General features: G+C 46.1%; 1 protein-coding gene across 1 annotated transcript; it reads left to right on the forward strand.

The window, feature by feature from the left end:
• The first annotated feature begins 33,453 nt into the window (after positions 1-33,453).
• LOC137570975 (left-right determination factor 1-like) lies at positions 33,454-38,168 on the forward strand. Its single transcript, XM_068279671.1, has 4 exons — positions 33,454-33,730; positions 34,236-34,479; positions 36,706-36,945; positions 37,829-38,168. Exons 1-4 carry the CDS (start codon positions 33,454-33,456, stop codon positions 38,166-38,168), a joined length of 1,101 nt encoding a protein of 366 aa, XP_068135772.1.
• Positions 38,169-72,089: the final 33,921 nt, after the last annotated feature.

The following is a 72,089-nucleotide window of genomic DNA, read 5'->3' on the forward strand; positions in this document are numbered from 1 at the left end:
GGACGTAGCATGAGGGGAAAGCCATGGCCACATTTGGCGGGGAGGGGGGACGTTCCCCCCCCCCCCCCTCACCTCGGGGCTCTCTCCTCTGCACTCCCCTCCAGCTTAAATTAGAGTCCGGGCAGCGGCGGGCAGCAGACAGATACATATCTTCCGTGCACTCCAGCGTGCATTCCTCTCTCTAGTCTCTGACGCGACTTCCTGTTATACAGCCTGCGATTGACCTTTGGATACAATAACTGCGATTGAAAAAAAAAACCGATCGTAAATCATTCAATGGGCCCCATAAATGAGACTGAAACTATAACCAATCCAATTATTTCTTATCGGCAAAATGGATTTATTATCAAATGGTTTGTTATCGGTTGGCACCATCAAAACTCTCCAATCTGATCGTAATTATCGGATCTAAAGGTCGATCATTGGCTAAAATTGGATCATTAATGGCCACTTTTATATCCCGTAAAGCGCTCTGTATTATTTGCACGCAGTGTGACTGCCCTGTGATTTCCAGGCCGCTCGCCCGCAGAGCACACCTCTAATCCTGTATACTGACAGATCAGTGTGTCACACAATGCTCAGACTGAGATTTCACAGTCCAGTGGCTGAGAGCGCCATGTAATCTGATTATTACGCTGGCTGATTGTAACCGGATTAGGATTACCTGAATCCTGGCAATACACATCTTTGTGAATGAAGTACTCACTTCCTGATCTCATGACTTATGGATGCTGTTTATAGGGAACCAGTCACAGATATGTATTTGCCATAATCTGAATCGCTGCTCTGACACCATCTAAAGCAGGGGTGTCAAACTCAATCACATAAGGATCCCAACTGTAGAACAAAGTCTAAGTTGCGGGACAAATTGTTTATTGAGATTTAACATTTATTGTCTCAAAGTAAGTGTAACTACAGCAACCATGACGCACAGTCATTTCCCTTCTACAGAGTAGCGCAGTGGAGCAGCTTAATACTTACCTGCTCCAGTACTGCCTCGGTACTCCTCTAATCCTTCTGACAGCTACGCTATGCTGTATACATCTCACTCTGAATGCATGTCATGTGATCAGAAGCTGGAGGTTTGATAGCACAGAGCGTGCAGCTGCTGGGAAGAGCAGAAGAGACCCAATGTATTTCTGGAGCAGGCAAATATTGCACTGCTCCACTGCGCTGTTCTGCAATGTAGGTAGAGGGGGAAAGGTGTGTCTTTTACCAGCCATTCAAGTGGCCTGGGATCCTAGGACGGCGCCCCATGCTCAGGGGCGTAGCAATAGGGTTTGCAGAGGTTGCGACTGCATTGGGGCCCTTGGGCCAGAGGGGCCCCGAAGGGCCCTCTCTCAACTACAGTATTACCTCTCTATTGGTCCTGTACTCATAATAATCACTTCTATAGATACTTTGATTAGTAGTAATCATTAACAAACTGTTCCCCACCCCCTCCTTGCACCTCTGACACTGTAGTTGCCATTGGCAGGTTTTGGTGTGCAGTAGCAATTGCTATGTATAGAGTGCTTGGGGGCCCCATTGTAAAACTTGCATTGGGGCCCACAGCTCCTTAACTACACCACTGCCCATGCTAATTTAGCTGGGGGGCCAGAGGAAACACCGGACACCGGAGTGCCCAGAGGAAACGACCCACAGACACGGTGAGAACATACAAACTCTGTGCAGATAGTGCCCTGGCTAAGATTCGAACCGGGGACCCAGTGCTGCAACGCAAGAGTGCTGTCCACTGTGCCACCGTGCTGCTCAATCCATTTCCACCGTAGGTGATCTAAAGGCGCGTACACATGCCAGATTACTGCAAATGATGGGTCGTCAGAACCGCCCGCAAGGCGGCCGTTGTGCCGACAGTCTGCTAGTGCGTACAGTCTGTACACAGCAGATCTGTCAAAACCAGCCTTATCAGCCTGCCGACAGACTGTACACACAGGCAAACTGTTGGCAGAACAGCCGCCCCGCGGGAGTAATCCGGCATGTGTACGCGACTTAAAGCCTTACACTTGGACACTGGGTATCAAATAAGTCTTCATTTAGTGCCTGTGATATGGCATGGGGCTGCCTGACATCATTCTGAGGTCCTGGTGGGTGATTTAGGAATGAGATGTAATCTTTGTCACATTTTCAGTAGCCTGCTGGGCCCAGTTAATATTGAAAGGAGAGTGGAGAAATGTCCATTTGCACTTGTTTTGTGTCTATTAGAGAGCGTTAAATAGGTGGGAAGGAGGTTTTGTCATTAAAAAAAATTCTAGTCAAACCACAGTTAATTTGCCTGCAAGGGGAGTTTGCCATTAGACATACAACACAGTAAACCCCAGTAGACATTCATATACTGTAAATCCAACGGAGCCACCTTGCTGTTGTTCAATGACGGTAGGAGAGGCTGAGAGGACCCGCTCTACAGGGCTGGAGCCTGCTGTCATGGCAACATACAGCATAGCATTCCTGCATCCATTTTTAAAAACATTTTATATTCCTAAGGGCCCATTCACACTGCAGGCAAAAAAAAACCCGCTGCGCTTTCCAGAACGCAGGAAAAAGCAAAATTGGACGGTGATCGCATCCACTGTTATTAATAGGATGCATACACACTGTCAATCGGAAGGCGAACTCAATGCGCATGGACGAGACTGCAAATACAAAATCCCAACCTGCTGCATTTTTCCACAACCACATTGCGATCGCGCCACAAATCGGATGCAATGGAAGCCTATGGGAATGGATAGAGTTTATGGTTGGAGATGGAGAATAGAAAAAGGCAACATTTGCACAGTGTGCATATAAAGTAGGTGGATTGGGTACCAACAGTCTGCTACACAGCCTTTGTCTGTAGCATGGCTATGGTTTGGTTTGGATGTCACTGAAAAGGTTTTGGTTCGGGCACTGAAGCCAAAATAATAAACAGAACAAAAGTTGAGTATCCAGATTCATCATTGGGTGGTGGTGGAAGTGTACAGATCCTACTCCTATATTGGAGGATGAGGTTATAAGATCAAGAATTTTACCTTGCATGGACGGCTTCAGAGGCCAAGGAGTTTACCCAGTATGTGGTCCAACCCCTCAATAATGAGTTCCGCCACCATGAGGTTCCTTACTAGTTTAGCCATGTCTGACTCTTCATCCCTTCATGATCACGTTTGCATGCTAGAGGTGTCTGTCAATCACTGCTTCTTCCAGCTGTTGCAAAGGCATGTTCATAGCTTCACATATGCTGCCTATCCCCCCTGTCTATCCACTATCCACTGCCCATCCCTCCTGTCTATCCACAAATTTAAATATACTTGAGATATATTCTCCCATACCTTTAGGGAAGTTACTGAACACAGCCTCGGAATTGCCATAATTTAGTTTTAGACTAGACAGTGTCTCAAATTGCTGAAGTACTTTGAGTAGGTTTGGAATTGAGAAGCACATCGTCCGTGAAAAGAGAACACTTGTATTCCTGCTGACCAAATCTATAACCTTGAATATCTTTCTTTATTAGTCCTGATGGCACATTCCAAGGGCTCCAACATGAAAGCAAAAATTGCAGGCAACAGAGGGCATCCCTGTCGTGTGGCCCTAGATATGGTGATAGGAAGGGGTTTTGAGCTGGGGAATTTGAGGTTTGCTACAAGAGAGGAACAGAGTAGCCTTCTTATATGAAGGAATTCACCTGATAGACCCACATATCGAAGGACCTGCAGCATGTAATCCCAGGAGATGGTGTCGAAGGCCTTCTCAATATCTAAGGCAAACAATACCACCTGGTTCCCTTTTGTCTTAGTGTGTTGTAGGATATTAATGACCCTTCTAATGTTGTCTGGAGCCTGCCGATAGGGTATAAAACCAACCTGATCAAGGTCAACCAGACCAGGAAGGACTTTGTTAAGGCAGGCTGCCAGTATACTCGTCATCACTTTATAGTCGATATTTAAGAGGGCTATTGGGCGATGTTTTTTAGGTAGCAAGAGATCTCTATCAGGTTTGGGGTATATAGTTATGTGAGCTTCCAAGAATTCACGATTCCGAAGCGGGTGTTTTCTAATATTGTTGTAGCAGTTTTTAAAGTGGGGGAGAAGCGAAAGAGAAACTTTTTATAATATATGGAGCTTAAGCCAGCTTTATGTAATTTGAGTTTTTTAATAGAATCTGCTATCTCTGTCACATCAAACTCTTTATTAAAGGCTTTTAGAGCAGTGGATGTTAAATTAATAAGGTTGGTTTAGAAAGGGACTGTAAATATTCTGTTATAGTAATTTGGGGATTCAGAGGGGGTAGACTATACAGTTTCGAATAGTAAGTGTGAAAGACTTCATAAATTTTGTCTGGGTTACTAGTGATTTTCTCAGATGGGGTTCTAATTTCAGCTATAGTGTTCATCATTTTGCATTGACCTCTCAGTTTAGCCGTGAGCCAAGCATCCAGCTTGTTTGCGTTTAGTACCGAGCTTTTGTCATCCTCAAGGCTCCCTCTGTAGAGCGAGCCAGGAGGATGTCAAGCTGTTGTTTGGTTTCTCTAATTTGCCCAAGAAGATAAAGAGAGGGACTAGCAGAATTAAGATTTTGGAGTCTATGGAGTTCATATTGGAGGTTTGATTGATCTGATCGGAATCTCTTGCTGTTATTGGAGGAAGCTTTCATAAGGTGACCACGGATAACAGCTTTGTGAGCTAACCATAGCCTCACTGGCGTAATGTCAGTCGAGTCGTTTTCCTTAAATTACAGGGCTAAATTTTCTGCTATTTGCGCTCTAGACTCCTGATTGAGGATGAGAGACTCATGTAGCCTCCACCAGGGTCTGGTTAAAGGTTTCATCTGCAAGTCGATGCATAATAGTAGGGTATCGTGGAGGGCTGGATTTAGGCCAAGGCCGACTAGGCCATGGCCTAGGGCACCACAGGAGCAAGGGCACCAAAGCAGCAGGCTAAACTGGTCCAGCATTTGCAAGCTTGCAAATGCTGCAATGCAGGGAGATCAGACGAGCGCCTGACCGTGGTACTCTGCTGCTAGCCGCCTGTGCAGCAGCCACCTTGCTCTCTGTGCACATTTGCTTTATGGCCAGCGGCTATGGACTTGGGCAACATAGGAGACGGAAAGGAAGAGGAAGCTTCTGCACTGGAGGTGAGTGGAGAAATGAGTGACACCGATGTCTGCTGCAGTGTGAAGGTGAGCTGGCTACCTATACTGAAAGGGGGGAAGAGGGATTAAGGGAGTCATCTGGCTACTTATACTGAAGGGAGGTGGGAAATTGAGGGATGAAGGCAGTCATCTGGCTACCTATACTGGAGGGAAAGGAGGGGGGGGGGGGGGGGTCATCTGGCTACCTATACTGGATAGAAGGGGGAGGGGTCATCTCGCTACCTATACTGAAGGGGAGGGGGCGGTTGGTGACAGTGGCCTTGGGCGGTAAAGAGTACAAATCCGGCCCTGATCGTGGTCAGACACACCATTGGGGATATGTCTTAAAGGGAACCTAAACTGAGAAGGATATGGATTTTTCCTTTTAAAATAATACCAGTTGCCTGACTCTCCTGCTGATCCTGTGTCTCTAATACTTTTAGCCACAGCCCCTCAGCAAGCATGCAGATCAGGTGCTCTGACTGAAGTCAGACTGGATTAGCTGCATACTTGTTTCAGGTGTGTGATTCAGCCAATACTGACCAGATAGATCAGCAGGACTGCCAGGCAACTGGTGTTGATTAAAAGGAAACATCCATATTCCTTTCAGTTTAGGTTCCCTTTAAGTATCTCAATTGAGAGACGATAGATGTGGTTACTAAAAAGTGATCAATTTTGGCATAAGTGTAAATCCCTGTTTTTCCCCATATACTGTAATTCCTCCAAACATCCACCAGGCAGCATTTCCCCGTCTGAATTTGAATGCAGGCCGCCTGTACCCACCTTAACTCTCAAGGCCAATACACTGAGCAGCTTGTGTCTAGTCTGGCCTGTGTAGACTGAGATAATTGTCTCAATTTACATCACCCCTCAGCAAATCGCTGCATCTCTTTAAAAAATCCAGGTTAAGTTCAAATGCGTTTGATTTGAATAGAGATGGCCAGTGAGAGTGTAATAGGACTGGCTTGACATGCAAATTTTATGCAAATTATATGCAGTCAGCCCGGGATTGGGCTAAGAAAAATCGATAGGAAGTGCGTTGTTTGATCCAATACATACAACCATTTGCATAAAATCTGCATGCAAAACAGAATTATGAGCAATTTACCGACTATCTCTTGGATTGTATAGGGTTTAACAGATATAAATTGTACTGAAAAGAATTTTAAAGGGGAACTGAAGTAAGAGGTATACGGAGGCTGCCATATTTATTTCCTTTTAATCAATACCAGTTGCCTGGCAGCCCTGCTGGTCTATTTCTCTGAAATAGTATCCGAATAACACCAGAAACAAGCATGCAGCTAGTCTTGTCAGATCTGACTTTAAAGTCTGAAACACCTGATCTGCTGCATGCTTGTTCAGGGACTATGGCTAATAGTATTAGAGGAAGAGGATCAGCAGCAGTGGCGTAGCTAAGGAGCTGTGGGCCCTGATGCAAGTTTTACAATGGGGCCCCCCCAAGCACTCTATACATAACAATTGATACGGCGGCACCAAAACCTGCCAATGGCAACTACAGTGTTAGAGGCGCAAGAAGGGGATGGGGAACAGTTTGTTAATGATTACCACTGTTCAAAGTATCTATAGAAGTAATTATTATGAGCACAGGACCAATAGAGCGCTAATACTGTAGTTGAGGGAGGGCCCTTCAGGGCCCCTCTAGTCCAAGGGCCCCGATGCGGTCGCAACCTCTGCAACCCCTATTGCTACGCCCCTGATCAGCAGGGCTGCCAGGCAACTGGTATTGCTTAAAATGAAATAAACATGGCAGCCTCCATATACCTCTCTCTTCAGTTCCCCTTTAAAGGGAACCTGAACTGAGAGAGATATGGAGGCTGCCATATTTATTTCCTTGTAAACAATGCCAGTTGCCTGGCAGCCCTGCTGATCTTCTGGCATAAGTAGTGTCTGAGTCAAAACTCTGGAACAAGCATATGGCTAATCCAGGAAAACCTAAGTCCGCTGAGTCAGAGCACCTGATCTGCCGCATGCTTGTTCAGGGTCTATGGCTAAACATATTAGAGGCAGATAATCAGCAGGGCTTCCAGGCAACTGGTATTGTGTAATAGGAAATAAATATGGCAGCCTCCATATCCCTCTCACTTTGGGTTCCCTTTAAAGGAATCGTCAGGCAAAAAATAAAAAATCTGCGTTACTCACCAGCCCCTTGCAGCCGACTGCCCCACGCTGGTCGCTCCGCTCTCCGCCGTCATCTCAGGCTCCCCGGACAGTGCAGAGGACATCCTCGAGGTTGTTCTTACTGCGCCAGCGTGAAGCGCCGCTGTCAATCATGGCCACATTGTCCGCGGTGCACTGCGCAGGCTCAGAACTACTGACTCCAATGTTTGCGCCGCTCCCCCACGCGCCATGTCGTGTCACACACACCGATCATCCACCCCCAGCCTCACCCCTCTGCATAGCAACACAGCATGTCCTCAGCTACACAGCTGGCACGCGCATGTGCAGCCCGGCCCAGCGATGTCGCCCAAGGGGATCAGGTACTGATCCCTGACGTGTGACATCCATCAAAGGTGTGCATGCGCCTTTAAAGGCAGAGGATCAGCAGGAGAGCCAGGCAATCTGCATTGTTTGAAAGTAAATAAATATGTCACCCTCCATATTCCTCTCACTTTAGCCTTACTTTACCCTTTAAGTAAAAATACTTATCGCTTGCTTGTTAACCACTACATAGCCTGATTATTACCAGTTAGTAGTGATAACCGGTTTAGCACATGGCTGGCAGAAACCTGCTGCCAAATGCTCTGCTACCTCTGCTGATAATTTTACAGTGACAAAACACTCAGACAGTCACATGTGCAGCATTTACTAACCTTTGATCTTAAAGATCTTTTTAGGCCAGTCCACTCTAAAGTGATAATTCACTTACAGGTCTGGTTGAGGGGACTGTATACAAATTTCCAGAAGAGTTATTCCTTTTTTGTGTGACTCCTGAAAGTAAAGCTAAGTACCCATGTAAAGATGCATCAGGGAAACCATGCATCTTCACTAGTTGTATAAACAACGAATGCTGTGGCGCAAACAATCGTTTTAACATTTTCTTGGGCATTGATGGCCTTTTGAACGATTGCTTGTCCAATGATTCGCCATGATGGTCCTTCAATACAAAAGAACGCTGCGGGTACTCGCATGTCATTAACCACTTCAGGATCCAGGGTTTTTACCCCTTAGGCCGATTTCACACTGCCAAGCCGTACCACCAAAACCAGGCCAACTACGCGGTATTCCCCATCTGGCCAAGCAGTAAGAGAGGCGCTTGCAGTCACTTCCTGCTTCAGGGTATGCAGAAATGCACGGAATCTTTTTGTAAAAATATGCTTCCGTGCATGCGCGCCGCAATGCCGCATTGGACATTTTTTAAAAATCCCTGCGTCGCCATAGACTAACATGACTTCTGGGCCAACACAGATCGCTGCAAGTTGCCGCAGAAGCTACGTGGTAACATAGTTCTGGACCAGCTTCAGATGAAGGACTTCCAGTAGACCACACCACAGGTAATGTGATCTATCCCTTAGGTTTGCACTGGAGTGCGGTAGCAGTGCGTCAATTTGACGCACCGCCTCAGTGTGAAAGGGCCCTTAGGCCTCATTCACATTGCATGCGTTGCTGTCCGTATTTCGGCAACACGTGCGGGAGGCAGACATACACAAACATCAGAAGTGCATAGACTGCACTGTCTGGTGTTCACACTGCATGCGTTTCGTACTAGTGCGGTGCACGAACGCAGGCTGCAGGCATTTTTTCCTGAAAGGCGCGGCTGACCTATTCACTTACTTTGATGTTTTCCCATTCTCGGGCGCCACCGAGGAGCAGGCAAATGGCAATGGAGAGGTAATTATACATTTTTAAAATCATGGTTGCCTTCTCGCTCTCGTATCCCCTGATGATGGCGAAAAGCCAAAACCAGTCGGGACGAGAGCGGGCAAAGCTGATTTGATCGCAAGTATTCCACGGAGTACCACATTGGTGGGAAGTGAGTTTGCCGGAGAGGGTCCTAAATGCTATAGGACCCTCGAGATATGAGTGGACTTTGCTGTAATTTTACTTGAATATTTTATGTCTCAATAAAAAGGAACTTTTTACTATCCACTGAGAGCATTCCTCTTTATCTTTCTGTGTACGGAGCTTGCACAAATAGGTTTGGATCCCGACAAGAGGGATCTCTGGAGGTGGAAAGAACTGAACATATGCTTATCCTACGCTCGACCACCTAGCACAGTGTCTACTACCATATAGTGAATGGGATCAGCCACACAGCTCATACAAAAGCAGATGGCGTATGATCGTACGCGTTGCGTTTCGATCGCACAGCCATCTGCTTGTTGTAATGTGAATGAGGCCTTAAAGGGAAGGTTCAGGGACGCTGTGAAAAAAACAAAAATCCAAATCCACTTACCTGGGGCTTCCTCCAGCCCGTGGCAGGCAGGAGGTGCCCTCGTCACGGCTCCGCAGGCTCCCGGTCTCCTCCGGTGGCGCGCCCGACCTGGCCAGGCCGGCTGCCAGGTCGGGCTCTTCTGCGCTCCAATGTGCGGCTCACTGGTGCGCGCTGACGTCATCGGACGTCCTCCGGGCTGTTCTGCGCAGGCTCAGCCCGGAGGACGTCCGATGACGTCAGCGCGCACTAGTGAGCCGCACATTGGAGCGCAGAAGAGCCCGACCTGGCAGCCGGCCTGGCCAGGTCGGGCGCGCCACCGGAGGAGACCGGGAGCCTGCGGAGCCGCGATGAGGGCACCTCCTGCCTGCCACGGGCTGGAGGAAGCCCCAGGTAAGTGGATTTGGATTTATAATTTTTTCACAGCATCCCTGAAAATTCCCTTTAAGGTTCCTGACAATTTTGGCATATCAGCTGTGTTACTGTTGATACAACAATAACTTTTTATTACCTATGCCAAGTGTAATATTAAATACTTAACGTAGGAAGAAGTGAAGGCAAGACTAAATAAATTAATAATAGACAAGGCACCTGGCCGGGATGGCATGCATACTTGGGTCCTAAGGGAATCAAGTTAATTCATGGATAAACCCCTTTATCTTCTCTTTTGTGACTCTCTTTCAACTGGCAGAGTCCCAGTAGATTGGCGTACAGCCCATGTTTTCCCATTATTTAGGAAGGGCAAAAAATCAGATCCAGGAAATTATAGACCTGTAAGCTTAAAGGGTTCTGTAGGGGCTTCCTGTGAATGCAAGGACTGGGGAAGAGTCTGTGTGCATGGATAGGGAACTGGCTAATGGACAGAAAACAAAGAGTTGTGGTCAATGGATCATATTCCAAATGGGTGACTGTTAGCAGTGGGGTCCCACAGGGGTCTGTACTGGGTCCAGTGCTCTTCAATTTATTTATTAATGACCCAGTAGATGCAGTAGAAAGCAATGTTGCTATTTTTACAGATGATACAAAATGGTGCAGAATCATCTCATCAACTCTCAGGAAGATAGTGACATATTGCCAACAGGATCTGGATAGGCTGGCTATATGGCAAATGGCAGATTAAATTCAATGTTGAAAAATGTAAAGTCATGCATTTTGGTCGTACCAACGGTCTAGCACCATACAAAATAAATGGGCTACAGTTGGGGACATCAAACTTGGAGAAGGACTTAGGAGTACTCATCCACAACAAGTTAAATAATCATATTTAATGCCAAGCAGCTGCAACTAAAGCTAATAACATTTTATGCATTTAGGCTGCTTTCACAGTGGCAAGAAAAAAAAAGAAAGAAAGAAAAAAATAGGGAGTGCTAGAAGTAATGACCGGACTGTAACCAAAAAATTGGGGGAGTCGTTTCCCTTACAAAGCGTACTGTAGAAAAAGAATTTAAGGGACCGTCTACTTACAGTATCAAAAAATTTATTGAAAAAAGACCAAAAATAGATAGCACATTGCATTCCCTTATCCCCCCCCCCCCTAAAATACACGGCCGTGCATGCCTCTATTGTCAGCTGACAAACCACATTCACTCTTGCGTAACAGACATTCCCCCTACACAGAACTTAGAGCACCCACAATGATGTTGTTTTGAGTGAATGTGGTTTGTCAGCTGACTATAGAGGCATACACGGCCGTGTATTTGAGGGGGGGGGGGGGGGGGAATAAGGGAATGCAATGTGCTATCTATTTTTGGTCTTTTTTCAATAAACTTTTTGATACTGTAAGTAGACGGTCCCTTAAATTATTTTTCTAGCTCCCCCAAGGCGTGCATCCACTTCAGGTAATTTTGCCAGTCGCAGCCAGTCATGCTCTTCTGTGCATGTAACAGGCATACCCCATTGTGCCCCTGCATTACTACTGCGCAGTTGCAGTACTCTACCCGCTGTTGGAGCACACGTGTGGCAGAGGAAGAGAGATTCTTTTGGAAATATAAAGGTTCGTATACACGTCCGATAAAGATCGTTCGTTACGAACGATTCGTGACGTTTACACGATATTCAAATTAGACGGAAAAGATCGTTCGTAATGAACGATTGTGTACACACGTGAACGATATAAGTATAAAGTACTGAACGACGAACGATTAAAAAATGCGTGCGCAAACGGAAGTGACGTTATGACAGGCAATAAGAACATGCGTTATCGGACGATCTTTGTACACACTGCAACGATTGAACGATTATCTTTCGAAAAAATCTGCCGGGTTGGATCGGTCGGATTGAACGATAACGGTCGTTATCGTCCCAAAAAACGATCGTTGGAAAATTTGGAGCGCACGATTATCGGTCCAATTGTCGTTATCGTTCGTTTTTGAACGATCGTTATCGTACGTGTGTACTCAGCTTAAGTGTCATTCAGATACACTAATTACAAGGGATCTTGCAAGGAGTGTGAGTTATTTATGGCAAATAGATAAAACATGGTTTACTTAAAGGATACCCGAACTGACATGTGACATGATGAGATAGACATGGGAATGTACAGTGCCTAGCACACAAATAACTATGCTGTGTTCCTTTTTTTCTTTATCTGCCTGAAAGAGTTAAATATCAGGTATGTAAGTGGCTGACTCAGTCCTGACTTAGACAGGAAGTAACTACAATGTGACACTCACTGATAAGAAATTCCCCTTTTTACCTCTTTCTTGCTCTCCGAAGCCATTTTCTGCTAGGAAACTGTTTTATAGTTGGAATTTCTTTTCAGTGAGGGTCACACTGTAGTCACTTCCTGTCTAAGTCAGGACTGAGTCAGCCACTTACATACCTGATATTTAACTCTTTCAGGCAGATAAAGAAAAAAAGGAACACAGCATAGTTATTTGTGTGCTAAGCACTGTACATGTACATGTCTGTCTCATCATGTCATATGTCAGTTCGGGTATCCTTTAATGCCTACATAGGCTTGGGCCACAGGTGTCGAACTCCAGGCCTGGAGGGGCAGATCCATGCCAGTGTTTAGGATGGAATGAGAAAGAGAGGAATGTGTTCTTCCTGATGGACCACGCCTTTCCTGATTCAGACCCATCAATTAATTTGAGCTGTACCAAAAATGTGTGAGGACCTCGGCCCTCGAAGGACCGGTTTGACATCCCTTGCTTAGGCTGACATGAAAAGTTTTTTACAGACCCTAACCTGTTAAGTGTTCAGTGTATGCTGCTGGAGCCTGGAAACAGTTAACTGTGTGTTACTGAGTGGGGGGTAGGGGGGCACTCAGGGGGCACAATGATTCCCAGGGAGGGCCAGTGCCCCAATGTAGCACCCCCACTGTTTACGGCCACTTATTGTACTCACACTCCCCTAAGAAGAAGAAGGCCCTGGCTTCTATTGAGGATACCCAAAGGATACTTCGGCATTAAAGTCGGATCGCTGCAATAGGGAGCCCAGCGGTGAATGAAGGGGATGCAGAGAGGACCAGGAAGGCTCTAAGGGATTCAGAGCCTTCCCGCTTCTTAGGTATCTGTTTCCAAGTGACACGACTGTATAATGCTTGTGCCTGTAAGGCTGAGTTCCCACTTGAGCTAAGGGCAGACATTTTTTAGCCGTTCTCTGCTCATAGCAAAACTGACAGTGAAGGGCTCCTATTTTATATTAAGGAGCGCTCACACTCGTCAGCCTGCACCGGTATGCATTGGATCCGGGCTGCAGTTCTGTAAGCGGGACGCTCTTCTGTGCAGTCAATGATAATCCAAGAGGAACAGATGTGTTCTCCATATAGCCTATGGGAGTAACACATTTTCCCCGAGCTCCAGCCGGACCACAGCGATCCTTTGGAGCGGACACTACACTGTCTGTTCCCGCTGGCACTTCATCCGGCACAAATGGGAACCAAGCCTAAAGCCTGGTACACACTTTCAATTATGATTGGCCAATCACTGGCCAATTTTACTACCTTCATCTAGCATGAGGGCCAACAGATATTATGAGTAGATTGTGTAGGTAAACCATCATAATACATGGAGGTTGTAAAATTGGTCAGTGATTAGCCAATCATAGTTGAAAGTGTGTACCAGGCTTAAGGCTCCATACACACATCCAATTTTGATCTGCAGATGACTGGCCAATTTTAGCACTGCCATGTAGTATGAGAGCCAAGCCAACAGATTTTGATTACTATGAACAGCCTGTGTAGGTCAGGGGTGTCGAACTCAAATACAAAGTAAGCCGAAATTGAGCTGTGGGACCAAATCGCGGGCCGACCTCAATGTCTAGTGGCCACCTCTCTCCCTTATGAAGTTCCCTGGTGTCTAATTGCCCCCCTCCATCCCATATACAGTTACCTGATGTTTAGTTGTCCTCCCTCATCTATACAATTCCCTGTTGTATAGTGGTCCTATACAGTTTTCTAGTGTTTAGTGGTCCCCTCCTTCCCCTATAAAGTTCCCTGGTGTCTAGTGGCCCCCTTCCCTCTCCTATACCGTTCCCTGGTATCTAGTGCGATCGCCTCCCCATATGGCTTAGCCTGGTGATCTAGGGCTTACCCTCCAATATACCTTCCCTGGTGGTCTAGAGTGGGCTAATCATAATGCAAAGTCAGGAAACTACCTGAGGGCCAAATCTGATGGCTCTGAGGGCCGATTTGGCCCACGGGCCGGAGTTTGACATGTATGGTGTAGGTATACTCTCATACTACACGGAAGTGGTAAAATTGGCCAGTCATCTGCAGATAAAAATAGGAGGTGTGTGCGGACCTAAAGGCCCCATTCACACTTGCAAAACGCAAATCTCTAGCGTTTAGGTAACGCAAAAAAAATCGCCATTCACACTTGACGATTTTTTTTTTGTGTTTAACGCTTCTATCGCACTAAATGCGATTGCCAGAAAAACACCTGAAAATGGTGCAGGCTACACGTTTGCAAGTGAGAACAGGCCCATAGGGTATTATTGCACTTGAGCGTTTTGTTGAAATCGCTGGCAAAACGCTCTAGTGCGAATGGGCCCTTACTGTTGCTCCAGGGTTCAGGTCCTAATCCCTACAGGCTATGGTTATTGAGTGTGTTTCCGCACCTGAAGAGTGTCACCCAGAACAATCATCAATGATCACTCAGGGCAACAGTAATTAAGGGTCTCTATTGACCTCATCATGCATAACAATTGCAAGCCATGATTCAGGAAGAGAAGAGGACTCTGCTCAATACAAGTCACAATCCACATGAGAAACATCCTTGGAGACCCCCCTCCTCTCCCCCCCATAATGGCAGGTGACTGTAATGGCTGCAATACAGCCTGAGACCAGACATTGGGCAATTAGTGGCTGCAATGTTTACATGTTCTGGATAATTTAGATGCAGATGTGATGGCCTTGGATTTACAAGTAGTAGCTATTGCAATAAACAAACTCCATGGAAGGCCATCTATCCCAGCCAGTGAGACATAAAGCCACAGCAAAGAAAATATTTTTTTTCTATTCAGCAGTACTGCATAAAGTCAAATCTCAAAGTCATTATTATTATTACAATTATTAGAGTGACCAGATTTTTGTGGGTCCAACCTGGGACGGGGAGGGGGGCAGCGAAAAGTGGGGAGGACTGAGGAGCGTGTAGCGACGAAGACTGGGGGGGGGGGGCAGCGCGCCGCGGCGAAAAATGGGCGTGGTCATGACATTGTATGGGCGGAGCTAACGTAATGATGTAACAGCGAGGCATAAGAAAGCAGTGTTTACGCCATGATGTGGACAAACGAGACTTTGCATCATTGGTGTGCAGAAACTGTGTGATGCTAATAGTATACCGTAACCACAAAGCAGCAAACATAGCCATCTATGACCATTAAATAATAAATGCAGTAACGGTTACCCCGGACACCAGAAAATAAACGCAATAGGCAACATGTCAGCACAAAATAACCGCAATGCGGGCAACATGTCAGTATAAAATAAATGCAATGCGGGCAAACATGTCAGTACAAAGTAAACGCAATGCGGGCAAACATGTCAGTACAAAATAAACGCAATGCGGGCAAACATGTCAGTACAAAATAAACGCAATGCGGGCAAACATGTCAGTACAAAATAAACGCAATGCGGGCAACATGTCAGTACAAAAGAAATGCAATGCGGGCAAACATTTCACCAGAAAAGAAACGCAATGCAGGCAAACATTTCACCAGAAAAGAAACGCAATGCGGGGAAACATTTCACCAGAAAAGAAACGCAATGCGGGCAAACATTTCACCAGAAAAGACACGCAATGCGGGCAAACATTTCACCAGAAAAGAAACGCAATGCGGGCAAACATTTCACCAGAAAAGAAACGCACTGCGGGCAAACATTTCACCAGAAAAGAAACGCACTGCGGGCAAACATTTCACCGGAAAAGAAACAATGCGGGCAAACATTTCACCGGAAAAGAAACAATGCGGGCAAACATTTCACCGGAAAAGAAACAATGCGGGCAAACATTTCACCTGTAAAAGAAACAATGCGAGCAAACATTTCACCTGTAAAAGAAACAATGCGGGCAAACATTTCACCTGTAAAAGAAACAATGCGGGCAAACATTTCACCTGGAAAAGAAAGCATTGATTTACTCACCTGGCAGAAGTCTCCGGCCTCTGGCGCGCTGCTCCTGGGACCGTCTTACTTCTCCTGCAGTCTCCCACGCTGACAGGGCTACGGCAAGATGGCGCCCGAAGCCCTGTACTGGAGACACAAATAGGTCTCCAGTACAGGGCTTCGGCAGCCATCTTGCCGTAGCCCTGCTCTGCCGGTGTCGGAACAGACACCGGAAGAGGAGGCTGGAGCGGGGCTGCAGGCAATGAACTGGCACGGCGTCTATAGTAGAGATGGGAAGTTCGGATCTTTTCAATGATCCGGATGATTCGAATCGGATCATTGAAAAGATCCGGATCTTTGATCCGAATCTCGGATCATTTTACTACCGAAGCATTCGGGGGTGAAATGAATAGCAGGACAGGTCTTTCCCTGCTGTGGACAGGAGAAGGGGAGGGGGGTGGACACGCAGAGAAGGGGAAAAGATGGACAGAGGGCAGGGAGTGGACAGAGAAGGGAGGAGGGATGAGCAGAAATGTTTGCACACAATACCCACATGCTGCAATCATATGCTTTACATATATTTCACCTATATGCTCATCTGTACACTTTGAATGCAAACGTCGCACAGTGAAAGAAAGCATTCCCAGAAGTGAAGTGCAGCTGTTTAGAGTGAGTGCAGGAGGATCATATTGCCCTGCAATCACAGTGCCTGCAAAGTTACTGAGCTGTGCTGAGCCAAAAGCTTCCAATTAGTTCACTGTGCATAACTACGGAACAGGCAGCCTGTAATGAGCAGCACATTATAGCCAGTATGTGTGCTCTACACATATCTGGCAGTGGCACTGATGTCCCCTCTCTCTCATTTACCTGTCTCCCTGCAAGGCTGCCTCCCATCCAACAGAGCGATCCATCTCAGCTCTGCTTCCAGGACCCCGCTGCCCGCTGAGAGGGGGTGTGTCGCTCCTGGCCCCGCCCCTTTTGCGATCCGAATCACTCATTTTGATGATTTGGATGATTCGACTCACAGAATAGATTCGGATCAAAGATCCGAATCGTTCATGATCCGGACAACACTAGTCTATAGACGCCGCTGCCAGTTCATTGAGGAGAGAGTGGCCAGAGTCCCGAGGCCGGGACGTCCCGCTGCTGAAAGCGGGACGTTTCCCGGGACCTCATTAAGCCTGGGACAGCGGACCCCGAATCCGGGACGCGTCCCGGGCAATCCGGGACGTCTGGTCACTCTACAATTATGTATATATTCTCTTAATCATTATCACTATTACAGCACAAACCTGTCGCCCCAATCTTGAAAAATAGATGACGACCAGCACTGAAAGACTTTAAAGAGACACTGAAGTGAAAAAAAATGATATAATGATTTGTATGTGTAGTACAGCTAAGAAATAAAACATTAGGAGCAGAGCCATAAGTCTAATATCGTTTCCAGTACAGGAAGTGTTAAGAACTCCAGTTGTTATCTCTGCAAACGAGCCACTGAGCTCCACGACTTTGAAAGTCGCAGAGAGCTCTGTCTTCTGAGGCAGGGGTCACACTTGTCGGCTTTCGTGCGCATTTTCTGCACAGAAAAACTGACTTCAACTGAGAACTCATGTTAATCAATGAGCTAGGTCACACTTTAATGCAGATTTCGCATGCAGAAAAAAAACTGACATCTTGCGCAATTTGTCAGTTTTCTTTATAAATTACATTAGCTGTTGTAAGGTAGAGGTCACATTTGTCTTTCAGTTTTCTGAAAAGTGTAGAAACTGAAAGACAAGTGTGACCCCTGCCTGAAGCTTGTTATCTCAACTGTCAGTCACTTTATTTTCTTTTTCTCTGCAGAGGACAGGTCAATAGTTCACTGGCCTGCTCTGTAAAATCATTTTAGAATGATGAGTAGTGTGTAAACTGCAAATATTAGAGAATGATGCAATGTTATAAAAAAACACTAAATAACTGAAAATAAAAATATATTTTCTTTGCTACTAATGTTCTAGTAATTATCCATACTACACAACCAATTCATTATATCTTTTTTTCCGCTTCAGTGTCTCTTTCAAATGGGATCTTTTATTCACCTCCAGTAGTGAACAATAATCAGCCAACATCCGTTTAAGAGATCAGATGTAATTTTAGCTCACATAGTATAGCTCTCCATGCTGCCAAAACAATGGATCCACTACCAGATGGAATGGGCAGTGTCACATTGTGGCATGGTTCCAACAACGGACTGTCACCATTTCTGACAGTATCTCCATCCTTTGTCAAGTGGGTAATGCATTACCATACAAAGAGGAAGTTGGAAAGCCACTAGGAGCTACAGGAAGGGTGGAAAACAGTGCCTGGAGGCTCGGTAAGTATTTTCAACTGGGGGAGGTCCGTGCTTTTTTTGGCCGGTGCTCAAGCAACCAGAAAGCACATAAGCACATGCATCCGCCATCAGGAAATCCCTAGCCTGTGCAGGATAGCAGGGGACATGCTGCAGGCGATATCGGCACTATATAAATACTAAATAATAATAACATGGTTCGCTCAATTTTGGCTTAAAGAGAGCCCGAGGTGGGCTCAAAAAAAAAAAAAAGGAGGCTACCTGATCCGCAGGGCTGAGCGGATCAGGTAGCTGCAAAAACCGCCGCTCCTGTGGGCCGCAATGGCACACTTTCACTTGCATGACCCCTGGGTCACAATGCTGTACTAAGAAGCTGTGTTGTCTCTCATAACGTGCAGGGAGGTGGGGGAGCATCAGGAGGTGCGGCCAGGGAGAGAGAGCTGCCCAATGGCAGTTCAGGAAACCCTGTAGGAACGCCCCTGGTGGGCGGTTTAAACAGGGAATTCCTCTCCCCTCTGTTTCCCTCAGCGTTAGCGACAAATGTTGATGCTAATCTCGGGGGGCTATAGCACGGTGGTGAGGGGCAGAGAGCAGCGGTTGGGGGACAGAGCCATGCCATAAGGCAGAGAACATGCCTCTGTGTACCATCTGCCCCCCAAAGATCAGCTGCTGAAAATGTGTCCTATAATAGCCGCTGGTCTCCTCTCTGCATAGCCGGGGATACACATGCTGCTTCCTGTTTAGTAGGAAGCAGCGTGTGTATACGCGTCTATGCAGAGCAGGAGACCGGCGGCAAGTGAGTGATCGGCGATTGGAACCAGGGAGGTGAGTAGCTATTTACAGCGCTTCCCTGCGCATTACTCTGCATCTGAGGGGGGAGCATGGACCCGGGGAGAGGAAGAGAAGGAGAGGTCGGGCTGCCCTCCCCGCGGCTGCGGCTCCCCCCTCCATTATGGGGGGATGGGGACCTACCTAACCTATACTGGGGGGCAGCTACCTAATCTAAACTATACTTGGGGGGCACCTACCTAATCTAACCTATTTTTCACACCCTCGCCCTGGGTGCATTTTAGCCTAGAAACTGCCCTGTGGATCGGGACTCCCCCTGACGTCATGATGTCAATGACGTCGTTCCGATCGTCGCCATGGCGACGAGGGAAGCCCTAACAGGAAATCCCGTTCAGAGCGGGATTTCCTGTTAGGTACGATCGCCGGCGGCGATCGGAGGGGTGGGAGGGATAGCGCAGGGATGGGGGAATCATGTAGCTAGCGCTAGGCTAGCTACATAATAAAAAAAAAATTAGGTGAAAAAAACCCACCCGCGGCTGAGCGCCGCAAAAAATCATAACACCAGGGTGGTTAATAACAGGAAGAATTGGGTGTAACAGCTTGTGATAAAATATAGAAGCACGCAGATATAAACATTTAACGGGTTCCACTAATCCAAGGCTTTAGGAAGTGTAGTCCAGGGAAGAATTAGATAGTCAGAGGAATAAAATATGGATGGGGGGCATTGGCACATTGCTTATAAACATTCGAGAAACACAAGTGGAGATCTTCGTGTTACATTATAAAGCCTAATTGTGGGCATTTACTACTATCAATCCAGGGGGCCCATGCATTAAGAAATATCTCAGTTTTATCAGCAGTGGCGTACCTAGGGCATTTTACACCCGGTGCTGGGCATTGAAGGACCCCCCCCCCCCCCCAAAAAAAAAGGGTGTGGATTCACGCGCTGTGGCGAAAAATGGGCATGGCCATGACCGGATGAGGGCCGAGCTAACTGTAATTTAAAGTGAACCTGGGATGAGAGTGATATGGAGGCTGCCATTTTTTTCCTTTTAAACAATAGGGAGCCCTGCTGATCTATTTGGCTGCAGTAGTGAACTGAATTACACCAGAAACAAGCATGCTTCCGCTAATCAGTACAGTGGGCGGCATTGAAGACAGAGACCTGTGACGGCATGACGCTGCACTCCAACGCTTGGAACGCGGAAATGAGGTGAGTAATTCTGCGCATGCCTCCCCGGCCCCCGCCGCCCCTGCACTTGCCGCCGGTAATCTATGGAGGGGGAGAGAGGCAGAAGGAGGGGTCCCAGGTGAGGGAGGGGGGGATATGTCCCCACTGCCCCTCCTTCTAGCGCTGCTTCCCCCTCCTGCTCTGCTGCTGTGGGGGGTTGTGGTGACACCCCCCTAGCTGTCCGCCACCCGGTGCACCACGCCCCCCTGCGCACTATAGTAGGAACGCCACTGTTTATCAGCAATTTTTGCGTACATTTTTTCGGATATCATGGTGGAGTCGGTTCTGTTGATGACATCATTAACAGAGAGGTGTCTGGAGCGCCAGTTGGCTGCTACATGGGTTTTAGCAGCGTTCATCGCATATCCTTTAAAGAATCGATCGATCAGCATGGATTTTTTCATAGATACGACTGCAACTGGTTTTGATTAGTTAGAACTCCTAAATGGGGGTATACCTCAGTAAAGGGAAGCCTGTGTAGAGATGGCCCGGACAGTTCGCCGATGAGCAGTATTCTGCGAACATCGGCTGTTTGCATTCGCGGCAAACAGCTAACTTTTGGTGTGTTCGATTCGCCCCTATACATCATTGAGCTAAACTTTGACCCCTTACCTCACAGTCAGCAGACACATGGCAGCCAATCAGCTAGCACCCCTTCCTGGAACCCCACCTCCCGGTGGCCATATTGGATTAATTCTCTGCTGGCTGCTGTGCTGACTGTTAGTGAGAGCAGGGTCAGACTTGCTGCAAATAGGTAGGGAAAGCATTAGCTAGGCCCGTGTTCTTGTTCCTCAATTGCTGTGAAATCGGTCTCCTGTGGTTTTTTTTTGTTGTTTTTTTTTGTGTGGCCCACTGACACCCAGAGCTGTGTGCACACTACTACTCTTGCTACATTAAGATGCATGCACAGTACCACTCCAGTGCATTATTATTTCACTGTATTCTGATAGTACTATTGTATTTCTCTGTGTGAGACACTCCACAGCCCACTGACACCCAGAGCTGTGCAGAATGTGATTTCTGCCCTTTAGGGCCCTTTTCCACTAGCTGAATGCTGAATCGCAAAATCACAAACCGCTAGTGATTTTTTAAATCGCTACGGTTTGCTAAATAACATAGGAATCGCGGTAGGTTATTTCCACTACCGGGATTCGTTTTTGGCTCAAACGGATCGCGCTGCGGAGCGATATTTGCCGCGATTTTGCTATGCACACTACAGCATAGCAAAATCGTGAACGCAATCGCCAGAACTTTCCTGCATTTTGCGATTCAGCAATCGCTAGCGTTCGCTAGTAAAAAAGGGCCCTTGGGGATTAAAACGTTCCTCAACTCCGTAATTTTTGGTAGGACTTTTGGCATGGATCCTCCCCTGCCATGTCCCTATCCAGGTGTTAGACCCTTTGAAACAGAGTCTTTGTAGGTTTTAAAATCCACCTGCCCATTGAAGTCTATGGCGGTTTGCTAGATGCGCCTGTTCACAAACATATTTTGGTAGTTTGCGTTTGCCATTTGCGAACGGAAAATTCTATGTTTGCAATATCTCTAAGCCTGTGGATAATCCAGAGGCTTCCCCTGTCCCCTTTGCCTCCACCAATCCAGCGTTGCGACCCCCCACTCCGAACCTTTCCTGCACCTGGAGCCAATCGGGCTCCGCTTTTTCCGCAGAGCCGGAGTGACTCCATGCTCAGGGCCGGATTTGTACTCTTTACAGCCCAAGGCCACTGTCACCAGCCGCCCCCCTTCAGTATAGGTAGCAGTGTTCTCACCAGAGTTTTTTTCCAGCCGGGTGGCATGAAAAAGTAGCCAGGTGGGGCAAGATGAGAATGCAGGGCCGGTGCTTCTGTGTGCAACTCTGCTTACAGCATAGGAGGAGGTGAGCCGATGACAGCCGGGTACTCACCAAAACTAGCTGGGTCCAGCACCCGCTTAAAAGAGCCCAGGGAGAACACTGAGGTAGCGAAATGACTCCCTGATCCCTCCTTTTCCCACTCCCCCTTTCAGTATAATTAGCCAGCTCTCCTTCACATCGCAGCAGCCATCAGCTCGTGTCCAGTGCAGAAGCTTCCTCTTTCTTTCCGTCTCCAATGCTGCCCAAGTCCAAAGCCGCTGGCCACAATGCAAACATGCACAGAGAGCAAGGTGGCTGCTGCACAGGTGGCTAGCAGCAGAGTACCGCGTTCAAGCGCTCGCCTGATCTCCCTGCATTGCAGCATTTGCAAATGCTGAACCAGTTTAGCCTGCTGCTTTGGTGCCCTTGTTCCTGTGGTGCCCTAGGCCATGGCCTAAATACAGCCCTGTTCATGCTACTGTGCAGAAGGAAATACCATGTTTCAGTTCATGTGAGCAACGCAAACTGCAAAATGTGCAGAACTGGATCAGAAGTATGGATCTGATCCTGTTCTGAAATATGCCTGCAGAAGAAACTTAAAGTTTTGAAAGCTTGGAAAGACATCTTGTACAATTAGTCATTAAAGGACACACAAGGTGACAGTAAAAAACTGGTTTTACTTACCTAGAGCTTCTTCAGCCCCTAGAAGTCATTTGGGTTCCTCGCCGCATCTCCGGTCTTTGCTCGTCTCTGTTGGCAGCCCACTGAAGATAGCTGACCCCGGATGGTTTGGTGTTTCCTGCACATGTGTGTGGCCACGTCATCGGGTGCATATGCTCCTGGTGACGTGAGCGCAGGTGCAGAAGATGCCAACCCATCTGCGATCTTCAGCGGGTTGCCAGTTGAGTAGGGAGAAGACCGGAGATGCGGCGAGGAACCAGAATGACTCCTAGGGACTGGAAGAAGCCCCAGGTAAGTAAAACCAGTTTTGTATTGTCGCCACATGAGTCCTTTTAAAGGAATCATCAGGCTAAAAATAAAAAATCGGCTTTACTCACCTGGGGCTTTCTCCAGCCCCTTGCAGCAGACTGTCCGCTCTGCTCTCCGCCGCCGGCCCGGGCGGAGTAAGGATGACCTCGAGGTCGTCATCTGCACTGTGAGGGGAGCCCAGGACGGTGGCGGAGAGCGTAGCTGTCAGCGTGGGACAGTCTGCTGCAAGGGGCTGAAGAAAGCCCCAGGTGAGTAAAGCTGTTTTTTTTATTTTTAGCCTGATGATTCCTTTAATGATTAATTGTACAAGATTTCTTTGCAAGCTTTCAAAACTTTAAGTTTCTTCTTCAGGCATGTTTCAGAACTGGGGCAGAACCATACTTCTGATCCAGTTCTGCACATTTTCACAGTTTACGTTTCTCACATAAACTGAAACATGGTATTTCCTTCTGAAGAAGAAACTTAAAGTCTCCATAGCTTGCAAAGAAATCTTGTACAGTTAGTCATTAAAGGTATCACCTAAACAACTTGTGTTGTTATGCCTTCGGATTCTCTCCACGACGAATACACGGACCACACGCAGCAAGACAGGAAAAAATTGGAACTTTGGCAGCAGGAGAGGGACAGTAGAAAGTTATGGCCACTCAGGAAAGAACACAGGCCATACTCCACCACTTAAGATTACTGTAAAAAAACAAACAAAAAAACGTAAAGTATATTTAGTCTACCCGACAGGAGATTTGTACAAAGGGAATCTGGTCCCCATCTCTAAACTGTATCCTGGGGCTGTTTGGTGTCCATATTTCAGTGTGTTCAGCCAGTTTAATCTCCTGTCTGACAAGGGAAAAGCACCATCTAACTCCCAATACACAAAGCTGTCAAGAGGCTTTGCTTAGATTCCTGTCTCGCCTTGTTTGCATGACAAGAGGCTCTAACAAAACCAGCAGTTGGGACACCACACTGTGAAATGCACCCAATCCACATCTCCTCCTTTGGGCCTGTCCTGTTTGCTCATTAATGTTACACTATTTGAAGATCCCATAAAGCTGCAATCCACAGTCCAAGGGCCAGGCAGAAAAGGGGGGGGGGGGGGGGGTGGCATAACTGACCTGGTGTCATCAGACAGCTATTGTGATGGGACATTGCCAGACAGGGAGAGGGGTGCTCGGGCCGGTGAGAACCGATGGTGAGGTCCAGACAACTGCAAATAGCAGAGGACACTGAACTGTCTGAAGGGTTCAACAACAGAACATCTGCTGTCTGGGCCACTCAGTGAAGGGACTCTGTTGTCAACAACTGCAGCAGTGTAGGCCTGTTTCTCTGCACACCAGGATAAACAGTGACGCAACCGAGCATCTGCTCTGTCCCATTCCTTACAAGTCTGAAATATCAGGCATAGCTTTTCCATGAAGAGCTGTATGTGTCCTGTGGGCAAAGTAGACCCATTCCAGCCAAAACTGTGTTTATTGCTAATAAACTCAGAAGTATAAGTAATCAGGTCAGGCATCGTTCACACTAGGGATGTTGCTGTGCGCTTTTCACAGTGCATTGCACTTTGCTAGGTACAGATTTTTCCATTGATTCTAATGTACCACATTCACATCCATATATGTTGTTACTGTCCGTTTGAGAAACGTGGTGTTGCATGCATTTCTGTATGTTGCACTGTGAACCGCACAGCAATGCAAGTGAATGGGTGTGCTTTTTTTTGCACATAGATGCGCATAGCACTGCGCTTTAGAGATGCATTTTTTACACCTAATACATTTTTTTTAAATTTTAAAAATGCTGAATTGAACCATTCAATATTGAGAGAACATGTATTTGATTGGTCCAATTCCAAATACAATTTGCATTAAATCAGGGCCGTAGCAATAAGGGTTGCAGAGGTTGCGACCGCATCAGGGCCAGAGGGGCCCCAAATGGCCCTCCCTCAACTACAGTATTAGCTCTCTATTGGTCCTGTGCTCATAATAATCACTTTGATAGATACATTGAATAGTGGTAATCATTAACAAGCTGTTCCCCATCCCCTTCTTGCACCTCTGACACTGTAGTTACCATTGGCAGGTTTTGGTGCGCCGTATCAATTGTTATGTATAGAGTGCTTGACGGGCCCCAATGTAAGACTTGCATCGGGGCACACAGCTCCTTAGCTACGCCACTGCGTTAAATATGCATGTAGACTGGAACAATTTGCATCTCATTGACCATCTCTGATCTAAAAAAAAAAAAAAAAGGATGGAGCTGTCCAAGGTGCTGATATATCACTTGGAAGTAGCTATGGCGGTGCTTAGGAGAACTCATGGAGGAGCATGTGATCAGTTTGACCAGCTAATAGATTTGTAAGCTTCTGATTTGCTATGAAGGCTTCCTGGTTTAACGCATGATCAGGACCAGCAAATCAGAGCCTTACAAATCTATCAGCTGATGAAACTGATCACATGCATCTCTGTGAGTTCTCCTAAGCATTATCATCCCTACTTGTGAGGCTATTCTGGGCTTATATTGGGCTCCCTCACCGTCCTCCCGGGTGGCTGGGTCCATCTGTAATTTCGCTGTTAATTGGCTCCAGTCTGGCTGAATTAAGCATGCATGGCCCTGTTGCCCCCATCGCACTACCACCACCGGGAGCGTTCTCTGCCTGTCATGTAGTACTGTGCAGGTGCAGAATGCTCTCAGGGTTCGGAGTGCGATGGGTGCGCGCATGTGGCCGGGCCATGCATGAGTAGTACAGCACAACTGGGCCGACTGGAGCTTTTTACCAGGGGAGATTGCAGATGAACGGAGCCACCCAGAAGTATGGCACGGAGTACATGGGGCTGGAGTAAGCCCCAGGTAAGTATCCATTTTTTCTCTCCTGTTGTCTCAGGTACCCTTTAAAGCCATACGGAGACGGCCATCTTTATCCTCTAATAAATAATGCCAGTTGCCTGACTTCTATTCTGATGTTCTGCCTCTAACATTATAAGTCACTGGCCCAGAATGATCAGCAAATCAATAGCTTGGTTTCTGTCACACACCTGCAACAAGCATGGAGTTTGGAGTCACACCAAATACAACTATAGCAAAAAGCCCAGCAGGACAGCCAGGCAACCGGTGTTGTTTATAAGAGAATGAAGATAGTAGCCTCCATACTGCTCACATTTCAGGTTCCCTTTGAAGCAAATGCGAAACGATCTATTTTCTTACACATTTTCTCATGGTCCTCTCAACGTTAAATAAGTATAAACCTCCAACGAGGTCCAGTCCCCATTAACGATAAACTCCTCTCTGATACTAACTGAATTCCAGAGTGTCCAGCGATGATATCAGGCAGGGTCTTCCTGCTGAGGTTCCAGTATCCCAGTGAGGAGTGTCACTGCAATATCTGCAGCCATCTTGGGGAGGGTGTGTGTTTCCTTGACTGTCACACAGAAGTGGAACTTTCTTGGTCCCTCACCCAACAATGGTCTGATCTTTCAACCCTCAAGTGTTGGGGAGGGGGGCTGGACTTTTTGATTTCCTCATCCACCAGGGCCCCCCTACTTTGCCCTTCTGGATGTCGCTGCCTCCCTTTGACAGACCCACAGATCGGGCGCCACCTTTGACATGGGAGTCCAGGGTTCGAATCCTGGCTAGGGCCAGTACCTATTCAGTGAGGAATTCAAGGCAAGACTCCCTAACCCTGCTGGGTGGCCTCTTGAGCGCGTCCCAGTGGCTGCAGCTCTTGAGTCCAAAAGGAGAAAAGCGCTATAAAAAATGTTTGAATTATTATTATTATCAGATCCAGAGCAGGATCATCCACCGGGCAACGTAGGTAGGTGCTTGGGGTCTAGTGGTTGTCAAAGGGCCCACCTGCCACCTTCTTTGACCTTTCTCCACTTCAGCTTACCAAAATGACCATAAGGGGGCCCCGAATATACTACCTTGCCTGGGGCACCATTACATCTTAATCCATCTCTGATCAGAGCGGCGGTGGTGCTTGAGCTTACCTCTCCCAGTTCTGGGTCCCTCCTACACTTCTGCTGCTGCAGCCACTAGCACTCCTTTTCCTCCTCTCGGAGTTTCCCTGCATATCACATGACTTGATGCAACATGCGGAGGACCAATAGCAAGGCAGAGGAGACCTAGTGACTGCAGTAGAAGCATAGGAGGGACCTAACGCTGGAAGAGATAAGCCCAAGCACTACTGCCACTCTGATCCAGGGCCGGAGCTACCATAGGAAAAAATGGGCAATTGCCCCAGGGCCCCAGAGCCTGTAGGGGCCCCCAAGGTGTCCCTCCCCCATCTTAACTGTTGCTCCCCAGGGACTCTGCAGAGTCTGTTAAGTTGGGAGGTGATTGGGGGAGGGTCAGCAGCCAGCTCAGGGGCCCAGGAGGGAACTTTGGCTGCATCAAAGGGTCTCTAATGACGCTTTTTGGTCGAGGGTGTCTGTTGGGGGGCCCCCAGGCTAATTTTGCCCTAGGGCCCAATTGTTACTTGAACCCGCCCTGCTCTGATCTGTGGGTCTGTCAAAGGGAGGATGGGCAGCGACATCCAGGGGAGCAAGGTAGGGGGACACTGCTGGGTGAGGGGATAAAAAAAGTCCAGGCCCCATCTCTACCTGCCTTAGCAAACGGACCTCAACATCAGCAATATTAATGCATTGATTCTCTGCTGCATGCCAAATATCCTTGTACACAATCATTAGCATAGACCTGCCAACCATTTACCAAATGTATAATACAAATGTAACAATGTTGGGCAGCATAAGCGTGTGCACACATACGCAATTTTGATTAGCCAGTTTTACCACTAGTATGAGAACTTACTTACACGATCTGTTCTTAGCATTTAAAATCCGTTGTCACTTGTACCACATGGAAATGGTAAAACTGGCAAATCATTGACCCGTCAAAATTGGATGTGTACACATGCTAGATGAATCTCGGCGGAGGTAGCCGATAATGACTTCCTCTGCCAAACATCTAGCATGTGTACAGCAGCCCCCCCCCCCCCCTCACCCGCACGGCAAGCAATCATCCTGGCGGATCGCTTTGTGCATGGCAGGATTGATATGGCTCTATGGGATACGGCTTAGACCAGTGATGGCTAACCTTGGCACTCCAGCTGTGGTGGAACTACAAGTCCCATGAGGCATTGCAATACTCTGACAGCTCAAAGCATAACTCAGGGAGGCAGAGGCATGATGGGATTTGTAGTTTTGTCACAGCTGGAGTGCCAAGGTTAGCCATCACAGGCTTAGACCAATACTCCAGAATACCCAGAAAGCTCATGGTGAAACAGAACCACTCCAAAAGCAGGGGGGTCTAAAAGAGACAGAAAAAGCCCTCTTTAAAGAAAACCTGTAACAAAAAAAAACCTCAGGGAGATACTTACCACAGGAGGGGGAAGGCTCTGGATGCTAACGAGGCTTCCCCTGTCCTCCTCCCCCCCGAATAGCTGCAAAGTAAATATTTACCTACCGCAATCCTGCGCAGGCGCAGTAGCGGCTCTTCGTTCGGGCTAAGGCGGAAATAGCCGAGCCCGATTGTATCTGCTCTACTGCGCAGATGCGAGTCCCTTGCGTCTGTGCAGTAGAGCGAATACGAACGGGCTAGGCTATTTCCGGCTTAGCCCGAACGAAGAGACGCCCACTAATGCGCCTGCGCAGGATCGTGGTAGGTAAACATTTACCGCGCTCAATAGTTGTCATGATTTGTCGAGGAGGTTTCGGGGAGCCAGCGCAGGATCCCCCCAGGCTATAGAGGACAAGGAAGCCTCATTGGGCCCCTGAGGCTTCCCCCTCCCGCGGTAAGTATCCCCAGATGGAGAATTGGTTTGTTTTTACAGAGTCTATTTAATGAGCAAGTGTGTCTTCCCATGATGCATCACTCCACTTCCAGTTTGCAGCGACTGTTCTAAGTTAGGAAATGGGAACCCAACCTGAATAATAACTCAATAAAATGTTTCAAAAAGAAATAGTGGAGTAAAAGTCTAATAAAGTAGAACGTTTACCCGAGGTGAGCCTCAGGTATAAAAAGACTTACCAAAAATAAAGGAAGCCTCTGGATCCTATAGAGGCTTTCCATTCTGTTGCCGAGCGTGGACCCCTGAAAATTACCAACAAGGGCTCCAGAGGGAGAGATCCAGAGACTTCCCTCTCCTTAGTATTTACTTTTTTTATGCCTTGGGTTCTTTTTAAAGAGGAACTGTACCCAAGGATTAAACTTCATCCCAATGAGTTGCTGATACCCCCTTTCCCATGATAAATCTTTACCTTTTCTCGAATAGATCATCAGGGGGCTCTGTATGGCTGATATTGTGGTTAAAACCCCTCCCACAGTGTGATGTCAGGATCTAGGTCCTACCTTCACACTGTGGGAGCCTTGTTGCATTGTGGGAACTGCCAAGCAACCAGTACCTCCCTCTGTGCATATGTATATCTATAAAGAAACAACCTTTTAGCTTATCGCATTGTCAGGGGGTGTAGTCAGGTGGTGCTGTCTGTTTTTTTTATGTCTGCCAGAAGTAAAGATGATGACATGCAGGCTGATTGTGGATCAAACAATATGAACAAATTACATGGCGAATATCAATCATTTGTTGATCTCTCTCCTATTTTTTAACTTCTCAGTTTGCAATGTATTGTTTTTTCTCTGTTTTTCTAAAGTTCCTCTTTAAGTTCTTTTCTTGTTTTGGGGGTTTCCTGGAGGTGCAAAAATCCCCCCTCCCCCCAAAAAGCTATTGGTAAATAACTGGTCCTTCTGCGACAGCACCAGTATAACTGCAATGCAGACAACAGGAGATGTGAATGGACCATGTATTAGGTAAATCACTGGACAATTGTCTGGCACTATATAAATAATGGAAATAAACACAATTGTCACCTGGACAAATGCTCAGTAGCCGGACACAGATTTCCGTGTGTACTGGCACCTCTGTCTCAGGAGTGTCCCAGGTAAAAATCTCAGACAACGTTGATTAGGGTAATCAAATAATGTATATCGTGCGATATACAGCCTTTCCTCCAACAACAAATGGCTTGAGACTGACAGAGAAAAAATTCATTTATCACCAACATGCCAGTCAGGAAATCAAATATGCCAAGAGTAACGCCTTGCTAAGGAGTCCATACCATGTATGGCATTTACCGTAGACAGACACAGACATCCAACAAGGACTTTGGTTCTGCAGATAATACTCACCTCTAGAGATTAGGCATCAGTGTTTACACTGAAAATACTGATTCTCTCTAGACGACAAGTAAAAAAAGAAAAACAAAATACAGTAGCTACAACTTCCATTTTTACCTGCCCTCAGGCTATTGAGTATTAATCCATTAACGCTACGTAATCCGTAACACTTTGTTAAAAGGGTTTTACCATTTCTCTGCCAGTCTGCATAGAATATGTTCTTGTCACCTGAAAAATTTGTAGTCTTTTCTACTTCCTAATGAGATCTCTAATGGCCAACTAAGATAAGAGATCTTTAAACTGATATGTTTGCAGTGTTTTTTTTTTTTTTTTTACCCCTTTGCTTCCATTGGTTTTTTATTGAAAGTTGAAGTTTAAACTGACACGCATACATTACTTTTTTTTTTTTTTTTATAAACATATAGGAATTCATTTCATGAAGAAAATATTTTCTTTGCAGTGTTTTTGGAAATATTCTTCTCTGTCAGAAACTAAAACAAATTGCATATTGCAAGAGTTTTTCTAATTCTGGTTATAGTGAGGTTTTTTTTTGGTTTATAATAATAATATTTATAATAATAATATTGCAGATTGATACATTATTCATTTTTTTATTCAGCAGATTTTGATCAATTTTCAGGAAAGAAGTTAAGGAAAATTTTGATTCGTTGTGTTGGAATATTTCAGTCATACTTCATGTATCTTGATGTAACTGTATAGTATACAGTTGATTGATTTTGAGAAATATATATTATTTATTTCGGTTAGGCACTTATACAGCGTTGATGATTTTATATTGTGCTGATGCAATTTCTGCAGTGCTTCACTTCATTCAGGCATCGTTCACATCTAAAAACAAAAACACAAATGCAAGCATTTTGCGTTTTTGTGCGTGTTTTTTTTTTTAGAGCCTCCCGGTGCTCCACTGCGCGCTGCTTTTTTGTTAAAATCTCTTTTCTAAGAGCGTTTTTTTTTTCATTCACTCCCTAACGCAAGTCAGGAAGTGAACACTTTGACCCGGAAAACAATAAATACAATGTATTTATTCTTAAAAATGCGAACGCAATCGATGCACATATCGATTTTGTGAGCATTTCGCGTTTTTCCTATACCTTCCATTATAGCAAAACGCCCCAAAAATTGTACCACAAACCATTTGCGGACCACAAAGCGTACGCAACGCGCTGATTAAACCTTCTCATAGAGATTCATAGCACAAGCATTTTGTGGGCGATTTAGAAAATCGCCAGCACTTGAAAAAAGGGCAAAAACGCCCTTAGGCTCCCTGCACACTGCATGCGATTCCGATTCCGTTTTTTAATCAGTTTATACATCCGATTCTGATTTTTAATCGTACATGCATGCTGCGTTTTATCCTCCGTTTTTCTGTTGATTGCATTCAGGAAAAATCGGAATTGCAAATCGGAATTGGAATCGAAATCGCGAAACGGATTTGCAGTGTGCAGTGAGCCTTAGGGCCCGTTTCCACTATTGCGGAAAACGCTGCGATTCCGCAGAGTTTCCCCACACATGAATCGCACGGGGAAACTCTTGCATAGGGCAGAATGGCGCCGCCGGCCGAATCGCTTGTGGTAGCGATTCGGCCGCAACTCCCTGCAGAATTCGCTCAGTAGGCTGCGATTCCCATGCACGGCTCATGGGATTTGCCTGTGATCCCGCACCACCCGCTCAGTGCCGGCGCGTGTCTCGCAGATGCACGCCGCACAAGTGGAAACGAGCCCTTTTTAGCCCTGTTGCTCAGTGGGGCTAATTTGGAGGCAAGATTATTTTCCTACCAGTATGTTTTTGAATTGGTGGAAGGAATTAGAAAGCCCAGAGAAAGACCACAACATGGAGAGAATATACAAACTCCAAGTAGAAAGTGCGCTGGACGAATTTCAAAGGCTTTCTTTCAGTTTTTTCTATTTCTGTCAATTTGTTGGACATTGAAAATAAAGATATTCAAGTAAATGAACTTAAAAAAAATAGATTAAATGTATTTACAACTTTTATGCTTTAAATAGATTTTTAAAAACTCCATGTATAATAATTTTATACAGTATATTATTTTACCTTAGGGCTTGAAGGTTTGAACAACAAAAACAATAATAATACGCTTGTGCACTATAAAAATATATTATTATACATTATATAATAATTTTAGTACATTAAAAAAATATTACACGTACAGTTTACAAGGTGTGGTGTTAAAATGTGTACTTTCTGCAATTTTGCATTTTATATTATTGTGTAAACCAAACTAAAAATGAAGATATCAAAACATTCCTTATTGAATGATTTTCTTATTTAACGTGATAACTGCTTTTTGAACTGTAATGCTGGGAATACACTATACGTTTTTACCCCCGATAGATGGGTTCGATAGATAATTGTAACATGTCCGATATTCCTTCCGATCACTTTTTGGCTCAATTTCTCATAGAAGTGAATGGAATAAAAGATAAGAAAAACGAGCGAAAGATAAGAGAATTGAGCGGAAAAAAACGATCGGGTGGAAAATCGAGCGGAAAAACGTATCGTGTGTACCCAGCATAAGGTCTGGTAGCCCAGCTGTGATATAAAAATATAAAGATATAAGTAAATGTAAATATATAAAAGTAAAGTGTTTTTTGAACTATAAGGTTGATACTTGTTATAAACATTATCTGAAGATATCTTGGGGCCCTGCCGTAATAAATGATATCAAAGATACTGAGATTTTATTCAACAAATATATTTTAAATATTTAAAACAGTAAACCAAAAAAATATTTAAAAATAATCAATGAGAGAAAAAAAATATATAAAGAAAAAAATTACAAAATATAAAGATAAAAGTCGACAACACTGTCTTATCTAAATGGGTAGGACAGCTAAAGTAGCGGCAATTACTATTAGTGTATATCTTGTCTGGGATGCATGAGACTTAATGGCAGTGATGTTGTCTCTTCCTTTGCATTATTGTCTGACTCAGCAGGTGGTCTTTGACACTTCCCTATATAAAGAGAAGCAGAGCCTCATAGTCCCAATATTAGACAGCTTGCACTCAGGACAAGGTATCTTTCTTGGAAGTTTCTTCTTGACTAAATAATGAATTCCCAACTCCTGTACACACTGAGCTGGCTTCTCAGTGCCTTGCTTTTCACCACCAGCAGTGGATTTAGCCATGAGGACATCAAGGATGCCCTGCTGAAGAGACTCAACCTGCCTGAGGTCCCCAGGCTGACAAAGAGGGACGTGGAGAACTTGGTGGTACCAAGACATATCCAGAACAAGTACATATCAATGCTTAACAAGCACAAAGAGCGGAAGAAGAGGTCTCTACCAAGCCTTGCTGGTATCCTCAGGGGAATTCCAGGAAATGCCGGTAAGGATGTTTTTTTGTTTATTTTTTCTGAATATTTCTATATGTTCTAATTTTGGACCTAATCTTGCTCATGTGTATCAGAATTCTTGGAGAAACGTGATCATCGTGATCACATGGGACTTTTGTAAGGGTCTGATTTGCTGGTTGTGATCATGTGCTAAAGTATTAAGTGATAACAGCCAATCAGAGACTAGTATATCTATCAGCTGATTAAAATGATCGCATGGCTTTCCAAAAATTTTGGTCAACAAGACTCAATTCTATTCAGAACTGGTGAAAAATGATATCCCACTTAGGTGAGTCACTCCGCACCAGACATAGTTGTTTACAGTCAGGGATTTGGTGTATTCCACTTTTGGGTGACATTGTTATGCAGCATCCTACATCCTATCCTTTTCATTTCCAGGCACTCTCTTCCTGGGAATAGCATATTCTTATGTAAATAGCCCAATTGGTGGCAGAAATACGTAGATGCTAATGTTTCCTCTTTTTTTGTCTCTTATAGATATTTCTGGAGAAGTAATGTATTCAGACTCCAGCAAGCTAACCTTGGGGTTCAGCATGGAGTCCCGGATACCTCAAAATAGCGAGGTGACCATGGCTGAGCTGAAACTCTTCAAACTGCCCCCTACAGTTGTAGGGACGCCCGATAGGCGCTTTCAGAGGCCGGTCAACAACGCCAGAGTCAGTGTCTACTACGTGGAAGCGTTGAAGGATGGAAGTAACAGGACAACCCTTGTAGACTCCAGGTAACTAAGATTTGATTCCTCAACAGCAAGGAGATAGAAAAGAAACTCTGGCCCATATGCAATTAACTTTACCTACCGAGTTTTCACCTAGGTGATATCTTCACACCTTTTCAATAAAACGCCTTTAAAACCACCAACAAGCAAAAAAATACTAAAAGTAATTTTGAAAGTAATTTGTCACCTACCTTTTGGTACTTTTTCAATTGCAAAACTCAGGAGAAAAAAAGTGAATTGCATATAGGCCACTGTCTTGTGGTTATTTAGTACAATTTGTTAAAGAAGTTAAAAATGTCACTCCAGCTCAAGCTTTATTTTCAAGTTCTTATTGTGTCTCTTGCATGTTTATTTATTTTTATTACTTAATTTTTAATAAGTGTTTGCAGTTTTTTAATTGGTGGCTGGATGGTGTAATGGTTAAGGGCTCTGCCTCTGACACATGAGACTTGGGTTCGAATCTCGCTCTGTCTGTTCAGTAAGCCAGCACCTATTCAGTAGGAGACCTTAGGCAAGTCTCCCTAACACTGCTACTGCCTATAGAGCGCGTCCTAGTGGCTGCAGCTCTGTCACTTTGAGTCCGCCAGGAGGAAAGCGCGATATAAATGTTATTTGTCTTGTCAAATTAGTTGCTAGTTTCAAGTCGAAGATAATTTTACATTTTAAAATCAGGAAAATGTAGAATAAAACAAATTCCCGTTTCATCTACATTACAGCTTCATCTGCTGGTTTGACTAGGAACTTTTGGATTTGGAAAGCAATTTTCCTTTTTCCGCTATGCAATAAAGATTAGTGAAGAGCAAAAAAAATCTGCTAACATCCAAATCTTGTATCTGTCATATTCAGAATTAAAGAGAGTCCGAAGCCTCTTAAAATTCATCTTTTTATTTAACAATCTCCTTCTACACTATCACCCCATCTAAAACGCCGCTATCCCGCGGTAGATCGCTGTATCTAAACCCCCCAAATCCCTGGGGTGCTTCCTAGTAGAGGCAGAGCTTTGGACTGTGGAGGCAGAGCTACAGCTTCAGCTCTGCCTCCCCGGGCAGCAAAGTCCACAACCAGGAAAGTCGTGGATTTTTGCCTCGATGTTTGGGGGGGTGTTAAACACAGCGTTCTGCTGCGGGATAGCGCCAATTTAGATGGGGTGATAGTGTAGAAGGGGATTGTTAAATAAAAAGTGGGATTTTATGAGGCTTCAGAGTCTCTTTAAAGATAGTTAAAAGACAACTGAAGCAAGAGGGATATGGAGGCTGACATATTTATTTCCTTTTAAACAATACCAGTTACCTGGAAGTCCTGCTGATCTATTTGGCTACATAACAGGCAATCTATTTGACTGAATTACACCAGAAACAAGCATGCAGCTAATTCTGTCACATCTGACAATAATGGGCTCTATTCACAAAACGTCTCATACATGACTTATTTATCACCTATTTGATAAAAATAACCTTTTAACACATTTGCAAGCAAAATAATCATTCAAAGTAAGTTATTCCTGATTAACTTCATTTACATTTTTACTTTTCTCACCTTAATTATATGTTTGCTCTTTGGGAGCATAAAAAAAGTAACATAAATAAAAAAAAGCTTTGTGACTCGTGCTCAATATCAGAAACACCTGATGTGCTGCATGCTTGTTCAGGGGCTATGGCTAAAAGTATTAGAGGCAGAGGATCAGCAGGATAGCCAGGCATCTGGTATTGCTTAAGAGCAGATAAATATGGCAGCCTCCATATACCTCTCGCTTTAGTTTTCCTAAAAAAACAAAATCAAAATAAACCATACACTGTTATGATATGTATGTTTATCTATATCCAACTGTTAAGCTTTTGTAACATTAGAGGTTCTAATATAATGGCAGAAAATCCTCAGACTTGTAGTAAAGAGCATTTCACATTACCAGAAGGGCTTATAGTTTAGTGTTCCAATCATAGTCATAGTCTAATGTCCCCAGCCTGGTCCAGGCCCAATTCTGGGGAAGCTAATCAGCCTACCAGTATTGGGTTTGGGAATATATAAAGAAATCCACTGAGCCTAGGGGAATGGAGGCCGTACAAACCCCATTCAGATAGTATCCTCTCTGGGATTCAGAGTTGAGACTGTAGCACTGCAAGGTAGAATTGCTAACCAGCTCATCCACCATGCCACCTATATTACCCTACTACATCTGCTGAAGGTAGTCTTTTGTGATAGTTAAACTAACCACGTTTACTGATTTATTTGCAGGCTGGTGCCTATCATGGAGTCTGGATGGAGAAGCTTTGATGTTACTCATGCTGTCCATTACTGGCTGAGGAACACTGGACAGTCTGAAATGCATCTGGAGATCAGAGTGGATGGGGAGAGACATGGCAACTACGCTGCAGAGATGGCAAAACTGGTGCGCTTCACTACCCAGAATCCTTCCGACAACTCTGTGGGCAAGCCAGAACTGGTCCTATATACCCTCAACCTGGACGACCATGGGTAGGTTGCTTTGCCATTTCAAGATCATCATTTTTTATTGCTTGCTGCAAGTAGTTCTAGTAGTGCTGAGGTTGGAGGTAGTACTACAAAGCACACAGGGAATGCATGTGAACGCTTGGGGAGCTTTCTTGATGGCCACCGTCCACATGTTCTTGATGGTCACCTTATTTATTGATGCCAGTGATGTCAGCTTCATCCTACCTTGTGCTGTGCTAGAGTCAAACAACGGCATCTGTGATGAATCTGTCATCAGAAAAATAGAGACCACCAGTGCAGACTGGCTTCTAAAAGATGTTTCATGGGAAAAATGTTGATATTGTAACATCACTAGATGGAACAAGTATTCAGATCAGATGCTTGAACTTTCCAGGTATGTAGATATCTGGATATCTGGATATGTAGATAAGTAATTCAAATGGTTTTATAGTCAGAGTATTAGCTTTAGCTTGTTTCAGAATGTAAGGCCTCCTGAAAGATAGTAGATCAGATCTCAGCTGGGATTTGATCTTATGTCAACACCCCTGCTGCCAACATCTGCAAAACTGGTCCCCTAAAACAGTCGTTGATCATGTCGAGGTGACCTTTCCCTGCACCAAAAACACTGCTTGGCTGAATACCAAGCAGCTTGTTCTGCCGTATGGAGAGGGGAGAGGACAAGAGGAAGCAAGCTGAAGTAGAAAACAACAGTAACAGTTGTAATCTTAAAGCATATACAAGCGTGTGCAAGCCTTTACTTCTATCGAAGTTCTTTTTTCATGACTTTGGTCCGGTTTTAAAATTTGATTGGCTGCTGAAAGTAATTGACCTGTTTGCTCTTGTTGCTTTTATGTCTCACCTCAGAAAATAAGACCTTGTTCTTAAAGCCGTTTATTTTTATTTCTAGTGCTCGTGGAGATTGTTCAGCACCTGGCGCCACGAAGGACAACATCTGCTGTAGAGAAGAGTATTTTATCAACTTCCGAGAGCTGACCTGGACCCAGTACTGGATCATAGAGCCTGCAGGGTACAACGCATTCCGCTGTACCGGTGCCTGCAGGCAACCCTCTTCTCAAGCTCTGAAATACCGTTATGGGGAGAGAACCTGCGCCGTGGTGGAGAGTTCCCCTTTACCGGTCATGTACTTGGTAAAGAAGGGTGACTACACCGAAATAGAAGTAGCTGAGTTCCCCAATATGATTGTGGAAAGATGTGGTTGTACAGCAGACAATATTTCCATCATCTGAACCATCATAAGGTTTTTGAACTCTTAACGTGCGGCTGGCACACGCATAATATTTATTGACGTCCATCCTAAGTCTTCGTCTGGAACCCTTTCTGTATCTGGCAAAGCCCTGCCAATGAACTCCTATAATCCAGATGTCAGATCAGAATTTTTAGATGTGATGAACTGTGTGCAGTACCTCAGGGTGCAGAGATATGGGCGACAAATCAGTTCAACACAACCTAGGACAACTGAATCAACTCTCTGAATTGAAAGGTTATCAGTATGGTATGTGGTTGGGTTAAGGAGCGACGGTGATATTGATTAGGGTTAGGCTATACTTCAGCAGTAAGCAGGGGTTATTTAGTGAGCATTCTCTTCCGGCTCTTGCTGGTTCCCGATCTGCCTCTTACTATATAGGTCTACTCTCTCTCAGCACTACTGTGACCGCAGTATCCTCCAAGATGGCTACCATGTCCCACTCTTGATAAAGAACTTTGTCACTTGCTGAACAATGAGGCGCTAGTTTAGGGGACTATGCTGGAAACCTCACAGGGAACAGTTCTCCAATCACAGCACCCTCTACAGCACGCAGCATTGTGATTGGCTGAATAGTGTGGGTGTAGTTTACTACAACCTATCTGAAACCTTGCAATTTGAAAGGGTGCCGTCCACCCAATCATGTTACCAGAATTTCCCTATGAAGGTTCCTGCTGGGTTCCCTAAACTAGTTTAGCACCAACAATGAGAAAGAGATCTAAAGAGAGAGGAGGAAGTCTGGAGACCACCGGTGGCCTTCCCAAGGAGGAAGTATGTGTTTTTTTTTCACACACAGTGCTTACATTTTGCCCAAAAGACACACTTTAACGTGTGCAATAAGCTTGGGCAACGTGAGCTGAGTTTATGGTAATAAAGGACATAATCATAGGCTATGTTTGGTGAAATTACATGTGTAAATATGGAGAAGATCCAGAGTTTGCAGCAGATGTAAGTGGATGCCACACTAAAGCCAACAGAAGTCCTGAGCTTCCCTGTTAGTGAATCCATCCATTGCATTACATGTCCAACCGTGAGGCTGAAAACTCAAAGGGGCACTACTACTTCTTCAGGGTTATTTGGGGGTGAAGCAGTTATGCATCGCTCCCATTTGCTCAGTTTTCCTCTAATGCATCACCAAGCCACAAAAAGTCCACATCAAACTATGTTGAAATAAACAGGACCTGATTTACCAAGACAAGGGCAAAATCTATTAAAATGGTGTTGTTGTCCAGGGCAACCAATCAGATTTTGCCTGCTGAAGAAATCCAAGATTCTGATTGGTTGATCTGGGCAACTGCTCCACTTTTCTGTCCTGGTCTTGATCAATCTGTCCTGTAGTGCTAAAATACCGTCCAAAACACCTGCACCAGAATAAGAACGAAGACACAGATCTGGTTCATGGCGCCAAAAAACCAGCAGACTGTCTGGACGTGAATTCTTAGGAATGTTAATGATGGGCACTTAGAAGCACTTACCTGTATGTATCAATGTATATTTATCTTTAGCTCTACCTCTTGAGGCACTGAGAACTCTATGGTTGTCATGGAGAATTGTGTAAATCTATTATATTGTAATTTTTCCTACAGAGATTTAGACCCTGGATGAAAAAATGAAAATAAATTACTTTATTAGAATTGGCTTTACTCATTATTATGAATCCCACCTCCATTCTTGTTCCACCACGTTTCACCGTACCTCCAGTCTATCCTCCTTACATATCTGGTCACACCACTGTCATATCTCTACTTTCCCACATCACACAATCAACAATCACACCTCTAGTCACACCCCTATCACAGTTCTAATCACACCTCCACCTCACTTCAAGTCACACCCCCACTACACTATTCACCCTCCCACCATACCGCTAGTCATACCCCATCACACCTCAAGTCACACCCCTACCACAGTTCTAGTCACACTTCCACCTCACTTTAAGTCACACACCCACTACACTAGTCAACCTGCCACCATACCTCTAGTCACACCTCAAGTCACACCCCTACCACACCTCTAGTAACACCCCCACTTCAGTTTCTTTTCACATCCCTGCACTATAGACACACCAGGTTTAGTACTCCCCCCCCCCCATTTTGACCTTTAAACTTAGGTGCACTTATATTCCAAAAAATATGGTGATAGTCACATACAGTTTGGAAATAAGGATAATATATATATATATATATATATATATATATATATATATATATATATATATATATATATATATATATATATATATATATATATATATATATAATTTATATACACAGAACGAAGGAGTTACAATTTGGGAGGAAGGAAAGGGGAGGAGGGAGAGGATGGGGATCGGGGGTAGGGGAGTATGTGGTCACAAAACCCTTCAGAAGAGTCACATCTAAAATGCATGTTTCTCTATTACAATATGGGCCCTAATAGCAGCTGATCACTCTCAGTAGGTTAAAGCACACATGAGGGGAGAGGAGAATATGGAGGCTGCCATATTTATTTCCTTTTAAACAATACCAGTTGCCTGGCAGCCCTGCTAATCTCTGTTCAAAGTTTTGCTAGGGGGTTGAGTTAAAGGTTACACTGGACTTTCTCTAGTCCATGCATCTCAAATCAAATATGGTCCTCAGAGCCATTACATGTGGCCCTCAAGTGGTTTCCTCACTTTGCATTGTGTTTGGCTTACTCTAGACCAGGGCTTTTCAACCTTTTCACTAATAGTACCACTTTTATTGCCTGAAAATGTTCAAGTACCACCAGTGCGCCTGCACAGTAGATTGGATGCAATCGGGCTTGGCTGTTTCTGCTGGAACCTGAACGGAGAGCAGCTACTGCGCAAGCGCACACACCGATGAGGAGAACTTTGGAGCTCCCAGTGCTGGATCCCATCTGCTGAGGAGGAAGGGGGAAACCTCTTTGGGATACAAAGGCCTCCCCTTCCCTGAGGTAGGTACCTCCCGGGGCACTTTTTTCTAACAGGTACACTTAAAGAAAAAGAGGCATTTGGGAGGGGAAAAGTAGGAGGCATTGGTGGGGGGAAAAGACTACAATTAGATTGCTAGCCGACAGATTGTCTGTATTGGCAATCTAGAGGTAGATTGCCAATATAAATAGCCTTAGGGCCCTTCAACACTTAATCAGTTGCTCTCAGTTATAACTGAAAGAAAACTGATTTTCAAAGTACCGTATATACTCGCATACAAGCCGAATTTTTGACCCCCAAAAAGGGGGCCAGAAGTTGGGGGGTCGGCTTGTATGCGAGTCGTGAGTGGTGGTCGGTGTTCCGCTTCCCCCCACCCGCCCGCTCTCTCCGCCAGCTCCCTCCGCGGCCGCCGCTGCTATTACCTGCTTTAGGCAGCGGCCGCTTCCTAATCCGGGTTCCCCTCTTCATCATCCGTATACCGTAAGTGTATCACAGCCGAGTGCCCGGCGTACACATCGCCGTTACAGGAAGCCGCGCTCTTTCCTGCCCCCTGCATCGTTACAGCAGCAGCGCCGGGCCCCCTGCTGTGATACACTTACAGTATACGGATGATGAAGAGGGGAACCCGGATTAGGAAGTTGGCCGCTTCCTAAAGCAGGTAAAAGCAGCGGTGGCCGCGGAGGGGGGAGGAGGAGGAGGAGGGGGGGCGCTATACTGGGCACTATACTGGCTATACTGGGCACTTTACTAGCTATACTGGGCACTATACTAGCTATACTGGGCACTATACTGGCTACTATACTGGCTATACTGGGCACTATACTAGCTATACTGGGCACTTTACTAGCTATACTGGGCACTATACTGGCTATACTGGGCACTATACTGGCTATACTGGGCACTATACTGGCTATACTGGCTACTATACTGGGCACTATACTAGCTATACTGGGCACTATACTGGCTATACTGGGCACTATACTAGCTATACTGGGCACTATACTAGCTATACTGGGCACTATACTAGCTATACTGGGCACTTTACTGGCTATACTGGGCACTATACTAGCTATACTGGGCACTTTACTAGCTATAGTGGGCACTATACTAGCTATACTGGGCACTATACTAGCTATACTGGGCACTATACTAGCTATACTGGGCACTATACTGGCTACTATACTGGCTATACTGGGCACTATACTAGCTATACTGGGCACTTTACTAGCTATACTGGGCACTATACTGGCTATACTGGGCACTATACTGGCTATACTGGGCACTATACTGGCTATACTGGCTACTATACTGGGCACTATACTAGCTATACTGGGCACTATACTGGCTATACTGGGCACTATACTAGCTATACTGGGCACTATACTAGCTATACTGGGCACTATACTAGCTATACTGGGCACTTTACTGGCTATACTGGGCACTATACTAGCTATACTGGGCACTTTACTAGCTATAGTGGGCACTATACTAGCTATACTGGGCACTATACTAGCTATACTGGGCACTTTACTAGCTATACTGGGCACTATACTGGCTATACTGGGCACTATACTGGCTATACTGGGCACTCTAGCTATACTGGGCACTACACTAGCTATACTGGTACTAGCTATACTGGGCACTATACTAGCTATACTGGGACACACTGGGGGATCACGCGCCAGCATTTCCTACCCCCGGCTTATATGGGGGTCAATCATTTCCCCCTGGCTTTTCAGGTAAAAGTTGGGGGGTTGGCTTATATGCGGGTCGGCTTATATGCGAGTATATACGGTAATGCCCAAGTTTTCCTATGGCACCTGTCACACTTAACGCATTTTAACTGAAAGCTTTTTCCCAATGCACTGCTATGGGAAAAACGCATACTACCGCATATATTACCAACTGATTAGGTATAAACGAGTGTGAAGTGTAAATGAGTTCCTCTCCCCCCCCCACCTGCTTAATTATACGTAGCCTGGTCCCACCACCAGAGAGCTGAGAGCTAGGCAGTGACTCACCACAAAGTTTGGCTCCCCCTTTCTCACTCCTTGCTGTGCTGCCCTGCGATATAGTTCACACCTCAGATCATCGGTAAGCCAGCGGCAGTGAAGAGACAGCTAGGCAAACGGTGCGCGGTGACGGCGTGTATACTTCAAATACAGGAAGTGAGCAGTGATGTCACTTTGTGTATGAGCGCCATCACTGTGCACCGTTCGCCTGGCTCTCTTCCCCACTGATCTGAGGTCTGAAGTATGCTGCAGAGCTGCACAGCAAGGAGCGAGGGAGGGGGGGGGGGCAAACTTTGTGGAGACAGGACAGGAGCAGGACAAATGGCATGCGGGCAATAAAGTGGCAGGCAAACCTGGAGTGTACCACCTGGTCAACAGCAAAGTACCACCGATGGTGTGCGGGTACCACAGATGCAAAGTTCTGGTCTAGAGAGATTAGCCCGTCTAATTAGGCCTTATCGGGAACGTAAACAGCAAGTTTAAATTAGGGTTGTCAGGTGTGCCGCTCTGTGCCATAGTTTGGGCTAAGATGTAAACACAGGAGGTTAACCCTTTTGTGCTTCTAGGACACCAGAAAGTAAACACTGCAGCCTGCAGGGTTTTTGTAAGATTTCTGTAAGTTGTAACAAACAAATGTTTTTCTTTAAATGCATTATGCTGTTGCTTATCTCCTTAGAGTAGAGAGGAAGCTCTGTGTTTAGGTCCACTTTAAAAGCTGACAGAGCAAACAGGTTTTGGACTAGTCCACCTCCTCACGATGGAGTTGGATGGACAGTTGGAAAATCACAGTTGGAAAATGGCAGTTGGAAAATCACAGTTGGAAAATGGCAGTTGGAAAATTACATTTGGAAGATGGCAGTTGGTAAATGACAATTGGAATATGGCAATTGAAAAAAGACAGTTGGAAATGACAGTTGGAAAATGGCAGTTGGAAAATTACAGTTGGAAATGGCAGTTGGAAAATGACAGTTGAAAATGGCAGTTGGAAAATGACAGTTGAAAATGGCAGTTGGAAAATGACAGTTGAAAATGGCAGTTGGAAAATGACAGTTGAAAATGGCAGTTCAAAAATGACAGTTGAAAATGGCAGTTTAAAATGGCAGTTGGAAAATGGCAGTTGGAAAATGGCAGTTGGAAGATGGAAGTTGGAAAAATGACAGTTGAAAATGGCAGTTAAAAATGACAGTTGGAAAATGACAGTTAGAAAATGGCAGTTGGAAAATGGCAGAAGGAAAATGGCAGTTAGAAAATGACAGTTGGAAAATGGCAGTTAAAATTTGACAGTTGGAAAATGGCAGTTAAAATTTGACAGTTGGAAAATGGCAGTTAAAATTTGACAGTTGGAAAATGGCAGTTGGAAAATGGCAGTTAAAAAACAACAGTTGAAATTTGACAGTTGAGAAATGACAGTTGAAAAATTACAGTTGGAAAACAACAGCTGGAAAATGAGAATTGGAAAATGACAGTTGGAAAATGGCAGTTGGAAAATGACAGTTGGAAGATGGCAGTTGGTAAATGACAATTGGAAAATGGCAGTTGAAAAAAGACACTTGGAAAATGACAGTTGGAAAATGGCAGTTGGAAAATTACATTTGGAAATGGCAGTTGGAAAATGACAGTTGAAAATGGCAGTTGAAAATGACAGTTGGAAAATGGCAGTTGGAAAATGACAGTTAGAAAATGGCAGTTGAAAAATGACAGTTGGAAAATGGTAGTTGGGAAATGACAGTTGGAAAATGGCAGGTGGAAAATGGCAGTTAAAAATGGCAGTTAGAAAATGACAGTTGGAAAATGGCAGTTGGAAAATGGCAGTTAAAATTTGACAGTTGGAAAATGGCAGTTGGAAAATGGCAGTTAAAAAACATTTGAAATTTGACAGTTGAGAAATGACAGTTGAAAAATTACAGTTGGAAAACAACAGCTGGAAAATGAGAATTGGAAAATGACAGTTGGAAAATGACAGTTGGAAAATGACAGTTGGAGAATGGCAGTTGGAAAATGACAGTTGAAAATGGCAGTTGGAAAATGACAGTTGAAAATGGCAGGTGGAAAATGGCAGTTGAAAAATGGCAGTTGGAAAATGGCAGTTGGAAAATGACAGTTGGAAAATGACAGTTGGAAAATGACAGTTGGAAAATGGCAGTTGGAAAATGACAGTTAGAAAATGACAGTTGGAAAATGACAGTTGGAAAATGACAGTTGGAAAATGACAGTTGGAAAATGACAGTTAAAAATGGCAGTTAGAAAATGACAGTTGGAAAATGGCAGTTAAAATTTGACAGTTGGAAAATGGCAGTTGGAAAATGGCAGTTAAAAAACAACAGTTGAAATTTGACAGTTGAGAAATGACAGTTGAAAAATTACAATTGGAAAACAACAGTTGGAAAATGAGAATTGGAAAATGACAGTTGGAAAATGGCAGTTGGAAAATGACAGTTGGAGAATGGCAGTTGGAAAATGACAGTTGGAAAATGACAGTTAAACTGTCATTTTTCAACTGCCATTTTCTAACTGTCTTTTTTAAACTGTAATTTTCCAACTGTCAAATTTCAACAGTTTAAAGGACCACTACAGTGATAAAAACTTTCCTCTTCAGATGCTCTGTTCCCCGCCGCTGGCCCCGGTGTAACCACGCGAGTGATTATACTGTGGCTGCGAGGCCATGGCCGCGCGCGTGCTCGCTCCCGCGCGCATAATCGGGAGCTTACTGCGCAGGCGTAGTACAAGAAAACTTCGTACTGCACCTGTACAGTAAGCTCCCGATGACGTGAGCAGGAGTGAGCATTATTCGTCTGTTTAGATGAATATTAAACCGGGACCGGCGGTGGGTAACGGAGCATAGTAGGAGGACGGCGCGTGACATTACAGCTGCAGAGGGCTGATAGAAGCTCCAGGTAAGTGTCAGGCTTGTTTGATTCTTAGAATCCCACAGAACCTCTTTAAAGAAGACCTAAACTCAAAAGTGTGTGTGTGTGTGTGTGTGTGTGTGTGTGTGTGTGTGTGTGTGTGTGTGTGTGTGTGTGTGTGTGTGTGTGTGTGTGTGTGTGTGTGTGTGTGTGTGTGTGTGTGTGTGTGTGTGTGTGTGTGTGTGTGTGTGTGTGTGTGTGTGTGTGTGTGTGTGTGTGTGTGTGTGTGTGTGTGTGTGTGTGTGTGTGTGTGTGTGTGTGTGTGTGTGTGTGTGTGTGTGTGTGTGTGTGTGTGTATAGAGCAGGGCAACGGTAGTTTGGATGCGATCGGGCTTGGCTGTTTCTGCTAGAGCCTGAACGGAGAGCAGCTACTGCGCAAGCGCACACACCGAACTTGCGCTGGATCCCCTCTACTGAGGAGGAAGGGGAAAACCTCTTTAGGATACAAAGGCCTCCCCTTCCCTGAGTAAGTACCCCCCCTCTGCACTTTTTTGTTACAGGTACACTTTAAGAAAAGAGGGCATATGGGAGAGGAAAAATAGGAGGCATTGGTGGGAAAAAATATTACAATTAGATTGCTAGCCGACAGATTGTCAGAATTGGCAATCTGTAGGTAGATTGCCGATATAGGTAGCCTTGCAAGTTCCTCCCCCCCTCCGCATACATATGAACTGGCCGCCGGTAGACTTGGGCACAGGTTACAACTGGTATACTGCTATTACTGGAAGCCAAATTACAGTGTTTTAAAAACTTGCCGACCGCCCACTGCACAGAGGCGGCCGGCAAGTGGATCCCGCAAGGACCGCCGCATGTACAACTGGCGGCGGTCCTTGTACGGGCATGGGCGGAGCAATCGCGTCATTCGTGACGCGATCAGCCACCGGCGACTGGCTCCGCCCCCCTCGCGCTGTAACCCGCCGGCCGTTCGGAAGCGCTGACGGGTTACTAGCACCCGGATCGCCGCATACAAAGTGTATAATACACTTTGTAATGTATACAAAGTGTATTATACAGGCTGCCTCCTGCCCTGGTGGTCCCAGTGTCCGAGGGACCACCAGGGCAGGCTGCAGCCACCCTAGTCTGCACCCAAGCACACTGATTTCCCCCCCCCCTGCCCCCTGATCGCCCACAGCACCCCTCAGACCCCCCCCCCCCCCCTGCCCACCCCCCAGACGACTGTTTGCACCCATCAATCACCCATCAATCACCCCCTGTCACTGCCACCCATCAATCAGCCCCTAACCTGCCCCTTGCAGGCAAACTGATCACCCACCCACACCAATAGATTGCCCACAGATCTGACGTCATATCACCTCCCAAGTGCAGTGTTTACATCTGTTCTCTACCCTAAACACCCACTAATTATCCATCAATCACCCATCAATCACCCCCTATCACCCCCTGTCACAGCCACCCATCAATCAGCCCCTAACCTGCCCCTTGCGGGCAATCTGATCACCCACCCACACCAATAGATCGCCCGCAGATCCGACGTCAGATCACCTCCCAAGTGCAGTGTTTACATCTGTTCTCTACCCTAAATACCCACTAATTATCCATCAATCACCCATCAATCACCCCCTACCACCACCTGTCACTGTTACCCATCAGATCAGACCCTAATCTGCCCCTTGCGGGCACCCAATCACCTGCCTACACGCCCAGATTGCCCTCAGACCCCCCCCCTTATCAATTCGCCAGTGCATTATTTACATCTGTTCTTCCCTGTAATAACCCACTGATCACCTGTCAATCACCTGTCAATCACCCATCAATCACCCCCTGTCACTGCCACCCATCAATCACCCCCTGTCACTGCCACCCATCAATCAGACCCTAACCTGCCCCTTGCGGGCAATCTGATCACCCACCCACACCAATAGATCGCCCGCAGATCCGACGTCAGATCACCTCCCAAGTGCATTGTTTACATCTGTTCTCTACCCAAAACACCCACTAATTACCCATCAATCACCCCCTGTCACTGCTACCCATCAGATTAGACCCCTATCTGCCCCTAGGGCACTCAATCACCCGCCCACACCCTCAGAACGCCCTCAGACCCCTGCCCTGATCACCTCGCCAGTGCATTGCTTGCATCTATTCCCCCCTCTAATCACACCTTGAGACACCCATCAATCACCTCCTGTCACCCCCTAGCACACCTACCCATCAGATCAGGCCCTGATTTGCCCCGTGTGGGCTCCTGATCACTCGGCCAAACCCTCAGATCCCCCTCAGACCCACTTTCGATCACCTCCCCAGTGCACTGATTGCATCTATTTTCCCCTCTAACCACCCCCTGAGACACCCATCAATCACCTCCTGTCACCCCCCTAGCACTCCTATCCATCAGATCAGGCCCAATACAACCTGTCATCTAAAAGGCCACCCTGCTTATGACCGGTTCCACAAAATTCGCCCCCTCATAGACCACCTGTCATCAAAATTTGCAGATGCATTTTAGAAAAAAATACACCCCAAGGTATTCTGTTAGGTGTATGACGAGTTCATAGAAGATTTTATTTTTTGTCAAAAGTTAGCGGAAATTGATTTTTAATGTTTTTTTTTCACAAAGTGTCATTTTTCACTAACTTGTGACAAAAAATAAAATCTACTATGAACTCACCATACACCTAAAGGAATACCTTGGGGTGTCTTCTTTCTAAAATGGGGTCACTTGTGGGGTTCCTATACTGCCCTGGCATTTTAGGGGCCCTAAACCGTGAGGAGAAGTCTAGAAAACAAATGCCTCAAAATGACCTGTGAATAGGACGTTAGGCCCCTTAGCGCACCTAGGCTGCAAAAAAGTGTCACACATGTGGTATCGCCGTACTCAGGAGAAGTAGTATAATGTGTTTTGGGGTGTATTTTTACACATACCCATGCTGGGTGGGAGAAATCTTTCTGTAAATGGACAATTGTGTGTAAAAAAAATCAAACAATTGTCATTTACAGAGATATTTCTCCCACCCAGCATGGGTATGTGCAAAAATACACCACAAAACACATTATACTACTTCTCCTGAGTACGGCGGTACCACATGTGTGACACTTTTTTACACCCTAAGTACGCTAAGGGGCCCAAAGTCCAATGAGTACCTTTAGGATTTCACAGGTCATTTTGCGACATTTGGTTTCAAGACTACTCCTCTCGGTTTAGGGCCCCTAAAAGCAGGGGCGTAGCAATGGGGGGTGCAGAGGTAGCGACCGCATCGGGGCCCTTGGGCCAGAGGGGCCCTCCCTCAACTTCAGTATTAGCTCTCTATTGGTCCTGTGCTGGTAATAATCACTTCTATAGATGCTTTGAATAGTTGTAATCATTAACAAACTGTTCCCCATCCCCTTCTTGCACCTCTGACACTGTAGTTGCCATTGGCAGGTTTTGGTGCGCCGTATCAATTGTTATGTATAGACTGCTTGGGGGGCCCCATTGTAAAACTTGCATCGGGGCCCACAGCTCCTTAGCTACGCCACTGCAGGGCCAAAGGTATTCCGTTAGGAGTATGGTGAGTTCATAGAAGATTTTATTTTTTGTCACAAATTAGCGGAAAATGACACTTTGTGAAAAAAAACAATTAAAATCAATTTCTGCCAACTTGTGACAAAAAATAAAATCTTCTATGAACTCACCATACTCCTAACGGAATACCTTGGGGTGTCTTCTTTCTAAAATAGGGTCATTAGTGGGGTTCCTATACTGCCCTGGCATTTTAGGGGCCCTAAACCGTGAGGAGTAGTCTTGAAACAAAAATGACCTGTGAAATCCTAAAGGTACTCATTGGACTTTGGGCCCCTTAGCGCAGTTTAGGGTGCAAAAAAGTGCCACACATGTGGTATCGCCGTACTCAGGAGAAGTAGTATAATGTGTTTTGGGGTGTATTTTTACACATACCCATGCTGAGTGGGAGAAATATCTCTGTAAATGGACAATTGTGTGTAAAAAAAAAAAAAGATCAAACAATTGTCATTTACAGAGATATTTCCCCCACCCAGCATGGGTATGTGTAAAAATACACCTCAAAACACATTATACTACTTCTCCTGAGTATGGCAATACCACATGTGTGGCACCTTTTTGCAGCCTAACTGCGCTAAGGGGCCCAAAGTCCAATGAGCACCTTTAGGCTTTACAGGGGTGCTTACAAATTAGCACCCCCCAAAATGCGAGGACAGTAAACACACCCCACAAATGACCCCATTTTGGAAAGTAGACACTTCAAGGTATTCAGAGAGGGGCATGGTGAGTTCGTGGCAGATTTCATTTTTTTTTTGTCACAAGTTAGCAGAAATGGAAACTTTTTTTTTTTTTCTTGTCACAAACTGTCATTTTCCACTACCTTGTGACAAAAAATAATATCTTCTATGAACTCACTATGCCTCTGAGTGAATAATTTGGGATGTCTTCTTTCCAAAATGGGGTCATTTGGGGGGTATTTATACTATCCTGGAATTTTAGCCCCTCATAAAACATGACAGGTGGTCAGAAAAGTCAGAGATGCTTGAAAATGGGAAAATTCACTTTTTGCACCATAGTTTGTAAACGCTATAACTTTTACCCAAACCAATCAATATAGGCTGAATGGGTTTTTTTCATCAAAAACATGTTTGTCCACATTTTTCGTGCTGCATGTATACAGAAATTTTACTTTATTTGAAAAATGTCAGCACAGAAAGTTAAAAAAAAATCATTTTTTGACAAAATTCATGTCTTTTTTGATGAATATAATAAAAAGTAAAAATCGCAGCAATCAAATAGCACCAAAAGTAAGCTGTATTAGTGACAAGAAAAGGAGCCAAAATTCATTTAGGTGGTAGGTTGTATGACCGAGCAATAAACCGTGAAAGCTACAGTGGTCTGAATGGAAAAAAAGGGTCTGGTCCTTAAGGGGGGTAAAGCCCGCGGTCCTCAAGTGGTTAAAAGAAACTTCAGCTCCGTCTTCTGACAGCCCCGAAGTTACTGACTGGGCGACACTATAGCCGCAATTCCTTTTACAGCCTATGATGGCGCTTGCTGCGCCCAAATCTCCTGCCCCACCCCCACCCCAGCACTCGCCCCATCCCCCCTTAATTATACGTAGCCTGGCCCCACCACCAGAGAGCTGAGAGCTGGGCAGTGACTCACCACAAAGTTCGGCTCCCCCTTGCTCACTCCTTGCAGTGCTGCCCTGCAATATAGTTCACACCTCAGATCATTGGTAAGCCAGCGGCAGTGAAGAGACAGCCAGGCAAACGGTGCGCGGTGACGGCGCGTATACTTCATATACAGGAAGTGAGCAGTGATGTCACTTTCTGTATGTGCGCCATCACTGTGCACCGTTTGCCTGGCTCTCTTCCCCACTGATCTGAAGTATGCTTCAGAGCAGCACAGCAAGGAGCGAGGGAGGAGGAGCCAAAGTTTGTGGATACAGGACAGGAACAGCACAAGTGGCATGCGGGCAATAAAGTGGCAGGCAAACCTGGTGTGTACCACCTGGCCATCAGCAAAGTACCACTGGTGGTACGCGTACCACGGGTTGAAAAGCCTTGCTCTAGACCAGTCTTTCTCAACCTTTTTACCTTGGAGGAACCCTGTAAATAACTTTTGGATCTCAAGGAACCCCTGCAAACAATTTTTTGGTCTCGAGGAACTCCTGCCAGGGGCGTCGCTAGCCCTGTTTTAGGGGGGCACATGCCCCCAATCTGTCCTGGGGTGCCACGGATCTCCGCCCGGCCGCCCCCTCTGTCAAGACTCAGCGGCTCCCTCCAGCCGCCACGTCACTGACAGTCTCAGACCTCAGGATCAGGCGGCGAGCCGGCGACCAATCGTGCGGGCGCTAGGACCCAGCACCCGCACTGATATGCGAAAGTGACATCACTTCCGCATATCGAGCGGGTGCGTCTAGCGCCCGCTCGTACATCTGGTCGGGTCGCCGCTGATCCTGAGGTCTGCTGAGAGGTAGGGGGGGAGCGGCGGCGGCGGCGGCGGCTAGAGGGGGGGCCTCCCTGTCACTCACTCACTCACTCACTCACTAAAGGGGCTCCCTGTCACTCACTCACTCACTCACTAAAGGGGCTCCCTGTCACTCACTCACTCCCTAAAGGGGCCTCCCTGTCACTCACTCACTCACTAAAGGGGCTCCCTGTCACTCACTCACTCACTCACTAAAGGGGCTCCCTGTCACTCACTCACTCACTCACTAAAGGGGCTCCCTGTCACTCACTCACTCCCTAAAGGGGCCTCCCTGTCACTCACTCACTCACTAAAGGGGCTCCCTGTCACTCACTCACTCCCTAAAGGGGCCTCCCTGTCACTCACTCACTCACTAAAGGGGCTCCCTGTCACTCACTCACTCACTCACTCACTCACTCACTAAAGGAGCTCCCTGTCACTCACTCACTCACTCACTAAAGGGGCTCCCTGTCACTCACTCACTCACTCACTCACTCACTCACTAAAGGGGCTCCCTGTCACTCACTCACTCCCTAAAGGGGCCTCCCTGTCACTCACTCACTCACTCACTCACTAAAGGGGCTCCCTGTCACTCACTCACTCCCTAAAGGGGCCTCCCTGTCACTCACTCACTCACTAAAGGGGCTCCCTGTCACTCACTCACTCACTCACTAAAGGGGCTCCCTGTCACTCACTCACTCACTCACTCACTCACTCACTAAAGGGGCTCCCTGTCACTCACTCACTCCCTAAAGGGGCCTCCCTGTCACTCACTCACTCACTAAAGGGGCTCCCTGTCACTCACTCACTCACTAAAGGGGCTCCCTGTCACTCACTCACTCACTCACTAAAGGGGCTCCCTGTCACTCACTCACTCACTCCCTAAAGGGGCTCCCTGGCACTCACTCACTCCCTAAAGGGGCTCCCTGTCACTCACTCACTCCCTAAAGGGGCCTCCCTGTCACTCACTCACTCACTAAAGGGGCTCCCTGTCACTCACTCACTCCCTAAAGGGGCCTCCCTGTCACTCACTCACTCCCTAAAGGGGCTCCCTGGCACTCACTCACTCACTAAAGGGCCTCCCTGTCACTCACTCACTCCCTAAAGGGGCCTCCCTGTCACTCACTCACTCACTAAAGGGGCTCCCTGTCACTCACTCACTCCCTAAAGGGGCCTCCCTGTCACTCACTCACTCACTCACTAAAGGGGCTCCCTGTCACTCACTCACTCCCTAAAGGGGCCTCCCTGTCACTCACTCACTCCCTAAAGGGGCTCCCTGGCACTCACTCACTCCCTAAAGGGGCTCCCTGTCACTCACTCCCTAAAGGGGCTCCCTGTCACTCACTCCCTAAAGGGGCTCCCTGGCACGCACTCACTCCCTAAAGGGGCTCCCTGGCACGCACTCACTCCCTAAAGGGGCTCCCTGGCACGCACTCACTCCCTAAAGGGGCCTCCCTGTCACTCACTCACTCCCTAAAGGGGCTCCCTGTCACTCACTCACTCCCTAAAGGGCCTCCCTGTCACTCAATCACTCCCTAAAGGGGCTCCCTGGCACGCACTCACTCCCTAAAGGGCCTCTCTGTCACTCACTCACTCCCTAAAGGGGCTCCCTGGCACGCACTCACTCCCTAAAGGGGCTCCCTGGCACTCACTCACTTCCTAAAGGGGCTCCCTGTCACTCACTCACTCCCTAAAGGGCCTCCCTGTCACTCACTCACTCCCTAAAGGGGCTCCCTGTCACTCACTCACTGCCTAAAGGGGCTCCCTGTCACTCACTCACTACCTAAAGGTGCTCCCTGTCACTCACTATCGGGGTCCCTGTCACTCACTACCTAACTGGAGGCGCCTGTCACTCACTAGCTAACCTGGGGGTCCCTGTCACTCACTACCTAACTTGGGGGGCTACCATATTAAGGGGGCATTCTGCCTATTTATGTGAAATGCTGTCTATTTATGTGCCTCATGACTGCTGAATTTGTCTTGTTGGGGGCCTCATGATTGCTGAATTTGTCTTGTTGGGGGCCTCATGATTTGTTGGGGGCCTCATGATTGCTGAATTTGTCTTGTTGGGGGCCTCATGATTTGTTGGGGGCCTCATGATTGCTGAATTTGTCTTGTTGGGGGCCTCATGATTTGTTGGAGGCCTCATGATTGCTGAATTTGTCTTGTTGGGGGCCTCATGATTTGTTGGGGGCCTCATGATTGCTGAATTTGTCTTGTTGGGGGTCACATGATTGCTAACTGCGAGACTATGGGAAAAGCTGAATCCTTATCATATGAGACAATAGCATTAAACCTACTTTTTTAGCGTTTTAAAACAGAAAATAAAACTGGGAGGTTCTAAAAAATGTAATACATTTTTCAGGAGTAGGATGGATGAAATTGTTTATCTTCACAGTTTATTTTCAACTTGGATTTTCCATAATGTTCATGTATGAGTTAAAACGTTTGTACAGTATTTAGTTTAAATTGCTGTTGCCACTTTGCGATAGATAAGTGACTTTTGGGTTGCAGTTTGGGCACTCGGCCTCCAAAAGGTTCGCCACCACTGTCATAATCTGATGTCCCACCATTGCTAGGTTCATGTAAATTTGTCTCCACCCGTTACCACACCTATATTCTGGTCCATGGCCCACCAATTTTTTGGTGCGGCGCGATAATCACGCCGCACAACGTGATCGTCATATTTTTGGCACGCTAGCTGCAGTGTGCTGAATTCTGCTGCCTACAGTATGTACAGTATACGCTGTTCTCTAGTGCTTGCACTGTGTGCTGATTTACCTCCAGTGTGTACAGTGTAAGGTGTTACTCTGTGCCTTTATTGATTGTAAACCAGCTGTATTGTATGCTGATCCCTGCTACTTTCAGTATGTACAGTATTAGCTGTAAAGCCTGGTACACACATACAATTTTGATTAGCCAATTTTAGCTCTGTTCATAAAATTCATTGTCTGTTGGCCCACTTACTGCACGGGGGTGGGAAAATTGGGGGTCAGTGATTGACCAATCAAAATTGTATGTGCGTATACATCTTTGATCTATGCCTATACTGATTGTAAATGATCCAAATAAAGGACAGGGGGCTCCGTCCAATATTTCGATGGGCAGGCCCGTTATCCGTAGCTTACACCGCTGCTAAGTTCATGTACATTTGGCCCCACCCATGGCCACGCCCACTCACCTCATGGCCACGCCCATTTTTTGGTGGCGCCAAAATAATATGCACCTGGTCCCCCCTCCTCTTCAGGGGTCCCCCACTATGAGCTGGAACACCTCCCACTATGAACTGGGCCCCTCCTACTATGAGTTGTGTGTGTGTGTGGGGGGGGGGGATTGGGTGCAGTGGGATGGTGTCTCACAGTGCTGGAACGGCAAGGTGGAGGGATTTTTTTCTAATTTTAAAACTCATTGGTTTGCTTTACCATTCCATATTCTAAGCAGCCTACAATCTGCATTAAATGTGAAAGCAAGCCAGAATTATTAGCTAAAATTATTAAAAATCGTTTTCGTAGCAAAATTGGGCAGAAAAAAAAACAGAATGTGGCCATATAGTACTGCCAAGGGCGAGGTTCAGCAGGAAAAGGTTGGGTGGGAAGTGTTGGAATGTGCGTTTGCTTGGTGAATCACTTTGTCCTAGCATGCATAGCCTACCCTAGAAGATCCCACTGCAAGCCTGTCTAAATCGATCTGAATATCGTGTTATAAGGTATAATTCCCTTCAGCGCTGTCAATGTGGATTGGAAGTGGATTGGGGGCATGCTTCCTGAAGTCCATGATCAATTTGCCAAAACCGTTGAGTTGATGATCATCGACTTCAGGAAGCATGGCCCCAGTCTACCTCCAATCTACATTGACGGCACTGAAGTTGAAAGAGTTTACAGTTTCTGCATGGACACAACCATCTCCAGCAACCTGAGCTGGAAGGCCAACACCACCTCTACCCAGAGGAAACCCATCAGAGAACATTCTTTCTTCGCCAACTGAAGAAGGAAGTTCGTCACGACCCAGAAAGTTCTAATGAGCTTCTACACTCCACCACTATTTAATCTGTACTCTGTTCATCCACCCTGGTCTGATATACCGGCTCCTCTGTTGATGTGATGACCTTCTGTAGTTTATATGTGTCACTGGAAGAGAAGATCATAGGGAATGCTACAACATGAAAAAAGAGAGTTGGCTCTTGGGTGCATGAAAAAATTACAAAAACTCTTTATTATCTAGAAACACTTGTAAACAACATTAATAATCTCAGATGAAAAATATTAAAAACTTTCCCAATGTAGCCACCCCCCAGGGCCCACCCCCAGGATAATTAATGAGGCTGCAGTCCTCAAAAAAACCAAACTGAACTCTCACCAAACAATTGCTTCCAATGGCAACAGTTCAAATAACTGGTATATATAGGCTTGCAAAAAATCTTCTTCAATGTCCCCCAATCGCAGGGATATATGGTATACAGAACTCTTGATGCAAAGCAGAGAGTGAAGCAAAGCAGTAGCAGCCAAATGCATTCATAAGTTTAAGCAGCAATTGATGATTTGATGGCATATGAGCTCAAGCTTGCAGCGTCTTCAGTATCCCCAAATCGCAGGGACACGTTGTATAGAAAGCTCTTGATACAAGGCAGTAGTAAAATGAAGCAGAGGCAAGCAGGTACACCCAATGGTGTGAAGAAACTTTTGATGCCAAGCAACCAGTGACGTAAAGCAATGACAGGATGATGCATGCATTGATTGAGCAGCAATGGATGGTTTAATAGCATATGGGTTTAAGCTTGCATGGTCTTAAATTTCCCCAAATCGCAGAGACACCTGATATAAAACGCTCTTGACACAAGGTGATAGTAGAATAAAACAAAAGCAAGCAGATGCACCAATGAGCTATTTGCCGAGCAGTCCATGCACAGTACAGTCCATAGTTACCATCCCATTGTGGGGTGCTGAGAATCAGAAGCGAGTTCAGAGAGTCCTGAAGTCCTGGGGTGATGCCCGGGGGAGTGGAGTGCTGTCAGAGGCCTCTGACAGCACTCCACTCCCCCGGGCATCACCCCAGGACTTCAGGACTCTCTGAACTCGCTTCTGATTCTCAGCACCCCACAATGGGATGGTAACTATGGACTGTACTGTGCATGGACTGCTCGGCAAATAGCTCATTGGTGCATCTGCTTGCTTTTGTTTTATTCTACTATCACCTTGTGTCAAGAGCGTTTTATATCAGGTGTCTCTGCGATTTGGGGACATTTAAGACCATGCAAGCTTAAACCCATATGCTATTAAACCATCCATTGCTGCTCAATCAATGCATGCATCATCCTGTCATTGCTTTACGTCACTGGTTGCTTGGCATCAAAAGTTTCTTCACACCATTGGGTGTACCTGCTTGCCTCTGCTTCATTTTACTACTGCCTTGTATCTAGAGCTTTCTATACAACGTGTCCCTGCGATTTGGGGATACTGAAGACGCTGCAAGCTTGAGCTCATATGCCATCAAATCATCAATTGCTGCTTAAACTTATGAATGCATTTGGCTGCTACTGCTTTGCTTCACTCTCTGCTTTGCATCAAGAGTTCTGTATACCATATATCCCTGCGATTGGGGGACATTGAAGAAGATTTTTTGCAAGCCTATATATACCAGTTATTTGAACTGTTGCCATTGGAAGCAATTGTTTGGTGAGAGTTCAGTTTGGTTTTTTTGAGGACTGCAGCCTCATTAATTATCCTGGGGGTGGGCCCTGGGGGGTGGCTACATTGGGAAAGTTTTTAATATTTTTCATCTGAGATTATTAATGTTGTTTACAAGTGTTTCTAGATAATAAAGAGTTTTTGTAATTTTTTCATGCACCCAAGAGCCAACTCTCTTTTTTCATGTTGTAGCATATCTATTTTGTTGGCAAGTTGCATGAGAATTGAGATTATGAATTTAGAAATTAACATTTATTGTTTTTGGAGTTTTTTTCAAACCCATTTTTCCCATATTTGAGCCATTTAGATACAAGATCATAGGGAAACCCCTCCCCCCATTAGACCTCCTCTACTGTAGACTGCGCACCAGAGTGTTGAGGATCGCCAGCAACACCTCACACCCAGGCAACCGCTTCTTCAGGGCATTCCACCAAAACATCAAGCCACAGAAATGCTTTTTTCCCCTCTGCTGTCAATCTCCTGAACTCACCCCTCCAACTCCCATCCCCTCCCTCCTTAGGCTTGTGGCTGCTGGTTGTTATTTTTGTTGTTATTAGTGAGTGATAAGACTGAAACATTGCTTATTGTCGATATAATATATACTTGCTTACTCTGCTGTTCATTGTGTGTTTTTTTAATCCTTCGAGTCCTGTATGTGCCAAATCCAATTCCTGGCATGACCCAGTCATGCTTGGTGAATAAAAATGATTCTGATTGTTTCATCGTTCAAATGAATGTGGCTGCATGGGGAACTTAGACTTGCTAAGTGAGATCGGGGCAGATTCATTGCAAGTCAGAAATGGACAATTTTGCATGTTCATCCCCATCATTAATATCTCATTGACTATTCATACTGCTCAACAGGGCCAGTTCTAGTAACAATGGTGCCCCTGAGCAATGGTGCCCCCCCCCAACTCCTTTGTCAGTCCATGGCTCTATACCCTCCTTGACTATAACTCGTTTCCATTGACAAGAGCCGTCTGCATGTGGTTTTACTGCAAATGCGAATGTGTTTTAGATGGGAAATAGTAAAAATGCATGCTTTTTTTGATTGCGATTTATGGCAAGCATTTTTTTCTTTCTCCATAGCAACATAATATCACTTCCTATCCCTTTCCTTTGTTCCTTTTAAAGTAAATGGGAACTACTGATTACAAAAAAAGGCAGATACTTACCTAAGGAGAGGAAAGGCTCCGGGTTCTAATAAGCTTTCCTTCTCCTTAGTTACCCGGTGCCCTCGGTGCAGCGCTGTCCCTGGGAGCAGTTTTTGGCTAATTTGGTCAAACACCGCTCGCTCTGCTGGCGAAGGTGACTTCAGAAAATCTTCGGAAGCCTGATTGCTCCTGAAGACTTTTATCTTGTGTGTGCCCAGCTTAAATAATCAGAATCTGTTGGTCCTCATACTACATGGCAGTGGTAAAATTGGCCAGTCATCTGTAGATAAAAATTGGATGTGTGTATGGACCTTAACACTGCACACATTTCCAATGCGAATTTCTGCAATGCAAATCCGCATGCAATGGAGACGGGCCCTTCATCCTTGCAGGGAACCCTTTCCTCCATGAGCCGTCAGCATATTATTACATACGGCGGGGTGAAACTTTTGCCTCAGGCGGCAAACTTCTAGGGGCAGCACCCGCCCGTTCGTGGGTGCGGGGGGCCGGCCGCTGAGCTGGAGGGGTATCGGGCAGGATGGGGGTATTGGGCCGAGCCCACAGTGGGCAGCATTGCAGGAAGTGACGTCAGTGGAGCGCACGCTGGACCGCGGAAGAGGTGAGTCCCCCCCGCCCATGCCTCTTACTATCGGCTGCTTCCTAACTATTTACAGCTGGAGGGGAGCGCAGATCGGGGGACCCAGGCGCGGGAGGGGGTGTCCGACCCCCCTCCCCACCGCTAGGCCCAATACCCCCGACCTGCCCACTACCCCTCCAGCTCGGCGGCTGCCCACGTGTGTGTGTGTGTGTGTGGGGGGGGGGGGGGGATGGATCTGGTGCGTCAATTTTTTCTAAATTTGCCTCAGGCGGCAAAAAGTCTAGGGCCGGCCCTGATTACATAATAACAGGGGATGATCAAAGATATGCAAATTCTTCCGAGTTGATGCAAATTTTTATGCAAATGTATGCAGTTTGAAAATGGACCAATCAATTTAAACTCAAAAGCAAACGCAGGACATTTAGCATCTTTAGCGTTAGCGGTTAGCGTTTCTGCCATGTAAAGTATATAAACGATGGCGTAAGCGCTCGTCAAAACCTACACAGAGCGCTTTAGCTGGCATTTTTTTTAAATTACTGCACACTGTAAAAAAATTAAAACTAATCGAAAGGACCATTGAGAATGAAAAACGCTAATCGCAAATTGCTACACAATCGCTGGCAAAATGCTTACACGTTTTAAAATCGCTACCAAAATCGGCAGAAAGTGCTCATGAAATTGCTTACAAAATGCTCATTAAAACGCTAGCGATTGCGATTAGCGATAGCGCTTTGAGGTGGGTTCCAGGCCTCAAAGCTCCAGTGCAATGATTCCCTATGAGAGAGTTCACAGCTTGAAAAACGCTTGTATAGCGATTTCCTCAGCGCTTTCACGAATAAATACATTGTATTTATTAATTTCCGGGTACAAGAGTTCACTTCCTGACTGATGTCAGGAAGTGAAAAAACGGAATCACTATGCAAAAGCGCTTAGAAAAGCGTTTAAAAAAATAAAAAAAAAAAACTGCGCAAAAAAAAAAATAATAATAAACTCTGGCGTCAGCGATTTCGATTTTAGATGTGAACAAGCCCTAATGGAGGAGTGCGCCAGTCGGAACAAATGAGAAGCTACTCTGCCAAAAACATTGTGGGGGCCCTGGGGAGCACTGCTAAGTTAGGGGGACACCTTGGGGGGGGGACCCCTATAGGCCCTGGAGCAATTACTTTCTTTGCCTCTATGGAAGCGTCGGCCCTGATGCTCAGTAGCCAGGGGGTGTCTGGAAGCAGACATGTCACTATAAGTGGCCATACATCAGGCAACTTTGGGGCCCGATCGACCGATAATTATGATCGAATCAGATGAAAATAGGTGCTGCCAAGAGCATGCCCGCTCGACGATGTGACCAATTTCAGGCCAAAATTGTTTGCATGTATCAATCGGACATGCTGCAAGATGTTGGCCCATAGTGATCAATCGGGTGTGCAGCGTTAACAGCGTGCGATTATGAGACCTGGCGCTGCTCCCGTAGGGTATAGATGTGCCCCCCCCCCCTGCATGTGTGCATTTATACATTACCTGTCCTGTGTCGCCCACCGTGCGATGCCCATCCATCTGCGGAATCCCCCGCTCTTCCATTATCGGTATACATGCCGCCGGTGTGGTGTGTGTGTGTAAAGTTACACGTGCCGCATGAAGAACGCTAACAGAAGAACGCGGGATTCAGAAGACGGATGGGTGGATGACACAGGACAGGTAATGTATAAATGCACACATTAAGGGGGGCATTTAAACACTAGGGGGCAGTAGCGATGTGGCGGGTTTCATGTTGAAATTGATTGGAAATCGGTCTGCGGTGTATGGGCAGCCAACAGATCTTTCTCTAATCAGATTTGATCAGAGGGAGATCTGTTTGTTGGTCGAATCTGCCATCATTGCTTGATGTATGAGCGCCTTATCTGTTAGACACACAGATTTTCGCACACAGCTGTGAAGAGGTTGTGTCACTTTAACTTTACAGACTCATTACTATCTGCAGAACAAACAACCAATCCACATCTCAGCAATGACCCTCTTAGCAAATGAGCTGCTGGGAGTCCTGCAGGGCAGGAATCCAAACACAGGAGAGGCATGCTGAGTGTCCACACACTGCCCCATGCAGCTGAGCACTGCATACCATTTCCTGAGCAAATTACACTGTTTGCAGAGCCAAGCATGACACAGACAGGGAGGGACCTGCTCTGCCCCAATACAACCCAGTGATTAGTACATGACACATTATCCCCAGGATGACTCCACAAAATATGCCGCCTGGGGCAAAAGGTAAAGCCTGCAGCCTAATGCTGGATACACACGGTGCGTTCGCGCACTCGATTTTCCTGCCGATTCCCGTCGATTCCCGTCGATTCGTTTATTTCCAACATGTCCGATGGATCGTTAGGTCGATTCGCATGCAAAGTATGCCGAATCGACCTAACGATCCATCGAAATCCAAATCGGACATGTTGGAAATAAACGAATCGACGGGAATCAACAGGAAAATCGAGTGAGCGAACGCACCGTGTGCATCCAGCATTATACACACGTCAGATCGCTGTTTACCACTCTAAAAATGGCTACACATGAGCTGATCGTTTCCAGCAAACTCAATCACTTTGTTTGACTCAAGATAATCAATACACTGGTCGATTTGCCATCAGATCAACCAACAGATAGATCCCTCTCTGATCGAATCTGATCAGAGAGGGATCGTATGGCTGCCAAACAGATTGTGAATCGATTTCAGCATGAAATCGATTCACCATCTGTGAAGCTGCCGCTACCGCAGCCCCCCCCCCCTCCCCCGCATACATTATCTGATCCCGCCGACGCGAGTCCCCCGGTCTCCGCTGTCTTCTTCTCCGCGCTGGGCTCTGAGTCCGGCTGGCTTCACTGAACTTCCTGCCTGGGGAAGTTTAAACAGTAGAGGGTGCTCTACTGTTTAAACTTCCTGCCGGGACAGGAAGTGAAGCCAGCCGGTCCGGAACCCAGCGGAGAAAAAGACAGCAGAGACTGGGGATACGCGATGGCGGGATCAGGTAATGTATTGCCGCTGTATTGCGTTGGTCATCGGGCGTTCGAACGACACTATCGACGCACTCCCGATCCGCTGGCGATTGAGCAAAATCTTCTGCACAGACGGCTCGACGGGAACGATTTATTTCGGACAGAAATCGATCGTTCTGTCAGCATTTGCGCAACAATTTCACAGCAGATTCGATCACAGTGATCAAATCTGCTGTATATCGGCGGGAAAATCGTTAGGTGTATGGGCGCCTTAAGCTGCATTTCCACTTGTGCGGTGCGAATCGCCGCGGTAAAAATCAGCATGCGGATGCGAATTTCGCATGCGGGTCCATGCGATGTATGCGAATTCAACCATGGCAGTGCTTGTGTGTTTTTCCATTGTTTCTATGCGAATTCGCGTGCGAAGATTCGCATACCCAAACCTCATGCGAATTTCCTATTAAATACATTGTATGCGATTCGCATAGCGGTATACGGTATGCAAATTCAGATGGCTCTGCCATATGAATTTTTTCTGCACAGAAAAACGCAAAGGAATCCTGACAAGTGGAAACAGTCCCATTCACTTGTATTGCTATGCAAATTTGCATGCGAATTCGCGATAGTGGAAATGGGCATTATGCTAATAATTCTGGATGGCAAACAGCATGCCACTTAGGGCATGATTCACAACGCTTTTTCACGTTTTCCTCTGTCTTCACTTTATCTATGTTACATTTTTAAGCTTCCAAAGAGCAAAAATATAACATAATTAAGGTAAGAAAAGTAATATTGAAATTAAGTTAATCAGGAACAATGTACTTTGAGTGATTATTTTGCTTGTAAATGTGCTGAAAGGTTATTTTTATCGATTAGGTGAAAATAAGTCATTTATGAGAAGTTTGGTGAATAGAGCCCTTAAGGTGGGTACACACATCAGATCAAACTCTTTGGAAAATGAAAGATCACAGACCAATCTTACCCCCTTCCATGTAGTATAATGGCCCATACTCACGAGTGACATTTGTCGCCGCAACACGCGGCGCGCGCGTGTTGCGGCGACAGGTCGCCCGTGAGTATGGGCCGCCGCACGCGCGCGCACCCCGAACTGTCGCCCGTCGCTCATGTCGCCAGGCGATTGAAACTTTCAATCGCATGGCGACAGTCGCCGCTGCCCCCCCGCCGCAACTGTCGCTAGTCCGCGTGAGTACGCGGACTAGCGACAGCAACCTCCATGTAGGTACATGGAGCTTCCGGCGGGGGGAGGAGGAACGTCAGCGACAGCTTCCGCCTTGCCGCTGGTCCCTCTTCCGCGTGTGTACGCGGAGGGACCTGGCGAGAAGCTGTCGCCGGCCTGTCGCCCACACGCTCACGTGTGCTGGCGACAGGCCACATTTCTCGCCCGTGAGTATGGGCCTTAAGAGCCATACCTACACAGTCTATTCTATGGAGCTGAACTACCCATCAGATAAAAATCTTTGCAAGATGCTGCACACACAGATGCTGTACACATGCAACAGATCAGTATCTGAAAAGATCAGTTCCTGCAAAAGTTATGTTCCTGCAAAATGCATTCATAGGGCTTGATTCACAAAGCGGTGCTAACTGTTAGCACGCCTGTGAAAACCCTCTTAGCACGTCTAAACCAGCTTTTCGCGCATAAAACTTTATGCGAGTAAAACTTTACGCGCACACTGCACAGAGCGCAGGGCGCACCGCGCGAAGTGCCCATTAAAGCCTATGGGACTTAGCGCGCATAAAACTTTGCGCGCGTAAAACTTTGTGCGCGCAAAGTTAGCGCGTGATCTGATTGAGAAATCCGGTGCTAACCTACTTAGCACCCTGGTTAGCACGTCTAAAGACTTTAGACGTGCTAAGTAGGTTAGCACCGCTTTGTGAATCAAGCCCATAGTCTATGATATCTGCAGATCCTCATACACACCTTGTTTAAAGCCGGGTCTACACGCTGCGATTTGGCTTATCAATCGAGCCGCTGATGCGGCTCGATTAATAAGATCCTACAGGTCCGATCTTGCCGCGGCCGATTCACCGCTCGACCCCCGCGAGCGAACAATAGCGGGGAATCGAGCGGAAGATAAGCGGCGCTGGCGGGGACGAGCGGGTATCGAATCCGACGCACGCGCGGACGAGCGGGGACGCGGCAGGTACGCGCGGGGATGTGGAAGAGGCGATCCGGTGGCTAATCGAGCCGCCGGATCGCTACGTGTAGATTAGATCTTCAGATGATTGTCTGATCTGCAGATGAATGTCCGTTAAACAAGGTGTGTATGATGATCTGCAGATCTCATAGACTATAAATGCATTTTGCAGGAACGGATCTTTTGCAGATACTGATCTGTTGCATGTGTGCAGCATATTTGTGTGCAGCATCTTGCAAAGATTTTTATCTGATGGGGAGTTCAGCTCAATAGAATAGACTGTGTAGAGTATGGCTCTCATACTACATGGAAGGGGGTAAGATTGGTCTGTGATCTTTCATTTTACAAAGACTTTTATCTGATGTGTGTACCCACCTTTAGAAGTAGTCCAATTCTAAAGGCGCATCCACACACAAAAATAGGGCCTTTTCCACTAGCTGCGATCCGCTTTGGTAAACGGATCACAGCCGTTTTGACGATCGCAATGAGCACCACGATAACATGTAAATCGCGGTGCTCATTTCCCACTTGTGCCTGTCGTTTCTTCCTGAATCGCAAACGTTAGGCTGTGCGCTTCTCGCTGAGATCACTGTCCGTTCCCAGCAGCTTACTGCACAATTGTGGGTTGCGTGATCGCAAAGCAGTTCGATTGATGTTGCGATTGCGCTTCCCAGTGAAAAAAGGCCATTAGGGCTCTTTCCACTTGCAGTGATTGCGATGCTGAATTGCAAAATCGTAAATCGCTGGCAATTTTTGAATCAGTAAAGATTTTTGAATCGCTAGAGTTGCCACTTTAACATAGGAATCGCGGTAGGTATTTTCCACTACCGTGATTCAATTTTTACAAAAGCCAAATCACGTTTGGGACAGATTGTTTTTACCGCGATTTTGCAATGCAAGTGCATTGCATATGCAAAATTGCGAATGTGTGTAAAAATAGTGACAAGGGGCAATCGCTAGCGTTTAGCAATCACTAGTGAAAAGGGCCCTTACTGTCACTTTGAGCAATCAGGACTTCGAACCCTTAGGCCAGGGTCACACTTATTTGAATCGCATGCGTTTTAGAAAACGCATGCAAAAATGCATATACTGATAGTCTATGGGCTGCCCAAAAATGCATTAGTATGTGTTTTTAATGCGTTTTTTAGTGTGTTTTTAAAACGCTCAACAAGTCCATTCTTTCTGCATACTGTATGGAGAACGCATGTGTTCTGCGTGTAATGCTTTCCTATGGTGAAAAAAACCCACATGCATTTTGCATGCATTTTTTTATGCTTTTTTGCCCAAATAAGGTAAAAACGAATATGAAAATTATTAATTTTACTTGTTAAAGAGACTCTGAAGCCTCCTAAAATCCAACGTTTTATTCAACATTTATCTTCAGCACTATAAGCCAAGCTAAAACGCTGCATCCCCTCGGCAGAAGGCTGTTTAGAAACAACCCAAATCCCCAGGGCAAAATGCGGGGATCACTTCCTGGTAGAGGCAGAGCTTAGGGATGTAGCTCTGCCTCTACTCCCGTCAATCCCCACTGATCGCTGCCTCCTCCCCGCCCCTGTCAGTCTTCCTTCACTGAGAGGGGTGGAGGAGAGGCGGCGATCAGCGGTGATTGATGCTAATGGAGGCAGAGCTACAGCACTAAGCTCTGCCTCCCCGGGCAGCAAAAGCCACGACATTGAAAGTTGTGGATTTTGCTCCGGTATTTGGGGGTTTCTAAACAACTTTCTGCCGCAGGGATGCAGCGTTTTAACTTGGCTTGGCTTATAGTGCTGAAGATAAATGTTGAATACAAAGTGGGATTTTAAGAGGCGTCAGTGTCTCTTTAAATATGAATATTAATGAAAAAATGCAAACGGAAATGCATGAAAAAAAGCATAAAATCGCACACAGAACAAATGCAGGAAAAGATGCAAAAAACGCCCATAGCAGAAAACTGATGATTTTCCCCATGGCCAAGTGTGACCTTAGCCTTAGGGCCTGTACACACTAAAAATCCGCAAGCGCAATGCGATTGTGTTTTTGAATCAAAATTCTACTTGCGATTTTTGTGTGTTTCCAATGCGATTGCAATTTTGCTGAGGCTATCTTTTCCTGGTTTCCTGGTTGTTTACCTAAAAAAATGCAATAAAAATCGCATGCAATACCAGTTGCCTCGGCAGTCCTGACATTCTTTCTGTTCTGTGGGGTCTAAATAACACACCTGAAATAAGCATGCAGCTTATCTGGTCAGATTTGTCACGGATATCTGATCTGCATGCTTGTTCAGGGTCCATGGCTTAAAGTATTAGGGTTGGAACATACTAGGCAGAATCGCATATGCGATTTCCACTATGTGCTATGGAAAACACATATGCGATTCTGCCTAGTGTGTTCCTACCCTTAGGCTGCTTTCACAGTGGGACGTTACAGGCGCACGTTAGTGCCGTCTGTAACGCAACCCAACTCACAGCAATGTAAAATCAATGGGCTGTTCACAGTGCCCACGTTGCGTTACACTGTAACGCTGCACGTTCTGAGAAAGTGCAGCATACTGTGCGTTAGACTGCTTGCCCATGCGCAGTAATTAGCCACATGGCTAATTAATATTCACTGCGCTGCTGACGTGCAGTATTTTCTTCCTGGAGCGGCCGCTTTGTGCGCTGGTTGGCTGGCGTAACCACGTAATGCGGAGTGGAACACTCCACATCACGTGGTCCCGCCAGCCAATCAGCACCACGGAGACGCAGTGCGCACAAAGAGCTGCATAACGCGGCTCACTCTGGCGTCCTTCTTGAACACCACCAGGTGTTGCGTTAGGGGCACGTTATGCGACCATAACGTCCCCTAAGACGCCACATCCTGGTGGGAAAGTAGCCTTAGAGGCAGGGGATCAGCAGAACAGCAAGGCAATGTGCATTATTTTAACCTCCTTGGCGGTAAGCCGCGCAGGAGGTTTTCTCAGGCCCTGCTGGGCCGATATGTTTAATTTTTGTTTTGCTGGCTGACGTCAGCACACCGATCGCCGCCGTCCGTCGCGCCGCGCCCCCCCTCCCCCCCCCAGACCCTGTGCGCTGCCTGGCCAATCAGTGCCAGGCAGCGCTGAGGGGTGGTTCGGGACTCCCAATGACGTCCCGTGACGTGACGTCATCCCGCCCCGTCGTCATGGCGATGGGGGAAGCCCTCCAGGAAATCCCGTTTTTTGAACGGGATTTCCTGATCGGAGATCGCCGAAGGCGATCGAAGCGGGCGGGGGGATGCCTGGGCTCGCTACATGATATAATAAAAAAAATAAAACTGCTGCGCTGCCTCCTGGCGGAATTTTTTATACCGCCAGGAGGGTTAAAGGAAATAAACATGTCAGCCTCCATATCACTCTCACCTTGGTTTCCCTTTAATCTCAGTGATTCAATCTGCTGAGAGTTGATCGGGAAAATTGCTATGTGTATGGCTTGCTTGAAGATGCATTCAATTTTACAATACAATAGCAACTTGCGATTGACTTCGGACAGTTTAATGACTGAAAACGGAATCAGGCATAGCAGTAAAAAAATTGAGTGTTTAGGTTAAATCGCTAGCGATTTCCCTAAACGCCCTGCCAATGTAAATGGATGGGACAGATTCCACTAGAGCGATTGCAATGAAGGAAATTGCAATCGCAGGACAAGCAGCATTTTGGGAGTGTTTCCATTCTAATGAATTGTATAGGAGCGGGGAAATAGCTCCCAAAATTGCTTGCAAAACGCTGTCACAAATCGCTAGCGATTGCGATAGGGCTTTGTGCTTTCTAGTGGGTTCCAAGGCTCACAGTGACCGATAAGCGAGCAGTTCCGCCTCCCAGTCGCCGGCCACAAGCACCCTTTGGCTGCAATTATATGCCGCTGTATGGCAGTGTTTGGTACTAGCAACGCGTGTACCTAGCAGCCGAAAAATTTCTCATTTGCGCCTCTGCGCACAGCAACCGCCGTGTCCAGATCCAACGCCTGTGCCGAGCTCTAGCTCCTGGTGAATTTAAACCGCAAAGAGGCAGTGTGCCCATAACTGCTTTTCCACTTGCAAGCGGACCACAAGCACAATTTGCGATCGCGAAACCTGCTTTTTCAATTGTGCTCTAAGCCGTCAGGGACGAAATGCGATCACATCGAAAAATCGCTCAGTACAACAATTTCAATTTGGGAAAAATCGAAATGTGGCAATTGATAGTGAGAATGGTGCTGTTGTGATCAGCAAAACAGCTGGGATCCACTGTTTTTGAGCGAATGGCGGCTAGTGGAAAAGAAGCTGAGCAGGGTGTTTTGTTTTTTCTTTAGGGTAGGAACACACTGGGCAGAATCGCATATGCGTCTTCCAATATGTGCTATGGGGAAAACTCACGTGATTCTGCCTAGTGTGTTCCTACCCTCAAGGTTTCCATGTTGCTCCCAATCAACTACCAGTAGCAGATGCTTGCTTCCACTCATCTAGCCTGGATCTCACATTGCACCTCCTGGAGAGCTAGCTCAATAGAACAGTTAGGTGATCAAAACTGGAACAGTTTGGTCTTTAGCTCCCTCTGCTGGTAAAAGTTTTGAAATGCAGAAGGGATGATTTCCCAGTTGAATATTAACTATTATTATTATTTATTGTATTTATAAAGCGCCAACATATTACGCAGTAATAAATAGGGATACATACATTGCAACAAGGGGTGACAGACAGAGAGGTAGCAAATGATTATACAACATAGCACAAGGTTATACATACAATCAGGGTATAAAATGTGGTTTACAGAGACCCGGCAAAACAAGTTCGAGAAATGCCACATACACACATCAGACCATAGTCTTTGGAAAATGAAAGATCACAGACCATATTTACCCCCTTCCATGTAGTATGAGAGCCATACCTTCACAGTCTATTCTATAAAGCTGAACTCCCCATCAGATAGAAATCTTTGCAAGATGCTGAATACAAAGATGCGGTACACATTCAAAAGATCAGTATCTGCAAAAGATCTGTTACTGTAAAAGATCCATTCCTGCAAAATGCATTCATAGTCTATGAGATCTGCAGATCCTCATACACACCTTGTTTAACAGACATGCATCTGCAGATCAGACAATCATCTGCAGATCTGAAGATCCATCCTGGTGGATCTGATCTGCAGATGAATGTCTGTTAAACAAGGTGTGTATGAGGATCTGCAGATCTCATAGACTATGAATGCATTTTGCAGGAATGGATCTTTTGCAGGAACAGCTCTTTTGCAGATACTGATCTTTTGAATGTCTACAGCATCTTTGTGTGCAGCATCTTGCAAAGATTTCTGTCTGATGGGGAGTTCAGCTCCATAGAATAGACTGTGTAGGTATGGCTCTCATACTACATGTAAGGGGGTAAAATTGGTCTGTGATCTTGCCTTTTCCAAAGACTTTTATCTCAAGTGTGTATGAAGCATAAGGGAGGGGGGAGGCCCTGCCAAGGCTTATAATCTAAAGGGTGGGGGGACACATAAGGTAGGACTGTGGAAAGGGTGATTGACAGAGTTAAGGTGCGTACACACGTCAGATAAAAGTCTTTGGAAAATGAAAGATCACAGACCAATTTTACCCCCTTTCATGTAGTATGAGAGCCATACCTACACAGTCTATTCTATGGAGCTGAACTCCCCATCAAATAAAAATCTATGCAAGATGCTGCACACACAGATGCTGTACACATGCAACAGATCAGTATCTGCAAAAGATCAATCCCTGCAAAAGATCCATTCCTGCAAAATGCCTTCATAGTCTATGATATCTGCAGATGTCGTACACACCTTGTTTAATGGACATTCATCTGCAGATCAGACAATTATCTGCCGATCTGAAGATCCAACCTGGTGGATCTGATCTACAGATAATTGTCCGTTAAACAAGGTGTGTATGAGATCTGCAGATATCATAGACTATGAATGCCTTTTGAAGGAATGGATCTTTTGCAGGAACAGATCTTTTGCAGATACTGATCTTTTGTGTCTGTACAGCATATGTGTGTGCAGCATCTTGCAAAGATTTCTGTCTGATGGGGAGTTCAGCTCCATAGAATAGACTGTGTAGAGTATAGCTCTCATACTACATGAAAGGGGGTAAAATTGGTCTGTGATCTTTCATTTTCCAAAGACTTTTATCTGACGTGTGTACCCACCTTTAGAGTGTGGTAGATGTGGGGTAGGCTATTTTAAAGAAATGTGTTTTGAGGGCTTGCTTAAGGCTAGTGACACACCAGGACGTTGCGTTTAGGGGACATTATAGGGCACATAACGTGCCCCTAACACAACGCCTAGTGCTCTCTGGTGTGGACGTCGGAGTGAGCCGCGTTTTGCAGATCACTCTGGCGTCCGTGATGCCGTGATGCGTACTCTTGGACGCATGTGGCATCACGTGGTCCCGCCCGGCCAATCGCCACACAGAGCAGCCGCTCCAGGAAGTAAACACTGCACGTCAGTGAGTGCAGTGAATATTAATTAGCCATGTGTCCGGCCGCTCTCCCCTCCTCCCCAACATGACTGAGCATGTGCAAACAGTCTAACGCGGCTTAGCCACCTAGAACGCACAGCATGCAGCACTTTGCTGCGTTACAATGTAACGCAACGTGGGCAGTGTGAACAGCCCACTTGTGTTACATTGCTGTGCGTTGGGGGAGCGTCCCTGTGTGCAAGAAGCCTGAAGGTGTTGAAGGAAGGAGCGAATCTGAGGGGGAGTGGAAGGGAGTTCCATAGGGTGGGGCAGCTCTTGAGAAGTCTTGTAAGCGTGCATGGGAATGAGAAATGCGTGGGGAGGTCAGGCAGAGATCTTTGAAGGACTGGAGGGGACGGGCAGGTATGTATCTGTTGACGAGCTCAGAAATGTAGGTTGGGCAGGTCTTGTGCACAGATTTGTAGGTGAGGCACAAAACCTTAGGTAACTAATACCATGTTTCCCTAAATGCAAGACTTCCCTGAAAATAAGCCCTAGTATATATTTAAAGTACGCTCAAAATATAAGCCCTCCCCAAAAAATAATACCTAGCGGCTGTCAAGACTTGTGGTTCCCCCTAAAAGAAGACCTAAGTGGCAGGCCTGCAAGTTTGGCTAGGTTCACAGTGGGACATTGCGTTGTAACTTTGCAATGCAACATTACAACGCAAGGTTACAAAATAGTGATAATAACGCTGTGTTACTGTTGCATTAAGTACGTACAGTAAAGCATACAGTCAATGAAAAGTATGCTTTCCTGTACCTGGTTACGTGTGCGTTTAAAAGTAATGCACTGCAGCAGAGCATTACCATAACGCAACACGTTACTGCGCAATGCTAACATCACACTGTGAATGTCGCATAGACTTTTAATTGCAGTGTGGTAAGCTGCGTTATAACATTTCATAACGCGGCTCCGCAACGTCCCCCTGTGAACCTGGCCTCAAACTTACCTATGGATTCTGCTGCTCCCCTGCAGCCGCCCTGTGCCTGCGCTGGAACAAACCGATCCTCCGGTCGCCTGTTCCGGTCCCCACTCAGCTTCCATTTCAGCGACTGAGCCAGTCCATGCGCAGCCTCAGTCACGTTCCCGTCACCTGGAACATCGTGCGCAG

Source organism: Hyperolius riggenbachi, chromosome 4, assembly GCF_040937935.1.
Source record: "Hyperolius riggenbachi isolate aHypRig1 chromosome 4, aHypRig1.pri, whole genome shotgun sequence".
Taxonomy (NCBI): Eukaryota; Metazoa; Chordata; class Amphibia; order Anura; family Hyperoliidae; genus Hyperolius; species Hyperolius riggenbachi.

Bases quoted from the DNA above. Each gene is read 5' to 3' on its own strand.
- LOC137570975 (XM_068279671.1), top strand. From the start codon at position 33,454: ATGAATTCCCAACTCCTGTACACACTGAGCTGGCTTCTCAGTGCCTTG. The intron at 33,731-34,235 runs GTAAGGATGTTT...TGTCTCTTATAG, and splicing joins GGGAATTCCAGGAAATGCCG to ATATTTCTGGAGAAGTAATG. The intron at 34,480-36,705 runs GTAACTAAGATT...ATTTATTTGCAG, and splicing joins ACAACCCTTGTAGACTCCAG to GCTGGTGCCTATCATGGAGT.